General features: G+C 40.2%; 1 pseudogene; it reads left to right on the top strand.

The window, feature by feature from the left end:
- Positions 1-13,265: 13,265 nt before the first annotated feature.
- Positions 13,266-23,489, top strand: LOC111768894 (ras-related protein Rab-40C pseudogene; annotated as a pseudogene).
- Positions 23,490-72,089: the final 48,600 nt, after the last annotated feature.

Raw genomic sequence — 72,089 nt, forward strand, 5'->3', positions numbered from 1 at the left:
GGTAATATATGAATGTAGTAAAAATGTTTGGAAATATAATAAAATAGGAAGACAATATTATCACCCAAATTCCCCATCCCAAAGACAACCAGTTTGAATTTGAGATTATCTTCTGCCCTTAGATAGATAGACACTCTCTTCTAAGCTAAGATTTTTAAAAATTAGAAGATAAAAAAGACTGACAAAAAATACCAAAGTCACTCACAATTCCGCGACTCAAGTAAGGTAAGCACCATAGACTTGATGCCATAGAAGAATTGCTTGTTTCCTTGGCTGTCCAGATCTTGGGAATAGAAGAATGTGTCTGGGAACAGAAGAACAGAATGTGGAACATCTTCCCATCTGGCTCCATGTGCAATATAAATAGTTACAATTTTTCTTCGATTTTGGCATTAGATTATTTTCCAATTTTAGTTTCTTTTTTCTGAGTTTTGATCTTTTGCTGTTTCTATATTTTTTGTTTGCATATATTTACAATCATATTTTAATGAGAGCTGGAGATTGCTAGCTACTTGCCTTTTTAAATCAGAAATCTATTAATTGCAGGATGACGCATCTCAATGAATTAGATAGCGAGTAATATCTAGTATCAAACATCACAAGAGTTTCTGTAAAACCTGGGGTATTAAGGAAGGTAGAGATGATTTTTAGAAAGAGAAGCCAAAAGAAAAAGACTTCAAAAGGCAAGGAAAACCATGGAGGAAACTGTCTTATTGTTATTACACAGTAACAGATTCCTATGTTGGACTCCTCCAGATTCCTGTGTGGGAAAGAAGATGCATTTGGCATGCCCACATAGTCTCATTGGAATTATTCCTCTTTTCTGCTTGGTGACATTTGCTTCCCATCATTAGCAACTAAGAAAGCAGTGTGTAAGCTGCAGGATAATTGAAATAGGATCCTTGGTGTACTATTTCCCACTAAAGATCAAGGTTCAAATACTCAGGGATTCTAAAACAGAGGAAAAAGGAGTCACTTATGGGAAACATAACGTGAGCTCTATCTCAATAATATTTTATTTGGTGCAGAAATAATATCCTTACCTTCCAAGAGAGAAGCTTTGAATATCATTTACTTGACCCCTGTAGCTCTAAGTGCTATTTCCTCATGGAGAGACTTGCAGGTTTTCGCTGCCAAATATGCCACTTTTATGGAATCATAAATGGTGCTTTTCTTGGAGAAGAGGATTAATTTAATCAGAAAGGGAATTCTAACCTTCTAAATATTTTCAAGGGTCCCTGAGAAGTTTGACCTTGTCAAATCTGACATAGGTCAGAGAAATAGAAACATACTTAGGATTTCAGACAAGAAATAAAATTATGTGGAAGCAGACATCTTCACACTTGGAGGAACATGACTACCTGGCAATAGGGCATTGGATGAAACAAACTCTGTGCTACACATCGAGTCTAACCCTGGGTAAATCTCATTCTCTGCCTACTCCACATCTGCCTCCTAGCAACTGAGCAGTTGAACAGGGATAGAGAAAAAACACATAGCCCTACTAACTGGCATCATTTCATTTTTAGGACCATAAACCTGAAGGTGTCCCACTGTCAGGCTATCCTCACAATAACAGCTGACAGTTCACAGTGCCAGGCTCAGTTTTAATCCCCCAACAGTCCTAGGATGTAAGTACTATTATTATTCCAATGTTACAGACCAGGAAAACTGAGGTGCTTAGCTGTTAAGGTCATAGTCATAAGTGATACAGCCAAGATTAGATTCCAGACAGTCTGACTTCAGGATCTGCACAGAGTAAACAGTACACTACGCTGCCTCTGCCATATGCTCTCATTTTCCTAGTAAACTTGTTTTCCCATTGTTAGAGACCATTATTTACAGACACACTTTCAAAATCTACAGAAATCACTCTCTTTTCTTCATTCTTAATTGATGCCCTTAGTTTTATTTTCTTGAGAAAATAAACTATTCAGAAGACAATGCCCTTATCTCTCCATCACCAAATCTCCCAGCCTCCATGAATCAGTATCCACATACCCAAGTTTCTTTCCTGATATACTGGGTAAAACATTCTCACTCAGATAGGGCTGCTAAAACTAGTCTCTCCAAAGTGGCACTGACTGCCGCCCCCTCTGGCCTGCTCAGGAAATCGGCCTGACCATCTAATTTACTCTCTCTATTGGCTTATGGGGCAGAGACAGTGATGGTCACTGAAGATTTCATTTGCTCTCCTCCATTTCCCACCTCCTTTGCTGTTAGGCAGGTCATGTGATTACTTCTGGCCATTAAATGTGCATCAATTCAGGCTAAGATAGTGAAAATCCTGTTCACTCTTTTCTAGTCTTTTTCTTCTGCTAGAGCGATTGAGGCGTTTGCATATTGAGATCATGTAGATATAAGACAAGGGAGCCTCAGTCAGACTGCGACCCTGAGAAACGATGGGTAGCAGAGCCTCCAGCTGCCCTTCCTTGAACATGTAGCATGAGTGAGAAATAAACCTTTGTTGTAGTAAACCACTGGGATTCAGGGCCTATTTGTTACTATCCTGACTAATAAAGCATAAAAACACTGTAAAAAAAAAAAAAAAATCTCTTGGTCCTACATCCCCTTCCAGTTATTGTCAATTTATTCTACTAACTTTGGAGAAAAATCATTGAATGTATTATCTACATTCAGTCTCCACTTCTTTACCTTCCATTTTCTTAACTCTATAATCAGGCTTTTTTCCTCACTAATCACTCTTTATTGATGCCACCAACAACTTCATCTCACTAACTCCATGGGTCAGTTCAATGTCTTCATATTACTCAAACACCCAGGGAGAGCTGAAATACTCTCTTTACTTTACTCTCCATGAAAGTCATTTATTGCACAATGGCTTCTCTTCAGGGTTCATACTGGCCAGTTTCTTTTCCTCCGCCTTTTCCTGGATATTGTCTTGGCCCCCATTCTTGGTCCTTGGCCCTGTTCTCTCTCCTCTACTGGTCTTCCAATACCATTACCTCATAGTTCACTTACAGGCTGATGATGACCAATTTGTATTCCCATCCACACCTCTCCCTGACTCCAGACTGGGTAGTAATAGTAGTAGTTTAGAGGAAAATAAAATATAAGATGTTCAAATCAAAAATCTTTATTCCCACCTTACCCTGACAAAAAGTCTGCTCCTTCACTCTCTTCTTCATTGCAGCCACCAACATTCATTCACTTTCTAAAGCTTGACCAGGGCCTGTACACAGATGAAGACTGTGCACTGCACAATGCCAGATGGCTCCATTCTTTCCATTATTTCAAATCTTTCTCCCACCTCAACTTCCTCCACATCTAATCCATCAGAAAGCTCTGTCGGGTTTACTCTCAAAACACATCTAAGTCCCATTACTTCTGTTCAATTCTTCAAACATCACACTCCTCTGAGATACCATCTCCTTCACAGACTTGAGAAATTGACTCACAATTGGCCTCCTTGCGTCTATTCCTGCTGCACCAGTTTCTTCTCTACACAATCACCGGAGAGCTCTTTAAAACCAGACATCAGACTATGTAGCTTCCCCTGCAACCCTCTTCCACTGCTTTTCATCACATTTGGAACAACAGCCCACCTGCTTACCATGGGCTCCCCTGATCTACATAACTAGGCCTCTGCTGCTCTCCAGCCTTACCTCCGCTTTGCTCCTCCTCACCTTCTCTGCTTCAGCCGCACTGGCCTCCCTGAGGTTTTTACAACACTGTAAGGTAGTTTCTGCTTCAAGACCTTTACACCTGCTATATCCTCCCTATCAAACACTGTTTTGTCAGATATTCACACAGCTCGTTCCTACATGTCTTCAAATCTCTGCTCAAATATTACCTCCTCTGAAAAGCCCACCAAGACATCCATTCCAAAATAGCCTTTCCATTTCCTACACTCTCTCCTTTTTAATTTCTTGGTAACACTTACCATGATCTGAAATTATATTCTCGTATATACTTCTCCGTTTAACTACTTAGTTTCTGTCTCTCCTCCTGTAACTTGAGCACAGAGAATTTGTCTTACTCATCACTGGATTTCCAACGCTCAGAATAGAGCCAAGCATCTAGTAGCTGCTCCATGAATCGCTACTGTATTAATGAATTAATTAATAAATCAGATACATCTAATTTTGTATATGATCCCTTTGGAATTCTATCATTTTTCTTCAGATTTTAATTTCAAAAGAAAAGGAAAGATTCGTTGAAGCAGAAAAATCTCCCTGACACACAGAAGACCAGGAATGATCCCCAGCTGAACAAAGGCCAAATCTACAAAAAGTTGACAAATTGGCTGAGTTTTGGTCAATTCGTTTTTAAAGTTACCTAAATATGTAGGTTTTTGCAGTCACTGGATCAGCCATGCAGTCAATCCAATTCAGTCTCAGAAGGTGGAAATAGAAGGAATGTTTTTAAACCTATTTTTTTACTCTCCCAACATGGGTAGTCTATATTTTAGACAATTTCCAACACAGAAACCATAACTTCATGAAAATCTCTGTAGGTGTTGACCTTGTATCCATTTCTGCTGCGTGATTTCCTTTTCACATTCAAGTACTTAGAAAGCACATTTGCCCTTGTTACTAGAAAAACTAATGTTGGGCAATTGATTAGAATCTCTTCTAATCCTCATGTTTCCTGAATTCATATTAATAGAAGAGAGAGAGAAAAACAGCCTCATCTGTGATCATTCCAAATAAAGCCTCATCTTCGTCTTTCCATCTGAGCACGAAGTTTAAAAGCAAAATTCATCGCAGAGCCGAGCAAAGGGGCACATTTTAGCAAGTAAGCTTTAGGCTGACTTGATCCAAACTAAATGCTTTGTAATCTCTCTTTAAACAAAAGCTTTAGCTTCTGTAATCCTCCTCTTTATCTTTCCCTACGAAGCCTCCTGAGGTTGGAGCTGCTGCTCATGTCATTTTTATAAACAGCCTAGATCTCTGCCCACAAATTGCTTTCCCAGGGTGATGGCAGCAGTGTCAACTTAGCTCAAGTGTCATGAGTCATGTTTCTCTGCCTTTGGAGACACCTGGCCAAGCACAGCCTGAGCATCCTTTGCTTGTATTCTCACTGCACAGACGTCCTGTTACTGAGCATCAAGCCAGCCAAGGGCCTTGGCTCATTAAAGCGTGGCTGAGAGACTATTGTGTCTGTCTGCACCTTCTGTTCTTGAAATCTCAAGAAAAGCCCTCCATTTGTTGTGTGAATACACACTGTGCCACATTGTACCCCTGGCTCCACCCAAAGTCTTGTGTCTTTGAAAAGGTCCTTTGGTGCCTGTGAACTTCCACTGCCTTTCTTGAGGGGAAACAGCAAGGAGGCTTGGACTCCATGATGCCAGACATGACGGCAGGCATCACCCTAAGGAAGCACAATCTAGCCAGGATTGAAATCACTCATGCTGGCCCAGTAACTGTGGCCTTTCCAACAAGCATCTTCAATTCATGCTGATGAAACTCTGCATAAAGAGACAATGAAAACCTACACTTCAAATAAAAGCAAAAAATGAAAGTCAAAACACATCAGAGAGAGCACCTATTACAGCGGGACCTTGTGATGACATGTATGTGCACACACACACAAGCACACACACACAAGGACTCTCTGCAAGGGAGCAGCTGTTCTAACTTTTCACAAGCTCAAGCTCTAGCTATTTGTCAAAGAAAAACTATCTCTAGACAAATCCTCATAAGATAAAGACTAATTTTGACTTTATCTTTGACCTAGAACTCTGGGCTCAGACTATAGAAAGTTGCTATAGCTGGGAAGAAAGAGAACTGGATTCTCAAGAAGTGGCCTAGATTAATGGAAGGAGCATGGGCTTCAGAATTAAAGAGACCTGGCTTCAAATCCCTTGTATTCCATTTATTAACTGTGCAACTATGAGCAAGTACCTTAAACTCTGTGAGCTTCAGTTTCCTCATATGCATAAAGCTTCTTGGAAGCATTAAAGATGATGTGTGTGAAGTGGTTGGAACAGAGTAAGACCTCAAGGAATGGTAGGTAGCTTCTACTACAGGCCAACTCTTACTCTTATTGGACAAGACACACAACCTCTGTGGGCCCCAATTTCTTCCTCAAAGAATCAATTCTAGTCCTCAAAGACTCAAAACTTTTTGCTTACACTTACACAAGGAGGATTGATTTAAAGAATCAGGACTTTCTCCACAAAAGCTGATGAATCTTCTCCTTCTCCTTGGTGTTCCTGTATGGATGGTAGATGGGCAAATTTTCTGTCTCCACAATACATAGGTGTTAATAAAATGGGGAAGGGTGATAGTAAGTCTTTAGGGAAGAAAGTGAAAAATCTTCACTCTCATCTTGGCTTTGTTCTCCCCCTCATTCTCTCTCTCTCCCTCTCCCTCTTTCTCTTTCTTTCTCTCTCTCTCTTCAAATGTCAAATGGAGAAAGTAATATCTCAGCCTTACATTTAATGAGATCATTAACATGAAGACTCTTATAAAACTATACACAAACATAAGTTATTATTGTTAACTATGTAAATATTATTGCAGTGTCTCCAGTTTTCCTTAGCTAAAATTATGTTCAACTCTGCACTGTCCTATAAAATAGTAATTGAAGAAAAGTTAATGTTCCTGAAGTGCTCTACACAAAGAATACTGGTTGAAGAGATTATTCCATCTTGCATTTGGAGAGTTTCCCAAACACTCTCTTTTCCACACCCCAAATTTGATTTGTATTATACAATTTCATTTGTCATCCAGGACTGTCATTTACTTCCTACAAAGGAATTCATGCAGCTGGACTCAGTGTCATCATTTTAAAAACGTGTGCATATACAAGGACTGTCTTGACCCTTTATTTAAAAAGTAATAGAATTTATATGGGAACACACACACACACTGTTTTGAGTTGACTGCCTGGCATTTTGCAGTTGCTTTTTTCAGGTGATCAATCTATCCTAAAATTGCCTTCAAAATACAGGAACTGATCTGACTCGAACATTGGAGTTTTCATTCCCTCTCGTATTGATTATAGTGACTACAATTACAAACCAACATCCAGAAGGTAAAACTAATCTCTCTCATGCTGGTGAACAATTGGTGAATTCCACTGACCTGTTTTTCTTTAATGAAATAAACTATGTTTAATCTTTCAAAGTGTCCTCAAATTGCTTGATTCCCACTTATTTTTCAGCATTAAGGGCTCTTGAGAGTCAAAGTGATAACTCCACGCACCAAACCTTTTGTAAATGAATTACTGAAGACAGAAGCCCCAGTGACGGAACAAACGCTATGGATAAGATGGAGTGTTACCACTTACACCTGGTCCCTGCTTGACTCATCATTAGCATCATTTTGATTTGTACTTCTGGAAAGGTGTAATATTTTTCTGTTGCTGTGTAATGAATTACCACAAATTTAGGAGCTTAAAACAACACACATATTTATCATCTCACGGTTTTAGTGGGTCAAGAGTTTGGGCACCTCTTAACTGAGACCTTTGCTTAAGGTCTCACATGGCTGCAATCAACATGTCAACTGGGTTGAGCTCTCATCTGACAGCTTGACTAGGAAATCATCCACTTCCAAACTTACTCCAATTGTTGACAGAATTCTCCTCCTTGTGGTTGTAGCACTGATGGCCCTGTCTTCTTACTGGTTGGAGGCTGGAGGCTGCCCTCAGTTCCCAGAAGTTGCCTTCAGTTCCCTGCCATGTGGACTTTCTCAAATGGATTCTAACTTCATGTTAGAAGGTGAGTCTTTAGAGCAGGTCTGCTACCAAGTCAGTCTTAAATAACAGTGTAATCACAGGGGTGATATCTTTTACTTTTGCCATATTCTATTGGTTAAAATAAGTCACAGGTCCCACCCACCCTCAAGGGAAGGGAATTATACAAGAGCATGAACATGAGGAGGCAGGAGGCATGGAGGGTGGAGCCCATCTTAGAATCTGTCCAACATAATTGGTACAAAAGGCAAAATATTGAGAAGGGGCTAAAGGAGCGTTCAGGGGCAACCAACATTTTCAAGAAGGAAAGCGTCAAGGCTGAGATGGAGACGCTAACATGGCCAACCCAGGTAGACTAACATTTGGCACATTTCTAAACTCATTTTTTAAAAATATCTTCTCCATGTTTATATAGACAAGAAACAAAGAGCTATGAAGGGAATGAAAAGAGAAAAGAATTCTGCGGACAGTAGTCTAGTTTGAAAACTCACTCCGTAAAATAAATCCCTGTTTTAACTACCACCAGCTTCTTTAGAAGGTAATCTAGTGACCATCTGTTGTTATTCAGTTATGCTCTCCACAGCCTCACCATCCGCCTATAACATTATTCCTTTTAACTATAAAGAATATGCATCATAAGACAAATTTTGGTAAATTCAATTTTCTCTCTTTCTATTCCCAACAACATTAGACCAGAGTCTAACAGATCAACTCCCAAGTAAAAGGCTGAACCCTCAGCTGAGCTATGCTTTTATGCTTACGTAGCAGAGTCTTTCAACTTGGCAAGGAGAAGAATTAGGATGGCTATTAGCCTTAACTACTCTTAGGTTTTGTCAAACACTACCTGGAATGGCTTCTAACTATATAAGTGTCTCTTTCTAACTGCTTGATTTAAGTTTCTGGAAACTTCATTTTGGTAGAATTCAAGGTTGGGGAATTTCCCATCCTATAGTGAAATTATATTTTGAAATTCACTTCAAAACATTGTAAGTGAAACTACAGAAGTCCTTACAAATATTTTGTATTCTTTTAAATAATATAGATGGAACAACAAAAAGAATATCAATTATGATCTAGATATCCTAAAGTAGGAAAAAAAAAAAAAAGAAAGGCTTGAAGAAAGAAAGAAAGGTGAGGAAGAAAAGAGAGGCAGGAGGGAGGAAGAGAACATGGTGGGGAGGAAGAAAGAAAGAAATAAGAAAGAAAGAAACATACAATTAATTTTCACTTCCTATCGCTTCCTCACAGGGTTCTCCCTGGAAACCACTACTTTGGCCAGCAAAGCTCCTGAGGTAAGGGCCTGTGTGAGGGGAGCCTCATAGGCCCTCCCATTCCCAACAGTTTTACCACACTTTGTGCTACCCTCCTGGCCTCTGGAGGCCCTGAATTGTGACCCCACGTTCAATACCTCATTTAATTCTCTCAGCGCTGTCTCTCCTTTAGCAGAGACTCATGAGAAAAAAAACTTCTTGGCCAAAACCTTGTCTTTTATCTTTAATTCTGAATCCCTTGTTTCTGTTATTTCTAGATACACCAAAAGAGGGACCTTGAAACTCACCGGAACCAAAACATTCATTATTCCCAAAAAGTTATCCAAGGAAAACTTCAGGAAATAAATCAGAATGTAGAGTAAGTATATTTGTGGTGGAAGAATTCCTGTACACCCAACGCAGACCTACCTTCTACCTTCTCAACAGGAGGCACTGGCTCAGGTCAGGCCATCTCTTGACAGCCCAAACTGGGGCCATTGTCCAGTCTATTTGTTCTCACACCAGTCTCTTGCAAGGCTGCCGTTTTTACTCCTCTCCAGGTATCAGAATCTGGCCAAGCCTTCAGGGCTCATTTTCAGTCCCTCTGATTCCTCCCCTCTGCTCCAGTGGTCTCAGCCTTGGCTGTATGATAGAATCTCCTGGAAGATTGAAATGGAAAACAAACAAACAAACCCAATATCCAGATCCCAGGCATGCTTATTTAATTGGCCTAGAATGGAGTACGAGCATTGGCATTTTGAAAGAGGTCCCCAGGTGATTCGAACATGCACAACGTTTGAGGTACATTTTTATACTTAATTCCATTCAACTTGAATCATCAAAATTCATTTTGTAATTTAACTACATTTTCCATATTTCCATGTTTACATGTCTCAGCTTAGAGTGAAAAAGCCTCTAGTTCCTCCAAGTGTGGATCTTTCTTTGCTCATCCAGTCAAGAAGTCCTTTTCTCCTTTAAATACAAAACAGACTCAGGTTGTCTTGAGCTTATGTATAAAGAAGGAGAATGTCACTTTGGGGCACGGGATTGAGAACATCCCTTACTAGTTAACAGGCAGCATGTGCAAAGAATAGCAAGCCTTACTTCCCAGCAGAATAGGAGTTAACTCTGTGGTGAAATTTGAAGGGTTCTTGGCAGGACCTTTGACTTAAATATCTGTTTTACTCTTGGTGCCACATTAACTAAAGTTCTGTCATTAAAGATTGATTTGTTTGGGTTAAGCTCTCACCTCTTCAGGAGCTTTTCATCAGTCATAAGGAAAAGGCATAATATCAAAGTGTAACTCAGCAGCTCTAATTTAGATGGCATGATACACATATGGTAGCACTTGCTGAGGAGAGGAAAAAGCATAAGTAGGTGTCTGTGAGCAAAGGTTGCTTGAAAGTCCACGGAAAAAGTGGAGTATGAGGATCCAAATACTTAGAAGAGAACAGAGAAAACACATTTTTAATATGATCACCTCTAAATATCACTTTGTATAATTAGATTTCTTAAAGAAGAGCAGTCTCTTAGATAAAGATTATATTCTCTGTTCAGTGACTAGAGCGGAGTATCCTGGAGCCCTGACTCTGGATAGTTCCTGAAGTTTTGCAAGCCATATAAGTACTTGCTGATGGAACATTCTCTTATTGAATAAAAAATTTTAACCAACATTTTTACACAGATGGAAAGACAAGGCCCCTCCTCAGAATGAGACCCTGTGTAGATGGAGCACTTGTAAGACACAGCAAATATTTGATCTTAGAGCATGCTTGGGAGACAGACCACATTCCACTTCATTGAGGATGGCAAAAATTAGTCTGGAAAGTTTTCAAAGTAGTATTAGAAAGGTATATATATATATATATATATATAAAAGACAGATGTATACATGAGAGGTTAAATTTAGATGATAATGGAGGGGAAGTCCAAGAACTGATAAATTGGGCTAATAAAAGGAGCTAACAGTTACAGCATGACTATTGGGTTTTCTGCGAGGACTCTTAAAAAGAGCATCAGAGAGACAAGAACGCCTGCAGTGTTGGTAAGGGAAGTTGGCACAAGGAAGATGTTCCAAGAAAAAATTCATCAGGAAGATCCATTTCACCAGGGGCCAAAGCAAATCCCAGTGAGTGAGGATGAGGTGGGACCTGTACGACCTATTCAATTGTGTCAGGAAAGTTCCAGGAAGTCAGATATTTGAAATGTTCACATAGACAAAAAGCTGGATTTATTTGGTAAGAGAGGGAAGAGTGAGACTGGCCTTAGGAAGAGATGGCAAGAGAGGGGGAGAGAGGAAGATTAAACAACACAAGCTTTAGACTGTAAAAGAAGAGAAAGATACAGATGAACAAGAGATGCAAAAAAGAGAACAAAAAGGGGAAGATAATGTTTCCTGAGGAAAGCAGAAAGGATAGTTGGGCCTCAATGGGCACAAGGGGAGGAATGAGAAGGACCTGGTATCCTACTGCTGGTCTGGAGATGAAGAGGCCATGTGAGAGGAAGACGAGCAGTCTTTAGCAGCAGAGAATAGCCAGCAAGGAATAGGGACCTCAGTCCTACAACCTCAAGGAAATGAATTCTATCAACAACTTGAATGACCTTCGAAGTGGATCCTTCGCCTGACCCTTCAGACAAGAGCCCAGCTCGGTCTTGATTTTGGCTTTATGATACGCTGAGCACAGAACAAATTAAGCCTACCTAAACCTCTGCTACAGAACTTTGAGCTAATAAAAGAAAGTTGTTTTAAGCAGCTTAGTTAGTAGTAATTTGTTATGCAGCAGTAGAAAATCAATACAGCAGCTGTGACAGTCACTAATGTGACTTTCCTGATAATCTGATTCTTCTCTCCTCAAGGATAACATTGAAGATTCTTCTCTCCTCCAGGACAATATCCTAACTGTCTGTGGTTAGGGTAGGTCATTTGATGGTTAGTTGAAGTAGCATGTGGGATACTGGGATAGCATATTTAATTAGTTGTGCCAGATACTGTATGGCTCCCATCTTCATGCCACAGGGGTCTTGGAAGCTTATGATAAAGTGAAGACTCCATTAGCCAGGTCCCTGCTTGGTGCAATGAGCAGAGAGCCACTGCTGACCTAAGTTAGACATTTAGTGAGAACAAGAAATAAATTTTTGTTGTGATAAACTCCTGAGGTTGGGGGGCGGGGGGGCTGGGGTTGTTACTTTAGCATAACCTGGTCTATTCTTTCTACTACAGAAAGTAAAAATATCAAGAAATATGAGTGAAGAGGTGGGGGACAGATTTTAAAGAGAGAAAGTAAGTCTCTCTAAGTGGGTGACACTGAGCAGAAAACTGAATGAAGTGATGGAGTCAGCCATGTGAAGCTCAGAGGAGATAATGTTCCAGGCATAGAGAACAGAAAGTGGAAAAAGCCTAAGAAGAAGTGGGCTTGGCAAGCAGGAAAAACAGCATGGACAGTGGGTCTAGAGTATAAGAATCAAGAAGTAGGCCGGGTACAAGTCACAAAGGCTTATGCGCCATGGTGAGGGATTTGTATTTTATCCAAAATATGTTAGAACTTCATCCACATGGGACAAATTTTAAGCAGCAGACACTATCAATCAAAATAGGTAGGTTATGCTGTAGCAACAAAAAGAAAATCTCAGTGCCTTAAAGCAATGCAGATTTTTCTCACGATTGCACTGTGTCCATTGTGGGCCCGGTAGGGATTCTGCTTTCTCTGTGGTCACCATCATTATCCTCACTCTTGGACCCAGACGGATGGGTCACCACTGTCTAGAACGTGCCAATCTCTGTGGCAGTGGGAAGAGTACAATCTGGAGGGTCTTGAATCAGCAATTAAATGCTCCAAATCAATAATGCAACTCAATAACACTAAGTTGCTTACAACCTCTTGGCCAGAACAAGCCACATGATCCCAACCATTCACAAAAAGGCAAGTAAGTGCTATCCTACCAGCTATCCAAAGGGACGGGGGCAGTGTGGTCAGTGGGTAACACTAGTGACTACCACAGGAGTGACTTCATATGATTTATATTTGTAAACTATCTCAGCTGTTTTGTGGAGAATATATTATGGAGGCAAGAGAAGAAACAAAAAATCAGTTAAAAGGCTATCTCAGTTATCCACGAAAGACATGCTAGCGGTATGGGGGTAGTTGGCAGAGGCCAGGACCCGGGGCTGAGGTGCGGCGGAGGCCTCGGGAGCGGTGCGCCCCCACGGCTGCCCTGTGCCCAGGGCGGTGGGGGAGGGCAGAGCAGCTCCGCGGGAGGCTCCGGACAGAGTGCCTGCGGCCGCCCCTCCCATGCTCCAGCGCAGCCAGCGCTGTGGGCACGCGGGTGTCGCCCGTGTGCGCATGAGCGAGGATGGGGACCCGGGGCAGCCCGGTCACGAGCTACGGACTACCTGCTCAAGTTCCTGCTGGCAGGTGACAGCGACGTGGGCAAAGGCGAGATCCTGCAGGACGGCGCGGCTGAGTCCCCTTACACCTATAGCAACTGGATCGACTACGAGACGACCACCATCCTGCCGGACGGCCAGCGGGTGAGGCTGCTGCTCTGGGACGCGCCGGGCTGGACAAGGTTGTGCACCAGGTTCAGGTCCTACTTCAGGAGCGCGCAGGGGCTCCTCCTGCTGTACGACATCATCAACGGATGGTTCTTTGGACGGTATTGACCGTTGGCTCATGGAAATCCACGAGCATGCGCCCGCGGTCCCCCAGATCCTGGCTGGGAACGCGCTGCCCCTGCTCTTGAAGCCCTAACCTGACAGCGCAGGCGCGCGCTTGCGCAGAAAAGAACTGCAGGACCGTCGAGGTCGGCCTGCTGTGCAACTTCAAGGTTGCGGAGTCCCTCACTGCGTTGTGTCCTGTCCTGCATCGTGCTCTTGAGGCGCAGCATGGAAAAGATCTGGAGGCCCAACACAGTGTTCTGCCTGCAGGACCTCTGCCGCCAGGGCCATCATCTCCTGCACCCCTGTGCACCTCATCGACAAGCTCCTGCTGCCGGTCACCATCCAGAGCCACCACAAGTCCTTCTTGATGGCCAATGGCATGAACGCCGTCACGATGTACTGGTCCTCCTACTCGCTGGCCGATGGGTCCGGGGGCGATGGCAGCAAGGGCAAAGGCCTCAAAAGGTCCTTTACCGTCGACTATCCACCCCATCCCATCGCAGCCCCAGCCCCCGCCAGCCCAGAACTGCTCACGGAGCAACTGCAAGATGTAGCCAGGCAGGTGGGGCGCCGCGGCGGTGCGGACGCGCTCTGCGAGGGCTCGTGCTGGGGGAGCGCTCCTGGCTCGGAGCAGAGTAGACTCTGGCCACACAGCCCCTCCTGGGAAGCTTGGGGCCGCACCAACAGGCTTGGTGCCCTCAGCCGGGAAGAACTCCGCTGAAGGGTGGAGGGCTGCGCTGCTGCTGCTGCGGAGATCTTGGCCGAACAAGGCAGGGACCCCTGGGTGCGGCTGAGGAGCCCTCAGGAGGCGCTCTGCCTGGCCCCAGCCCGGCCTCCAGGGGACTCTCCCTGGGGACCCAGGAGGCCTGGCTCACCTTTCTTATTTATATAGAAGACATTTCGCTCCTTTTGTACATTTTTAATGGGCCAGCAGGGAAGCCTCAATGCAGCCATGGGCTGTGAGGACGAGCCTGGGACCTCTGGAGAGGGAGGGGATTTGAGGCAAAGATGGACAAGAATCCGCCATCAAAGCTTCTGTCTTTCTTTGAATTACATACGCTTCCCACAGGGCTGTGGGTGCTGTGCAGGAGCCAGTGGGGACACAGGGGGCAAATGAAACTTTGAGCAGCAATCTCGGACCCTGACTACAGGTACTAGCCTTTCTGAGCATGGTCGTTTAAAAAAAAAAAAGCGGTGTCTCATTTAAAGGTTGAGCAAACACATCTGTGGTGACGGATGGGGAAGTTTCAAAGGTGACTGATAAGTTTTGGCCCGACTACCTGGATGAATTAAACTGTTCATTGCTAGGTAGAATATTCATGGTAAGAGTTGCATTAGAGATGGTGGTGAGAATCAAGGGGCTTACTTTTTTTGAAACGTTAGTGTTTAGTGCCTGGGTTTACCAGACTGAATCCCAGGGGTAGAGTTGAAGCATCATCTCCTTAGAGATGATATGTATGTCTGAGAAATCACCATGAGGCCATCTAAGAAATGAGTTTTCTAGAGAAGATAACAGGACAAAGACTGAAGCCTGGGGCACTCCAACCTTTAGAGCTCAGGATGCAGAGGAGTCCTAAATGAGGCTGAGAAGAAACAGTGAAGGAAGGGGAAAATCAGAATAGTATGGTGGCTCCAGAGGCTAAATTAAGAAGTATTTTGTAAGGAAGGAATGAGTGATCAGCGTTAGCAAATGCTGCAAAAACATGAAGATAGTAAAGACAGTGGCCCGATGGACCTCACCAACACGCTAAACCCAACAAGGAGGATTAAGAAGAGATTAGATGGTGAAGGAATGGAGAGAATGATCACAGACAAGAACTTTTGAGTTTTGCTATAAAAAGAAGTAGAGAAATGGGATACATACAGGGGGTAAGGTGGGTAAAACTATGTTTTATTATTATCTTTTAATATTGGAGACTAACAATGCATTTGTATTACAATGGGAAATTGGTGAGGCAGGGAAGATATGGAGTAACTGCAGGAGCTCATTCCCTGAGAGGAAAAGAGGAATTAGCATACGATGAATGTAGACTCACTTTGAAAATTATAACATGCTGATTCAGAGAAGTTCTGTTAGTAGGTGTAAACTATGCCTTCTAGAAAGAAAAGAACTCAGCTCTGACTTTAAATTGTCAGTGATAAACTCTGAGAAAAAAACATAGAAGTACATTAAAAAATTCTAGGAGATGACTTCAAACAATCCTAAACTTTCTACAGCTTGGGGCGTAGCATCAACACTATATAATATAGATTGGGAGGTCCAGCTGATTTAATGACACTAAAATCACACTGAAAGAGTGTGAACTTCATTGCTGATGTCCTCGTAAGAGTCTCCTGCCTGGTTCGAATTTAAAACTCTCCCAAGATTTCCTTCAGTTACAAAACAAAGAAATACCCTCTAATCAATATGCATAATTATGCATATTACAGTGTGAAGATGATCAACTTGTCTCTTGGAAATTTATGGTAAACACATTTTTTATAGTACTCTTCTGGGGTTTTGACACAGCCCCTCTGGTTCCTGGGCTATTTCTCTCCTAAGATCTACAATTCTCTATAAAGGGGATTGTACTTTCCCCCCCGGCCATTTTACTCCCTACAGTACTGCTCTATGGCATCAACTTTCACCAGTCCTGTTGGGCCAGGGCCCCACCCTTATGAATTTATGTAACCTTATTTACCTCTTTAAGGGCCCTATTTCCAAATACAGTTACAATGGGGATTAGGGCTTCAACATATGAATTTTAGGGGCACAGAATTCCATATTAGCCGTCTTTCTAATAAATTTGATGGGAATTCTAGCTTTACTTGAAGAATGTGGCTTATTTCGTACTTTGACAACTCCCTCATTACAAAAATTCTTTTTAATCCCTCTCAGTTTCCATGACACTACCGTTTCTTGATTCTACCTATTTCGTTATTTTATTGGCCACTCCTACTCAGTTTACATCCAAATTTCTCTTCCCACACCTTCCCCTAATTCTTGTTAATCTCTAGGCCCAGTCCTGAGGCCTCTTCTTATCTCACTTAAAATTATTTCACTATGGGGTATTAATTATGCCATAGCTCCAAAATGATAGGCTTACTGCTGACACACACTTTTGTAACTCTAGTCCAGGCCCTCTCTTGAGCCTCAGAATTGTGTGTGTTCACTTACTGAACATCCTGGAATCTGTTGAACATGTCTGACTACGATAGACACATGAGCCCAAAAAGCAGTAGGCACTCAATACATATTTGTTGAGTTTATTCAGTTTACTCATTCATTCATTCAAAAATATTCATTGATCATCTACTAAATAGCAGACACTTTTGTAGGTGCTTCAAGTACATCAGTGAACAGAAAAGGCCAAGGTCCTTGTTCTCAAGGAGCTTCCTTCATAGCAGATTACAGACAATGGTCAATAAACATACCAAATAAGTTAATTATACAGTATGATGGAAGGTGTTCAGCACTAAGATTAAAGAAAAAGTAGAGCAAGATAAGAGGGATCAGGGATGGTCAAGGGGAAGTTTGAAGGATTAAATTAGATGGTCAGGAGAACCTCACTGAGAAAGAGAGGTTTGAACAAAGGTTTGAAGGAGCTGAGTGAAGAAATACAATTGTATCACAGGCATCTCAAATATAATAAGTCCAATTCTCCCTTCAGCAAGTCTCTTCCCTGGAATTCCCGGTGTGATTTCCATTCATTCTTCTACTAAGTTAACCACATAAATTTATCTGCCAAAATGGGACACACTGGCAAAGGATGGTACTACAAGCATTAACCAGACAGCCCCAGACAAACTGTGATGTATGGACGTGTGGGTGACTAGCTATCACCCCAGGCAGAAACCTGTCAGTCATCCTTTCTTTCTTCTTCTCCCTCATCCATCTCTTCCCCATCTTCTCCCAATAGATCACCAAGTCCGTTTGATATTATCTCCAGAATATCTCTTTTTCTCCATTGGTACTACTGTTGTCTTAATTCAGGATCTCAGGATCTCTGAGTAGGATAGACACATGAGCTCAAAAATGTTCCCTCTGTCTCTCCATCTGTTCCTCCTCAAATCCTTTCCCTATATCTCAAACAAATCTTCTTAAACACTCAAATCTAATCCTGATACTCTCATTTAAAATATTCTTCAGGAGAAAGAGGAGAGTGAAGGGCGTATACAGAGGCTGACACGGGGCACCCTCCTCTGTCACCCTTCACCTACTCATGATGAGGGTGGAGGCCAACCCTGCCTGTGAGCTCCTGCTGCAATCTAGCCCCGCCAAATGCCTTCTCTGAAAGGTAAGAACACGGGGGAATCAGCCAGTTTATCTTTGAAGTCCACAATTTCTGCAATTTCAAGTCTAAAACTCAGTGCCTCACAAAGATTAAATGCCCATTATTGTCCTTAAGATGTGGGAAATTAAAAATATATCAGATCTCTCTATATTTCCTATTTCAGTCCAAATGAATCCAATTAGGTTTCACTGCAAACTATAAAATACTCTAGGCCTATTTCCTCTTTAAATTGATTATAAATGTTGATGCTCTTAAGTATAAGTGCAAATTAATCTAGGGAATTCCACAAAATTTTATTTCTTAATTAAGCAATTTAAACTAAATTACTTAACTGAAATGACTACTCTGGCTCCTAAGATTGTTCAAGGTCAGACAAACGTAATCAAATGTAACATAGTGCTTTTTCACTCAGTATAAACCTTTTCGTCAAACTCGCATCACTGCTCTTGACTTGAGAGAGAAGAGAGGTGACCTCTTGAGCCAGGTAATCTCTAGAGACTGGGACCAAGATTATCAGAGGCAAGACTGGGTGGCAACAGTGAGGCCAAATGGAGGAGTTTCTGGAAAATAGAAATGTGGTTTCCATTAAACTGAGAAGAAACTGGGGGCTTAGATTGTCCAGAAATTAAACTTTCTACTGATATACACCTGGCACTGCTCCAATGAGCGCAATCCATTTGGCCAGCCAGATGGACTAGTCCTGGCAGCTTTTCAGTCTCATGCACAAAGCATTTCAGCCCAGGGAAGAGAAAAATCCCCAAACAAAAATATAAATAGAGAAGACTCCAGCATTGTGGCTAAACAACGGGGAAGACTTGTGGTCTTACCGACAAGGTTTCCGCAACACTGTCTGTGCATTTCAGACATTCCAACTGTTACCTTTTTTCCTTGATTTTTTAATAGCTTATTTATCATGGGTGAAGGATGAGATTGCTTATCTGAGGCTCTGCGCTTTTGGCAGAAAACCTTTATAATGCTCAGTTACTCTTTTCTGGAGGAAAGAAGGCAATTTCTAGCCTCTTTCTGAGAAAACATACTAAGTAATACCAACAAAGAACATTGATAAGAATCTAAACTGAAAGAGATCATTAAAAATGCAAACTTCTATATTGTCAACTATCAAAGGGGCTCAGGCTAAAAGAATGGACTCACCAAGGAGATTATTTATTTCTCATTTAGGATGACTTTACCTTTTTTCACTTTGAAACACCATGAGTCCAATTCAAGTCTCCCATTAGCTTGAATGAGAATTATCTTCTGTCAATCCAACTATGCATCTGAGTTGAAGTCCATTGATCATCTTTCAGCTGAACTGCCATGGCTACTCAATAATCATGGCCTATTTCCTATTCCTGAAGTCAAATGTTCAGAGAAGAGCATGACATCCCCTGAGCAGTCTAAGCGTGTTTCCTACTTCCTCGCCCAGAGTTTGCTGAGGGAGGAATAGAGAGAAATCCATTCTAAGCAGCCATCCCAATTTATGCCTTTCATAATTTTGGACTTCCGAAATTACTCTAAATATATATTTTAACTCACTAATGAATAGGTTATTTGCGGGGAGTTGGAGAGTGTGAAGTAAATGAGAAAATGTTATTGTCTTTTACATATTGAACTTTTTCATGAAATACATTTTTTTCTCTTTAGATGTATAGATTCAGTTAAAACTTCAAAAATGATCCTCCCTCTTTCTTTCCCTGTCTTCATTCTATCAAAGATTTGCTTAGGTCTCACTCTGTGCCAAGTACCACCCTAGGGAATTTCTGTGAATTATCAATAAAATAAAGCATTTTTGGTAAATTCCAGGTATTACACACAAACTGCCTACATTTCCATTAGTTAATCTTCAAGTTTCCTCCATCATTTGCATCCTCACAGGACGTCAAGTTGAAGGTCAAATATCACAAATATGGAATATTTTTCAATTTTAGGTTTGGTTTTTTGTGGTATTTGAGCCATATTCAGTCTAGCTTGTTTTGAAAACTAATTCCTTAACCCAATTTCAACTCTTCATTCAGAAGTATTGGGAATTTTCTTTCTTTATTTCCAAAGAAGAATAATATGATTATCTGTCCTTTGGTATCAGCTGCCTTTTTAGGATCAATCCATTCATTCATGTTTTTCTGTCACTTTTGCACCCCGACCTTTGTCACCATTGGCTTAAGTTCCTGACAAAATCCTCAGAATCATGGCCTGCTATAGTCTGTTTGAAGAGTCATTACTTTAAATATATTTTCCACCATGATATGAGCTTTTTATCTTTCGCATGTTCCTTTTTTTGTTGTTTCTGTGAAACAAATTCAGAGTACTAGGACTGGAATACTTCAGGTTCATGCCTTGGCAAATATCCCTTAGCAGATATTTTCAGAGATACTAGGAAGCTTGCTGCCATCAAGCCCTCAGCATGTTTGCAAAGTGGGCATAGTTTGACCGTATCCCATTATCTGGTACTTTCCTTTCTCAAAGACCTTGTGTTGTTATTCATCCTTTTGCTGGCCAAAGCAAGAGCCAATTTAAAAACTCAGTCTAATTTACATGTAATTCAGCGCACCCATTTTAAGTGTACAGTTCAGTGCATTTTGACAAATGGTATACACTTGTGTATCCACCACCACTATCAAGACATAGAACATTTTTATCACCCCAAAAAGTTCCCTATGTCTTTTAAGGTCAATCCTCCACCCCCTCCACCTCCTAACCCCAGGCCACCGTTGATCTACTCTCTGTCACTGTAGATTAGTTTGGCTACAAAACTACAGTTTTAGAATATCATACAAATTGAATCACGTACTACATGTTCTTTTGTGTCTGGCTTCTTTCACTCATAATGTTTTGTTTGTTTAAGATGTACTCTCTTAGCAACTTTCAAATATGTAATACAATGTTATTAACAATAGTCACCATATGTACCTTACATCCCTAGGACTTATTTATTTTATAACTGGAAGTTTCACTCATAATATTTTTAAGATTCATCCATGTTCTTGAGTGTATTGATAGTTCATTTCATTTTAGCAGAAATGAAATTCTATTTTATGGATATGCCACAACTTTTTTATGCATTCATTTGTTAGTAGGCATATGGATTATTTCCACTTTTTGGTTTTACTATTTGAGTAAAACTGCTATGAACTTAACTTGTACAAACTTTGTGTGGATATATCAGGGCTCTTTTGCAAGAAGAAATATAAAGAAATATTCGAGGGCTGTAAGTTCAGATGGCAGGGGAAGAGGCAGGTAATAAAAATGAATGAAGCAGACTAAGTATAAGATAAAAGGGAGTCGTGAGGACTGTAGCAATTTACCACATCCAGGTTTTAACTCTTACTTTATGAAATGTTAGGAAAACTGAAGTGATAATACACTGCAACATCAAAAGAAAAGTGCTAAAGGTCAACTCATTCCTTGGGTCAGGTAACAAACAGCTCTTTTCAGGTTTTTTCCTTCCCGCAGGCTAAAGTATCATTAAGAAGGCATCATTAAGAAAACAAATAGTTCTAGACAGTCTTGGGTTTGAATTCATGATCCATACCTCCTAACTAGGTGATCTTAAGCAAGTTTGTCTGTGTTTATGAACCTTTGGTTTTTGTTATCAAAATGGGGATAATAATATTACCCATCTCGTAGCATGGAGGTAAAGCATAAAAAAATAAAGTATATCTGGAATTAGCCTAAACAGTCTTTCTGTCATTTTGGCATAAGCTACAATTTGATTACATGTCTTCCACATGCCAGGCCCTATGTGAGGCACATTACTCTCATTATCTTACTAAATTCTCATCTCATTAGCTAGACAAGAAACTGAGGCTGAGATAGGTTGAAAGCCATGTGATCAAAGCAGAAAACGAAGGCCACTAGCTCTGGCTGGAATTTGCCAGGCTTCCTCGAAGCATGAGCCAACAGCATAACAATTTTCATGGACTTTAGATGTATTTCTGCATTTGCAAAAGGCTGGGGCACATTTGAAGGGAAGCTTACTTTTTTGCAACCGTTACAGCTTCTGTCACTTGTCCATCAGCTACAGGTCTGATGTGCTCATAAAAAGCTGGGGGTCAAGCTTTTCTGAGAACTCGCCTTTGGCCAACTCTAACCACATTGTCAAAAATGTGTCTCCTCCACTTGACTATAAGCTCCATCCCCAGGTCCTCTCAGAGTTTGAATATAATTTTCCTCATATCAATTTCAGGAACCAGAATCTTTAGATGAAGAACAAGTTTTCGTTTCTTCATTCCATTGTGCGTATTGCTATAAACTTTATAACATCTTTAGTAGCTGAAACAACCACTTGGGTGGTCTCAGTTGGCCTCATGACCAACTATGTATCTCTCTTGGTATAATATTGAGCCACTTATTTTCGAAATGATATCACTCTTCCTCCCTGGATCCCTGTTATTTCTTTGCTTATAATATGAGGGTGTGCCCTAGATGGTTTATAAGAGTCTTCACAGCTTTAAATTCTCCTTAATTCAAATAATACCCACTGGTTACTCTCCTAGTTCCAATAATTTTGAAGTAACCTGGCATTTTTCTGAGATCAGGTTCCTATAGAACAGTGGCTCTCAGGACCAACAACATCAGCAGCGACTGGTCCACTTAGTTTGAGAACCACCCTGTTGAAAAAGAGAACATCATCCCTCTCCCTCTACTCTAAGTCTGTCCTCAAACGTCAACGCTGGCTCCAACTCCACAGCAGCTGCCAGCTAAACCTCCCTGCCTTCTGCAGAGACTCCTGGAGTGCCTGGAGAGCTGTTGGAGGGGTTCATCAAGAGGATGTGACTGCTGCTTCATCTGTGAGCTGGACCCAGGCAATCAGAGGCTCCTCACCCCCTCCCTGGACCTTGGCATGTACATTTCACCCACTCTTCCCATAGTGGAAACCGTTTCAAGGACGCAGCCTTGAGAGAGCAATGTGTTGTTGAGACCATCAGGACAGTATACATGACTGAACCCAGTAGAGGCCTCTGTGTGAACTTTTAAAATTCTGGTGGGTGGATACAGAGATCTACTCATCTTGCAGCCAATCAAGACAAGCCTCATATGTAAAGTCCCTTGCTTATTAAACCTGCCACCTCGCAGTCTGGAGTGGTTTACCTCTTTCTTCAGTCTCTCCTTGCCCTCCATGTATAGGGGTCAGTTTCAGATTTTACCTGAGGAACTCCTGGGGTTGGGAACCACAAGAGTTCATCAGATTCCACTCCCCTGGCCCCTGTGATGCAACATAGCATCTTCATTGGCCTCCTTAATGAATAATGAGGATAATTTCACTTCCCAAGAAACACATAACAACTTTCCAAAATTGAGTGTCAGTTTATATGCAAAGCCTATTGAAAGGCTTCTGGTTGGTCAAGGGGAGAAAGGAGAGAAGGTGTTTTGCAGGGGAAGGGAGGTGTGCATGTGTCTGTGTGGTTGGGGATTGAATCGAGGATAGGAGTCAAGAAAATCTTCTGCCTGAGCATCACATTCATGGAGGAGCTTGAATTTAGAATTCTGATATAATTTCCAAATTAGTTTATGTGTAAACTCACAAAGGTACGCTTGAAAGATAGTCATTGTTTCATTTCTGTCCTATTTCTGGATCATACTTCCTGTGGTGTATTGTGAATTATTTTAAAAATAAATGCTGTACTTACCTCATAGACAACATAATTATATTGCATTGGGCTTTCATGAAAGTATTTAATTTGTTAATATATTAAGTTCTTGGGCCCTATGTTTGCAATTATTCATGATAACAGACTAATAGCCTCAATATATCAACTTGTCCTGGCCTCATTCCCTTATAACAAACTCTAGGAAGATATTCAGTGTCTAGATGAGCAGGTATGGGAGTCCAACATCAGACCCCAAATGGATACAATGCAACCTATGCTAATAAGTTCTCCTTAAAATTGAACTCCATGAAGCAGTCAAGGTACTTCCTAATTTCATGTTTTATCTAGTTTATGTCAAAAGTCAACAAACATTTATCACATGCTTAGTATGTGCCAGACACTGCATTAATACTGAGGAAACAAAGACAAAAAAGACAGCCTGTATTCTCCAAGTGCTCACAGCCTACCAAGGGAAAAGACTTGAATAATGGGTACAATTCATTGTAATAAACACTGTAAGAGAAGTATGCACAGGATACATTTTAACTGGGGAAAAGGGAAAGCGTTCTGGGGAAGACACCCAAAATGATGGCTATGAATGTGCCGCACTACTTTCTAGGACAGGAACAACTCGGGCAAAAGCTAGAGCGTCTGAAATAAGAGGGCGATGGTAAAGAGCCACGACAGCCAGCTGGGTTTTGCCACAGGCTAACCGGAGTGAAGTGGACGTGGGAGCAAAAGAGCCCCACTCCAGCTCTCACGGTTTCTAAAACCCCTAAATCTCTCACTCCCTCCAACACTCAGTCTCTATTTGTTGAGAGCTTTCTGCCTGAGAAAACCAGGGGACTGAAGACAGGGACCTGTTGGGCTTTTCCCACCAGGTCTGCCCCTGCTCCCCAGGAGCTGGCAAACTGGGCCATTCAACATCTGGGCAGCAGCACACGGCCACTAGGCTCCAAGTTCTCCTCCCTGGAAAGTATGGAAGGCAGAAGGATTTTTAAAAAGAAAAAGACTGGGGAAAAAAAAGTTCTGTGTTAATGCAAACAGATCCGTGTATCAGCAGAGAGTTATCAAGGTTAATGAGAAAAATTATCTCATCAGAACAACCCCGGGATGGAGGCATGCACGCAGGAGCTGCTGCCTCTCTAATCTGGGAGCGCTGGGCCTCGTGTGCAACGCGATCCATCAAAGTCACTTCCTCAGCCTTCCCAACTTCCCCGGGGACCACGGCCCCCCTCCTGCCACTGGGAAGGAAACCATTTGCTAGGAGGGTCAGCGCAGGTGGGCAGCGAGCACGGAGGGGACACCAGGTGCACCCAGAAGCAGACAAGAGAGCAGGGAGCTGGGCCCCAAACCTCCTTCTGCCTGTGAGGAAGCCAAGAACCCAGGATGCCTAAGCAGGTGTCAGGGGAGGTAGGGAAACATGTGCCCTCCACACACACACAAGCGTACACACCACACACTGCACACACACACACACACAACATGGACATACACCATACACACAAACACATGGACACACCCACGCACACACACCCCACATGAACACATCACACATGTCCACACAGCACACACACACACACAGGCATGCTGTGTGTCCTGTTGTCATTTGTTTTCAATCCTTCATCCTTTATGGGAAATAACTGTTCAGCCAGATGCAATTTCAAAAGCACTTGTCCTTAGTTCCTTTGGCAGGAGCCTGGAATCTCCACCTGCTGCCAATCCTGTGGGTAGAGAATTTTCTGTTTTGTTTTGTTGCATTTATTGTGGTGGTGTTGATTTAGTTTTGCTTTGTTCTGGGGAAGGCAGGAGGCAGCAGAGAAGTAGCAAGGAAACCACAACTTTTGCGAGGGATCCATCCTACCTGCCGTGCAGTTTGCCAGAGCGCCGTGCCCACCCACGGTTCCACTCACTGCCTACTGCAGGGGCCCAGTTCCCCTTACCATTGCCTTACTTCCCCACATGAATGTCAAGCCTACCACTAGCAGCAGGCGCTCCTCTTTGACCAGACCCCTTTCTCTTGGCTACACCTCCACAATTCCTTAAATTTCTACGCTTTGCTCAAGCCCCACCCGCTGTGGGAAGCTTTTAGTCTTCACTGATCTTCCCTCTCTTCAGGCATTCTGTACTAAAGTTACAGTAACTTTAGTACTCTAAATCACAGTTTAGCCCATAATTTATATTGACTGGTACTCCCACTAGATTTCAAGGATGTCAGTTTCCACTTCTCCAGCCAGCTTGTAAGCGGCTGCAGGGCGTGATCAGTGTTTTAAGCATTCTGGCATGCTCCCTCACTCAGCTCCTGGCAAAATTGGGGTAGCTGGTTTGCAATTTTCATCTTAAGGCATGGCCAGTAAATTTCATATTCATTATATTTCTTTTTTTGACAGAGGCTTTATTTGAGAAACTACGTATTTTTCTGTATGTTCTCTGTTTCCATGCATTGCTGAGAACTTTTAAAGATGGTCCAGATTTACAAATTGTTCTGCAAACACAGAACTTTCCTTGACATAGTTGTCAATATTCTACAGTAGTGAAGCCCTTGGGAATGGGGAGGCAGAGGGGAAAGCTCAGGAACTACTAGCCCTAGTACCTGGAGCTGACCCCATTTGATGACAAAGATGCCCTCCTCATGTTAGCAAAGAAGAGACACAGTTTCTAGGCAACTCATTGAGGTTAAACAATTCCCCAAAACATCCTATACAAACTGTTTGGCTAGTGTGATCAAAATATAGTGCAATTTACCCATTCATCAGATATGTATTGATTGCCTATGAGCTATATTCTGGACTCTGAGCAGGGCACTGGAGCTATAACTCTGAACACGACACTTATGAAACTTGTACTCTAGAATTGCGAATGGTGACCACTACCATGAAGGAACTGGAAAGTTGTGGTGACAAAGGAGGAGCTGGAGTGGGAAATGGGGGCAGGTGAGTTGGAGGGAGTGGGGACAGGTGTATTGAGAACTAACTTACGTAAGGTAACCAGAGAAGGTGAGGACATTTAATGACCTAAAGGGGGAGAAGAAGGCAGACTTCAGAGAGTAGGGGAAAAGGTAGTTTGTTAAGTAGAATAGTTGGTTTTGTTCAGCTCTATAGCCACTCATTATTCAGGGCAGCTGCCTAAACAATGAGAGGCCTAGGTCACAATTATCATAGCTAATTCACATTTACTGTTCACGCACAAAATGCTATCCTTACAATATCGCTCCAGATATCCTATTGCAAATGAGGAAATTGAGATCAGAGAGGTAAAGAGAGGTTGGAGATCCAACCTGGGTCTAATGGATTCCAGAGTGGGTCTCCTCCCCCGTTCTAATTGTGGGTGAGAGCCACTTAACTCCAGGGTCTGAAAAACTGTTCGGAGAGTGTGTCCTACTGATAGTATGTCTGTAAATCAAATCTTAAATAAATCACAACTGTTTACTTGTAAAAATCAAAGACATACCATAAAGTACATTTAGGAGTAGGGAAGAGTCAAACAATTAAGCAAATAATTCCAAAAGGTCAAGAATGGCTGGCTGTCTTGAAGCTTCCTGCTATATATTATATGTTAACATTCACTGGTCTCTAACTGGAGAAACAACAGACAAGTATTATTGGCTCCAATTTTTCCTTCTTTCATCCCACAGATATTTTTTGAGTACCTGTTATTTGCCAGACACCATGGGAGGAGCTCAGGATACAGATAAATACCATATTGCTGTCCTAGAATTGACATGCAATACTTTGGAGAACAAAGAGAAGAGAAAATTATAATACGGTATGGGAAGTACTATGATAGAGGTCACCAAAGGGGCATCTGAGGGGCAGAGATGGTGTTAAGAGAATGTCGACAAATGCTCCTTGAAGGAGGTGATTTCTGAGCTCAGTCGCTGGAACCTTAGTAGAAGTTAATCAGGCAAAGGCTATAATCCAAAAGAGATAGCAGGGAACATCGTGGGAACTTCCAAGTAGCTGTTGTGTCTGGCTCTAGAGTGTGGGCCATGAGGGTGAACACAGTAGGCAAGGTTGAAATCTAACCAGAGACCACACTGTGAAGAGCCTCTACACTGTGATAAAAAATTAGAATTTTACTCTGAGATCTATGGGAAGCCAATGTGTGTGAAAATTTCAGCAGAGGAATGGCATTGTTTTTAGAGTAATCTCTCTGACAGCTGTGTGGAGAGTGAATTAGAAGGAAGCGAGACCAGAGGCAGAGTAGGGAGGGATCCATGCTGTGTGCCAGGCACTGTCCTAGTCACTGGGGCTCTGACCACGAACAAGGCAAGGATGGAGCCAATAGGCTAGTGAGAGACACAAAGTTACACTGATAGATCTCTTTTTATATTCACCACCGAGAACCTCAAACGAATCCTTTGTGCTGCCCAGCAATCCTGCTTTAGATCCACTCACTCCTCCATTCCCCTAGATACTATTTCATCACTTCTCTTCCCTCAAATTGCTACTTCCTCCCAGAACCTCATACTTAGTTGTTGACCCTGCTTCCCATTTCACTGGGAAAATGGAAGCAGCAGAAGAGAACCGCCATAGACTCTTACCACCACATCTGCCCACCTTCAGTACCTGCACATCCCGACACCCCCCTGCCCAGCACCAGATAAGCTCACTGTGCTCCCGTCTAAAGCCAATCTCTCTTCTATCCTGGATCCCATTCCCTCTTGCCTGTTCAAGGCAATTCTCCCCTGCTCTCCCAAGACGTTTTTGTTCACCCATGAATCATTCCCATCAGCATATAATATGCTATTACTCTTCCCATCTTAAAATCCTCTTGACCCACTTTCCCCACCAACTGCTGCCGTGTTCCTCTGCTCCCACTGATAACAAATCTCAGAAGAGTTGTCTATACTCACTGTTCCAATCCCTCTCCTTCCAATTTTTCTCTGTAAACCTGTTCCAGTTGGGCTTTAAGCCCCACCACTCCACAGAAATTGTTTTGCTAAATCCAGTGGTCAATTCTCAGTCCTCATCTTGAGTGACCTATTAGTAATGGTACAGTTGCATAAATCCTCTTCTTAAATTTCCTTTCTTGACCTCACTTCCAGAGCACATATTTTCTTGGTTTTCTCTCTACCTCATGGGTCATTGCTTTTTGGTCTCTTTTGCTGATTCCATCTTTTCTCCCCAACTCTTTATGTTAGAGTGCCTGGGATGCTGTCCTTGATCCTATTCTCTTCCCTCTTTATACTCATACCATCTATATACTGACACCTTACTAATATATATACATAGAAATCTCAGCCCATTCCTCCACATTTTAGCTTTACATATGCATCTGACTTCTCAAGACCTCCACTAGGACATCTTATAGATGCTCAAACTTAACATGTCCAAGACTGAACTTATCCCATAAAGCCTGCTCCATTGGCAATCTTCCCCATCTCAGATGATAGCATCTCCGTTTTTCTAGTTTCTCAGGCCAAAAGTCTTGGAGACCACCTGGCTTCCCTCTGTCTTTCACACTTCACATCCAATCCATAAGCAAATCCTATAGCTCTACTTTCACACCCCACATCCAATCCACAAGCAAATCCTATGTCTGTCACAGTATGGCTAGAATCCTATTACTTCTGGCTACCTTCACTGCTACCACTTGATCAGAGCCATCATTTCCTATTTCAAAAGCCTCCTAACAGGTCTTTCTGTTTTTACTCTTACTCTCTAAAAAATCTATGTTCACCACTAGAACAATTTCCTGACACTTATCACTCATTGCTCAAAACCCTGAGTAACAGCCAAGGTACCTACAGTACCTAAAAGATACTACATAACTTGTCCTCCCACTCACCACTCTGACCTCACCAACTTTCTCTCCTTCACTCACTGCTTCAGCCATTCTGACTTCCTATCTGATTGGGTCCTATGATATCGTGATTTATAATGAATATATATTTGATCTTTGGCCCTGCTTCTGGAACAGAGCCCCAAACACCATTGGAATTTCCTAAGTGATGAGAGCTATAAAGATGTCTTTTATTATGTGAATGAAGTGACTTTTGGAATGTACCTAAGGATAGGGACTGGTTGCCAGGAGAGCCAATCATGTGACTAGAGGGTTGGTCCCACCCCCCCTGACCTCTGGGGAAGGCAGAGGGGCTGGAGGTTGAATTCAGTTACCAATAGCCAAAGATTTAATCAATCATGGCTGTGTAATGAAGCCTCCATAAAAACCTAAAAAGGATTGGGTTTGGAGAGCTTCCTGGGTGCTGAACATGTGGAAATTTGGGGAGAGCCGTACACACAGAGAGAGCATAGAAGCTCCACACCCTTTCCCCATACCTTGCCCTATGTACCTCTTCCATCTAGCTGATCCTGAGTTATGTCTTTTTATAATAAATTAATGATCTAGTAAGTAAAATGGTTCTCTGAGTTCTGTGAGCTGCTCTAGCAAATTAATCAAACCCAAGGTTGGGGTCATTGGAACCTCCAATCTATAGCCAGTCAGAAGCATAGGTGACAGCCAGAACTTGTGATCGGCATCTCAACGGGGGTGTGCAGACTTGTAGGACTGAGTCCTTAACTTGTGAGATCTGATATTATCTCCAGGTAGTGTCAGAATAGAGTTGAATTGTAGGACATCCCTCTGGTGTCCGAGAACGGCTTGTTGGTAAGGGAAATCTTCCACCCACACACACACATGGGAATTGGTGACCAGAACCTTTAGTCCTCAAATTCTCCAGATGTACCTTCTCTTAAGGTTTTTTGTATTGTATGTTTCCTCTTCTGAGAAAGTTTTTCCTCTACATAGCCCCATATACTCCTCTAGATACACTCTCACCTCATTTCTGTTTTTGCCCATATTAAACTTTTTTCATAAGGCCTACTTTAAGCACCCTATGTTAAATAGAAACCCCTTACCCGACTAGCATTCTTGATCTCCTCTACCCTGTTTTATTCTGTAGCACTTACCACCTTTTACTTTACCATATAATAATGTACTGATTTACTATATTTTACATTTGTATTGCTCTCTGCCCACCAGAAGGTAGGCTCCTCAAGAACATATCTTTGTACATTTTGTTCCATTATGCATCACATTTACCTAGAAAAGAGTCTGTCAAATAATAGGCATTTAATGAACATTTGATGAGTGAATGAATAGCAATGTGTTAAGAAGGAACTGAAGGATGCGCCTAAAATGAGACAATGTGTATGGAGAAAAGAGATACAGGAGATGAAGAAGGTAAAACTAAAGAATCTCTTTGATTGAATTCAGAGATAGAAGAAAGGAGTAGAGGATGATTCCCAGATTTTAGGCTCGAGTATCTCTGTCGAGGATGATTCCATTGAATGAGATAAGAAGTGGGAATTCAATTTGGTACCTGGTTGTGGGACACTAATGTAGAAAGGTCTATTTCTCAAGATTTTTTTGTTGAGACATAATACACAGACTACAAAACTGACTCTGTTAAAGTATACAATCAGTAGTTTTTAGTATATTTACAAAGTTATGTAACCATTACCACTACCTAATTCCAGAACATTTTCATTGTCTCACAAAGAATCTCCACACCCCTTAACAGTCACTCCCCACTCTTGCCTACAGTGAGGCCCTGGAAAACAACCAATGCACTTTCTGTCTCCATGAGTTTGGCGGCAGTGGTCATTTAATATAAATAGAATCATATATTACGTAGCCTTTGTGACTGGCTTCTTTCACTTAGCATAATGTTTTCAAGGTTCATCCATATTGCAGTATATATCAGTACTTCATTACTTTTTATGGCTGAACAATATCCCATTATCTGGATATGCCACAGTTTGTTTATCCGTTCATTCATCAGTTGATGCATGTTTGTTGACTATTATGAAAACTGCTGCTATGAACATTTGTGTACAGATTTTTATGTGAACATAAGTTTTCAATTCTGGGAGTGGCATTGTTGGGTCATATGATGACTCTGTTTAAATTTTTGAGAATGTCAGTTGGTTCTAAGTAGAGTGACCGTAGTATGCCTTTGTTTGCCAAGCAGAATCCCAGTCTATGCATATATCACAGTGAAGTTAGTGTTAGTGCTCCCTTTCACTCTCAAAAGAGCCCAGATCAGGATGTCAAATCATATGACCCCTTATTTGTAAGGGTCTGGACCTGAAGATGGAAGTCAGGATTATAGATAGTAATTGGAAGGCATAGACAAATTGCTACATGGAAGTAGATAGTCACCCAGAGAATTTGTAAAATGTGAACAGATGGGGGTTAAAGGCAGAAACCTGTGACATGTGGACATTTGAAGAGTTAAAGGAGGAATATGAGCCTACAAAATTGTTGAGATGGATCTTCTGGAGAGGTATGAGGAAAGCCATGGAGAAGCATTACATAAAACTCAAGGAGAAACAAGTGTCACCAAAGAGAAAGCAAGCAGCAGTATCCATGGCTGCAAAGCGATTATAAAAGATAAAAATTGGAACCTGTTCCATGCAATAACATTAATGACCCTAGAAAGAGCAATTTTGTGAAATGGTAGGGAAAGTCCCAGAGAACAGTAAGTAGAGTGAGCACGAAGACTGAAAAGGGAGGCGGTGGAGATATTCAGTGTGGGTTTCTCTTCTAAGAAGGGTGGCTGTGAAGAGGAGAGATGTGGTTGGTTAATATTGAGGGAAGGTATATGTTTGGGTTTTTATTGTTGTTTAGGGGTTTTTTTTAGGTAAAAGAGATGTAAATATGTTCAGGAGGTGGTTGAAGACAATAGAGAGAAAAAAAGAGATGACTGGGGAAGTGCATCTGCTCAGGTCTACCTAGGCAGGCAGGTAATAGGCACCAGGGCCCAGGTGGGGAATGTAGCTTGGATGAGACCCGGAACTTCTTCTACACCAAGGTTTGGGGTGTGGCAAGGATGAGAAGCTGTGGGGATAATTTAGTGGGTTTTAAGACTAGAGTGGGTAGAGGGAAATTTTTGAAAATTGAGGAAACTCTTAGCAAGGCGTCTGTGTTCTATGACAAAGGCAGAGATGCATTGAAAGGTGTTTACTGAGCATGAGGCAGAACACTGAGCAGGGGTCTTGAGGGAAATAGTGAAGGCATGGGGAAGACATGATGCTGATGAGGAAAGTTCCAGCTTATTTATAGCATCAGGAGCCCAACAGAGGTTGAATTAGTGGTACCTCGGGCACCTTCCAATAGCAGGCCAGGAGAGATGCAGAGAAAGTAGCAAAGTTGGTCCAGCCCTGGATTTCTGCAAAGTGGGCAATTCAGAGGTTAAGGGGAAAAGGAGGTAGAAAGAGCTGGAATGGTTAAAGGTGGACCATTGTATGTCAGTTGAATAGGAAAGAATGGATCCTAAACTTTCCAAAAATTTGCCCACCAGTCCAATAAACAATAAACATTAGCATGTAAAGAGAAGTTAAGAGAAAGCAAAAAAGCAAAACACAAGGAAGCCACAACAGAGAGCCTGACTTCTTTCTTCTGTAGGTTATTCAACTTCACAGATCTCAAAATAAATAAATAAAAAGCATTTTCAGATGTTTTCTTAACGCTGAACTATGGATAGTTACAAAATGTCATAAATATCCATTTATGTTGAAATCTGCTCACAGGGAAGAGATGAGTTTAGTTGCAGTAAAATTAAATTGACTGAGCATTGAAATCTAATGGAATTTTTTTGTTCATTTATGTTGCATTGCTAAGCTTTCGGATTTGTGTGTACCCTTTCACAATAAATATTTCATTTTTCTTACATTTATAATCAGTCCAGTTTCACTTATCATTAACCCCACAAGGCTAATAAGATTGGGCAGTATTTTCTATTTGCCTTTCATTGTTAAACTTTTAATAGTTAACTTTGGTAACCTGTATAGAGAGTGGACAATTTTGATTTTGATTTAGATGGTGTGTCAATTTTCTGCAACTGTTCCTGAGGCCCTTATATCATTAAACATAAGGTAGTATGATAAAGGAAAAACTAGGATTCTAAAAATGAGTTTCATACAAGTTATACCTGAACTTCCCTAAAATGTCAGTTAAAGTAAAAGTGCTGCTGGCAAAAGTTAGTACAGCCCCACTCCCTAGCCAATGAGTGGAATAACAAAAGGAACTATCAGACAGTCATAAGATAAATCTGCTTCGTATCGTGGTCTTGTTGTTCTAGTTGATGCCATGCTCTTCCCTAATTCTCTGTCCATACGCATCCTACTTCTCCTGAGCAATCGGTCAGTTTCAGTTCTGCTTCCTCTGAATGCCTTCCAGTAGGACAACACTGATTCCATATTGTTTTTGATCTGTTCTATGCAGTTGCCTACACAGCCCTGAAAGATCTGACTCCCGCATTCTGCTCCAGTCTCATCTCACACTACTCTCCCTCTTGCTCACCATACTCCAAGCTCAGTGGATGTGATGATTAATCTCATGTGTCAACTTGACTGGGCCACAGGATGCCCAGACATTTGGTCAAACATTATTCTGGGTGTGTCCGTGAGGTCTGTGAGTGTGTTTCCGGGTAAGATTAATATTTGACTCTCCTGGGTCTCCAGTTTGCTGACTGCACATCTTGGGATTTCTCAGCCACAATAATTACATGAGCCAATTCTTTATGGTACATATACATCTATATAAAATACAGATATATAGGTACACAAATAGATATGTGCATGTATATCCATCTTATTGGTTCTGTTTTGCTGGAGAACCCTGACTAATACACTGGGTATCTCATTAAGCTCTTTCCTGCCTCAGGACCCTCCTACACACTGTTCCCTTTGCGAGGAACTCTCTTTCCCCTGATCTTCCCATGACTGCCTCCTTCTCGTCATTCAGATCTCTGCTCAAGTGCTACCTTCTCCTGTAAGTCTTCCCTGATTACTCTCATAAAACTCCTGTTCCCATCATTCCACAAACCCCTATCCTCCACCAAGACACTCTGTTTATTTTCTTCTTAACATTTAGTGAGGTCTAGCACAACATTATTTGTGTATTTGTTCTTGGTTTACCTCCTCCTTTCCTTAGTGTTACATTTCGAGAAAAGCAAAACCTCTCGTCCTTGTTCACCAGCGTATCCGTGTGCCCAGAGAAATGCTGGGCACATATTAGCTACTCAAAAAATATGTTACCTTTTATAGAGGCCAGCCCCGTGGCAGAGCAGTTGAGTTTGCACACTCGCTTCAGTGGCCCAGGGTTCACTGGTTCGGGTCCTGGGTGCAGACCTAGCACCGCTCATCAAGCCCTGCTGAGGCGGCATCCCACATAGAGGAAGTAGAATGACCTACAACTAGTGTACACAACTATGTACTGGGGGGCTTTGGGGAGAAGAAGAAGAAAAAGAAAAGATTGGCAACAGATGTTAGCTCAGGGCCAATCTTTAAAAATAAATATTTATACTGCCTTTTATTTAATGGTGTAAGGAACTCAGGAACAGTTTCAGAAAAATGACACATCCTGTAATTATTTTAAGTAGCTCTTTGTACATATCATCAAACTTATGGGGAAAACGTATAGAGGCTACAATGATAAAATGAATCTATTTTTTCATCAACCCAAGAAGGCAAGTAATGCTTGCCCTTCCTACCAAATAAGGATCAAATGGGTGACGTATTTAGAAGTGTCCAAAATATACAAACTGTGGTTCACTATGGTGGGAAAACTATTATTACACCTTGTTAAACACTTTGTGTTGGGTTTTACTTCCATTTGACACTTTATGAGCACTTTTGCACACTATTAAATAGTCTTTGCAAACATTACTTAGGGACCATAATGCTTTGTGTGGATGTACAGTAATTTAAAATCTTCCCTCAATTGCTGGTCTTTTGGAGTTAGTTTATTTACATTAATTATTTTATTTTATTTGCTTTATTCTGAGATATAACATAACAAATTAAGCGTATATATGATTTTTGTTTCAGGATGGGTCTCCAGATGTAGAAATAATGCATCTAAACATAAGAATTTTTGTGGTACTCTGAACATAGTGGCACACTGTTTTCCATTATGGGTTGTATTAATTTTCTCACTTTCCATCTTTGAAGTTTTGAATGGAAAACTGTTTGATCATTAGCACTTGTAGGGGGGGGGAACAGTTTTCGACTGTTTAATGCACATTTCTTGGATTATTGGTGAAGCTGAGTGGTTTTTAAAATATATTTATTGGATGTTTATATTTCTTTTTCTAAGAATTGCTTGCTGTGTCATTTTGACCATTTTTCTATGTGGTTTAAGGATTTTTTTCATTTAATCAATTTGTGTAAGCATATTATAGATTAATGGCTCCTATCGTTTGTCACGAAAGTTTCAAATATTTTCCCAATGTGTCCTTTGTCTTTAAATTTACATATGACACAGAACTTTTTATTTTTAGGTGGTCGAACTTATTGATAGTTATCTGGCTCTCATATCTTTCATTACTTTTATGCTCGGAAAGTTCTTTATTTTTAGATCAGAATATTATTGATATTCTTTTTTATTTCCCGGCTCTGATAGGATTTCATTATTTACTTTAACTCTTAATCCACCTGGAATTTTTTGATGCATAAAGTGAGGATTTTCCTTGTTCCCATTCCCATGTCTAACCAAGCACTATGTGCTCATCCATGCTCTCAGTGCCCATTTACTGAATAGACCAATATCTGTCGGTGGGGTGTCCATTTTGTTCTGTGCTGATTTATTGGTTGAATCTTGCCCCAACACCATTCTGCTTAAAATTATTAAGAGATTACTACATGGTTTGTGATTATGCAAATTCAGTTCCTTATTATTACTCTTCTTTTTAAAAACAGCATTGGCTTGTTTACTCACTCAGATGAAATTTAGACTCTTCAAGTTATAGCAACTCAGACTTAATCTATAATTTTTGTTGAAATTACATTGAACCTGCAAACTAATTAGGTAGAATTTTGTACTTTTACAATTTCAGTCTTGTGTTACAGAGTCAAGAACCTATGTTTCCCCATTTATTTCAAGATTTGGTTTAGGCTATACGAGAAAGATTTCTAGTTTTCTTTACAAGTCTTTTAAAGGTCTCATTAAGATTATAACTAAATCTTGGATGTTTAATTTCAGTTCTTGTTCAGGTACCCTTGATGTTATTATACTATTTCCGAGGAAGTAAATATTGCTCGTGTGTGTTCAAAGTTTATCTCATATATTGGGAGAAGAATTGAGGGGGGGCAAACTATCCAGGAAGTGAGCAGAGGAAAATATGTAAGAGAGAGGACAGAGGAATCAGGTGAGGAGCCATTTCCACACAAAGACAGAGTTTATAAACCCTCATATGGTTTAATTTAGTTCCCATGATGCCTGAGTTTTTACTTTTAGGCAGCCATTCCTTTGATTTAAGGATTTTTCACTTTTAGACAGTCATTCCTTTGATATAGGAAAGAGTTCATTATAGAAATTTAAGCTATTATTCTCATCCAGTAGCAGATCATAAATATTTTTGTAGGTAAAGGAGCAAAGGTAAGAGTTGATAACGACTGAGCAATCCCAGAGCAGAAATAATGCAGGTCTCTTAGAGGAGGAGGCTCGACCCAGTCCCAATGAGTATTAGCCCTGTACTGATCATAGTTCAGTGGTAGTATGGGTCCAAAACAAACTTGTTAGCGAAAGAGTTGTCAGAAATAGAAGTTAGGGCCCCCATCAAACTCAGAAACATAGTAATTAGTCTCTGGGTGAAAGTGTCGAACAGAATCAATAACCATTAAAACATGGAAGACTTTAATCAAGATAATAATTTCAGAAGAAACCAAAAGAGAGAAAGGAGGTGATAAGGTAGCATAAAAGTTAAGTTTCCAGTCAGAGAAAAAGCAAGTACTATGCTGGAAATAACAGAGTAGTTCCAGAAAGAAGAATGGTAATTGGGTCTTTGAAATCTTAGATAAGCACAGGTAGTCCCTAGCTGCCCAAGTCACCTTCTCGTCTTCACCATCCTGAACATGCTGAAAGCAGAGCAAGATGGCTAACATGGCTGTGGTCCTGGACAGTCAGTGAACATCATGCAGACACTGGAAATTAAGTCATAAGCACCAAGAGAGGAGAGAGTGGCCAAAAATGGAGTTGGGGAGAGTGTGCCAATCACACTTCATGTAGCTTACAAGTTTGCCAATGTTCGGCGAATGGAATGCGAGATTAGTGATTCTGAAAATCTGCTTTGCCACATATGATGTTCTATTAATAACACTTCACATTCAAATTGTATGTTATAATCTACAAAGTGCTTCCAAAACCACAAAACCATGATCTAAATCTTCCTCAGAATTGTGAGGGCTCGTCTAGAAAGTTATATTAGCTCCATTTTATAACTAATGAAAACAAGGCTCTGAGAGGTGCAGTAACATCATAGTAACACAGCTAGTGAGATGCAGGCATCCTGAATCCAGTCCTTCTGACAGTCCATCTAATTCCCTCTCCACAACCTGTCTCCTTTTCTGCTGCTCTTTCAGCCCAGCTGCTGGTTCTCAAACTTGAAATCATCTGTGAAGCATTTAGGAATACTGATATCTGGTTCCTACCCCTAGAGATTTGGGTTTAATTGGTGTGATGTGCAGCCTGGACATTGGGATTTACGAAAGCTCTCAGGTGATTCTAATGGAGCAAAGTTTGAGAACCACTGCCAAAGCCACCAGACCCACTAATTAACACTCTAAGACTGGCAAACACTTTACTCAAAAAAGTAGCTAGGAATTTAGTGATCCCAGTATCATTCAAAATAAGTCCTTTGGAATCAACTGGTGAGGTAGGTAGTGTTGTTGGGAGTTGGTGGGTAGGTGGTCTGATTTCGATAACTCGCTTAAACAATTGCAGAGTTAATAAGAGTTGACTGGAGTTCATAAATATCTCTTTTCCCCTCTTCATACTCCTCACTGAAGTATTTTCTCTTGACTTCTGTTACCAAAGAGTACATGTGGGAGTTGGGGAGGGTGGTGGGTGATGATTACCTGCAGGCAGATCCACATATCGAAGAAAACTGCCTCAACCATGACCAAGGCAAGCTAAGGTGGGTAAAAGCAGATTCATAAAAACTGGGTGTTCATATTAAGAGTCAGTCGGGGTAGAAGAGCTGAGACAGCAAGGGGAGATGAATCAGGAGAGACAAGGCTGGGCTAGAGATAGTAGGGCATGGTCTTGCATGGGAAAGGACATTTGTGTAAAACTGCATGTGTTCTCAAAGCCAGTCAGGTTGGGTGAACCAGTGGAGCATGGACAATAAGGACAGAACCAAAGAAATGTGTACAAAGCAATGGTGAGATGTCTTTAGACAAAGTCAGCGCTGGCATTTTTGGGTGCTCACGCATGGAGCGAGCGGTGCCCGTTGGCGTCTCCACAGGTGAGGAGCCTCCTGCTCTCCATCTCGACCTCAGTTCTTTTCCCTTTTCAAGTGACTTAGCTCCAAGGAAGTTAGATATTTGAATGTTTTCTTTCAGAAAAGCTCTCCTCATATCCTAGATTGGAGCTCAGGATATGTTTTTCCCACCATAGAAAAAAAAACAGTAATAACAGCATTAGTGAAAGAAGAGTTGAAGTAGCCCTATTGGAGTAATATTCCGGAACAAAGGAATTGGGAACCAACAACCAACTGCCATATTTAACACAATCTCTATGGAGAAAACATTACAAGTTTCAAACCAACTTCCACAAAACTTTTGGTCCCATTGCAGCGAGCTTCTTGAGAGCCAAGTCTGGGTCTTTTTCATTATTGTACCACTGGGGCTTAGCACAGAGCATACTTAGGTTGAATTGTCCAAACATGGACCCACTTACAAGCTGCAAACTGTTTTTACTTAACACAGGATTAAGTAATGCCTCAAATATTTTTATGCACCCTTTCTTCCTCTCTCGTAATTTGATGTGAGTTAAATTGAAGACTGGATATTTTGTTTATCAGATATAAATCCTGTACTGGAAAGCAAGTCTAAAGACTTCTTGCCTTCCTGGAATTCTAATTTGGAAGAGGTTTCCATCCATCTCCAGTCCAGGCCCCCACAGACAATAATCTCAGAATCTCTCTTCTATTTAGCAGATCAGCCCTTGTACCAGTTTTGTCTAGGACAGATTGCCCTTCGCCTGATTTCTTCTCTCTCCTTTTTCCTCACCCTGCTTTATCAAGCTGCAACCCTTTTTATCTGCTCACAAAAGTGGACTCCTAAGTGCTGGTTTGTGATCAAGAAGCAACAAAGCTGTCATCTCCCTAAATATATTTTTATATTTTGCTTGGGGTTGTCACTATAAATAAGAGAAAGTATTGCTGATGGGGTTTTTCATGTGTGTACTCTCTCTTTTTCTCTCCCTCTTCATTCGCTTCATCATCCCCAGGCCCCCAGAGCCATGTCACCACCCCAAAACAAATGGAAGAAAGCAGCCAATTACATTAAAATGCAATATAAATAGAGGGAACAAGCAATTTTTAACTTGGGTTTCCTGAAAAACTCTTCACATTCTGATGGCTAGTCAAGGGAAGGGAACAAATAACGAAGTTATTTGGCTGTCATTTCATTTGAACTATTATAGGGATCTCAGTGGCTCAGGGGAAGAGCCACCGAGTCCTCTCTCTCTCATGAATAGTTTAGTTTTTGTCTACTTCACTAGTTTGGGAGAATACAGATGCTGATGGAAGGCATCTCAGGCAGAGTCTTAAGAAAATTATTCTAGGCATAGGCCCAGTGACAAGGATTGTGGGAATAATGAACATGAAGACTTGAATCCCTCATGTCTTCTAGAAATGGAAGAACAGGAAAAGATAGAAGTGTGCCTTCCAGGAATTGCCATACACATGCCAATCTCTTACAGTAGGCAATGTCACCAAGCATCAAGGTTATCCAGGCACCTGAGAATGTGGAAGGAAGAGATAGTCACACATTCAGCAGGCTACTCGGAAGCATGTGGAACAGGGGTGATAAGTATGTCAAACACATGTGGCAATCTCCCTTGTCATGACCATGACAGATATTGTAAATGAATTACAACCTTCTCTCCTGTACAACCCAAATTTAGTCTAAAAATCTATTTCAATGTGGAATGTCAGATACATTATCCATCAAGTGGTGTCAGCATACCAGAAGAAATCTATTTGCTATCCATGATCTGAAGTGTTCCCAAATACCTGCCTGTTAATTCAGATCAGAGGGAGTGTGATCTAGGCTTGAGCTAAGCAAGCAGTACCTGCCTTCTGAACCTGTGCTTTCTGCTCCTACTCCAGGTACAGCCACACTGCTTACCAGGATTGCCCTATCATGGGCTCTTCCATTTCTCCCACTATCACATCCATTTCACTTTGCTTTCTGCTCCATTCTATTACCTCCTGCCTCCATAATAACCACACAATATTCAGGGACTGTTTTGTTGAGGAGATGAATGGAATGGAGTCGGAGATGATATGAGGGAGATGGTACTGGTTTCCTCTTTATCTCTATCTCCACCCAGATGTACAGTGTGTCTTTAGACGTTCAATTCTGGTAATTGAGATGTGCAACAAAGTCTTCAGATGCCTCAGTCGGTACTTTACTCAGCTGCTATGATGCCCCTTTCTCATTTTTAGGTTATCTGGGAATTAACAAGACTAATGATGACCATTGTAATGACATCTATAAATAATTTTTTCACAAATAAACTGCTAATGCACGACAGAGATGACAGCTGAGCTTCACCAATTTCAGATGAAACCCCCACACCTGCATTCATATCAATTGTAGCCATACTGCTGACTTGTGCCTATTTTTTTATGAAGCTTCCTTCAATTCAAACAACCTCACTAAAGTTTGAAAACAGTCTCTGAAAACTAATTTCTGAAGGTTATCAAATCATATTTATCTACTATAATGGAAATACATTTCAGTGTTTGTAATTAAAAATAACTTGAATCAAAATAAAAATTTTCTCTAAGTCATACTCATCTTTATACTGAGTGTGGTGTTTACTGAAGTGTTAAAATTTATTATCCATAAACACGCGTAGACACTTTGAATGACAAAGGGACCCAGCAGCTCACTTGAGTCCTTGAGGGATATTTCCTGAGATTCTCAATCTTCAGAGGCTTCTTTCCCCCAAATATGATTCTTAAAGAAAATTGAGACTAAGAGAAATAAAGGAAAATAGTTCAACCTTCAGATCAAGCAATTGTCTCAGAGTGAGTGGGGATGGCAGCTATTTTCAGGTGTTAGGAATTCTGAAGTTCTTGCCTACCTCAAATCTGCCTCTTAAGTTTCCGATGTTAAATGTACACCACTGAGTTAAGATGATTCTCCTTTCTGGGAGAAGTCACTCATTAAACAGTTATTGTTTTATTAGCTTTTAATGTATAGCAGGGTTGGAGAGAATCAGTCATATTTTGGGACAGTCTTAATAAGAGACAAGTATTGAGCCTCTTCTCTAGCTGGAGGGGCTTTATAGACACTTTAGGGACATCTTGAAGTCATGCGAACCATATTTTTCTTTGACCACTTTTATGTCATCAGAACATTTTCACAAACTAGATTTCTAATGTAGCTATGTCCTTTGTGGAAGCTCAGCTCCTTACCTCATCACCCCTCCAACATCCTCCACCATCTGCCAAGTGCAAGGCTAGATAGACCTTACACCTGGTCTCCACCAATGTCCAGTGTTCCTTGGAGGCTTCCTTTGTACCATCTTGTTTTTTCCCCATGACCTTCAATAGGTATCAAATGTCTTCCTATTTTGCAGCTCATAGTCCCTCGTGGGATACTCACTACGTTCCTGTTTCCTGGAAAAAGGACATCTTCTCAGCTTTCTCAGAGCAGTGGTGACTGATACAACTCAGTGACAATGACATTAAGCCTGTCTGATTTTTAGTAGCCTGAAGGAAAGCATGAACAGTATTGGCTCTGGCTTGAGCTACATAGAGCAGGACAAGAGTTTCTTGGTGGACTCAATTGATTCACAAACATAAATGAAAAACACTTTGATAGTTTCAGAAACACTGATGGGGTGGGAGAAGTGCAGGACCTAGAATAGGGTATGCCGAGGTAGTGAAGTATGCAGATGGGGCTTAATGTTTGTTTGACCTCACTGGTCCTAGGCTTCTGATACCTAAGAATATATGGCTTACCACAACTATGTGATTTCCATGAGTGTGGAATCAACTGTTATTCTTGGAAAATATGATCCTCCTTATGAGTTCTTGAAATCACCTTAAAGTCTATAATTGTCCACAAGAAAATAATTTTGACTTGAGGCCTTCCAGGTTTATTTTAAAAAACCAGTCAATTCAATAAATAGTCCCAAAGATCCCTGTGAGTATAAATCTCATTAACGTCTGTCTTAATAAAAGATAGCTAGATTCCCGTACCTGCTTCTGCATTCAATCTATTGTATGTTATTTTGCAGAAACATATGAAGAAAATCCAGCCTCAGACAGATATGTAGTTGGAAAACTAAAGAGAATTCTAATTGCCTTTTCAGATAATTATAAATGTTCTTTTTTGATAGTACACCAAAACTCAACAAGAAGTAGATTCTTAAGGATTAGTTGTATGTGGAAGTTGAAACTATATCAATGGACTTTTCTTATTCTGTTACACTACAGTCCATTAGTCTGTCTTGCTCTTTGAATGGGTGATTCTGTAGCATCATGCATTGGTGACTTGGAATATATTGGTTCACTAAGTTATGCAGATCTTACAAATGTTGACACATTTCATTATACAATATCAAAAAATCACATTTATTGATAACACCACCAATCTCATTAGAAAAGTCTTTAAATATTGGAAAGCTGGCAAGCTCATACTAATAGAGGCAAGTCTTCCAAAATTCAAATTTTCACTTGAATTTATCACTTCAATTTATCACTGGCAACAAATACTGTCAGTCATTTTCCTCAGTGACACAGACTTAACCATTTTCATGATGTCTTTCACATACCCAAATCTGAATATCCATAGTTTGTCTCTTTTCTACTTTCAAGTAAAAATGGCATTCATGAAATAAATGAGCAGTCAGCTGGCAACTCAAACAGTTGCACAAGTGCTTTTCTCCATACTTCGCATCTCGTCACCCAGAATATTTGTGATGGTGAATTTTGTGTGTCAACTTGGATGGTGTTTTGGGATGACTCCACTCTCCCTTATGTCTCCTAGAAAATAAAAGGAACAAAGAGATTTCCATAAATAACCAAACGTATGAAGATAAAATCATCCCACATGGCAACCTCCCCAACAACCCTTAGAGCTAGCCGAGGGGTGCCAGTGCTTTTCCAGGTCCAGCCAAAAGAATAATTAAAATCATGTAACCATTTAAATATCGGAGTAAACACTGCTCACTCTTCTGTTTATTTGCATAACTCATTAGTTTGCTATATTAAAAGTTTTCCTTCGCCACTATTATGTTAACTTAACTTACAAATGATTTTAATAAAATCCTGAATTTGTATCACATGTTGCTTCTGGAATAGAATAAAGAACAAGCTGATCTTGGGGTATAAAAAAAAGTGCTATGGGAGTCTAATAGTGCCACAGCAGGTGAGGAATCAGTACTGGTTCTTACTCAGCTCAATTTGCTTCAACCCAGTGGGACCCTTTTAAAGAAGAGCAAGTATGTCTGTAATTCCAAACCTCATTTCATGCATAATTGATAGTTCATAACAAACTTTATCAGATCCCAAAATATCAAAAAAAATCTTTTTGATGAGGTTGAGGTCCTTTATGGTTGTTGTGGATTCACAACAGGAAGAGGAGCCCTTTAAAAAGAAGAATATGGTATTTTCATTTGCATAAAGACAATAAAAGTCTTTCACCGGCAATTTCCCCATATATAAAAAGTGAGAACATAGCACCTCAGTGATGCAGACATCTGTTACTTAAACAGATGCCACCTTCTAAACTCACTCAAGCAACCCTCCGCTCCACCAGAGACCTCTAAACCAAAATTCAGTATGTGGATAGAGCTTAAAAGGGGACTTGGAATAATGATTGATTTTTACTTCCCAGCTTTACTATGGATTTGCTTGAATTTTGTATGTTTTTAATTTAGCAAAATCTCCATCATCTCTTTCAGTAATTCCTGGCTTCTAGCTTAATCTCTACAATCTGCCAAATCCAACGCTTCCTTCTAAGATTCACTGCTCATTAGCATTAGCCCTTTAGAGGACCAGATAAACCATGGATTTTGTTTGTTTGTTTCCTCTTGCAAACGCATTTTAATGACTTCACAGGGCAGGACCCTAGCACTATCTAAAAGAGAAATGAAACTTGGTCTCTTTTTTCCAAGTAGCACAAAGAGTCCCGGACTGATGTTTTCCAGTTAAGCAATACTTCCCCAGACTGAGACTGATAAGCGCCTTCAGAAGTTAGGCTTACACTTCTAAATCAGCAGTTCATGAAAGGCATTACGAAAAACTATTATACTGCTATAATGGATGACAGCACAGTTGTATATGTTACACCTTGAAGTAAGCAGTAGGATTTTCAATCACTTGATAACCTTGAAACTGCTAAGGTATCAAATTGCTATCATGAATATTGTGCAGGAGCAGAAATAACTCAGGAAGCTGCCTTTGTGAATAATAATCAGAAAACTGCAACATTTTTACCTAGAAAATGGATTTGAGGCACTGGTGTATTGACAAGCTCTCCAACAGGAAACTAAAGTAGACATTACAAGTACATTTGCATTGGATTATGCCTCAATCCATCATAAATTCCAACAGCATCGGGTTTGTCAGATCTAATCAGTTAAAAAAATTGTTAGCAAAGAATGACGTTGTTTGTTAAAATTTCAAGGATAAAGGGTAAGGAGAGCCCATGTGTTATTTTATAGCTGAAAACAATAAACAAAAATATTTGTTTAATATTTAAACTTTTCAATGTACTCTCAAATCTAATTCATTTCAGCAAAGTATAGACAAGGGGTTTAGAAAGTAGGGCTTTGCTTAATAGGCATTTAAATCAACTGCTTCATGAAGACATGGTAAAAACATAGACAGTAAATGTTTATTACACATCTCTTTTCCCTGAAATGCATCTGTTTCATTTTTACCAAATCCCAGCTTTGTTCATGAACAGAGCACCCAGTGTTGGTTGGTGGCATTTCCCGATGACAGAGTCTACTGAGAACCCTCGACAGCCATGTGAAAACTCAATGTCTGGAGTGATTCATCATTGTGTCAGACTGGCCAGCACTTTGTCACAGTGACTGACAATGGGAGAAACTTGGAAATAATACCAAGATTCTCTGTTCACTGATAGTGTCTGCGCTGTGATTAGAGAAGAAAGCTTTGAGACTGTGAGGAGAATCTTAATTTTCCTCCAAAATTAATTTTGATGTTTTAATCCTTTGGAGGTCAATCTCCACCTAACATTTCCCATTGTGTCTTACTCAAAAGCGTCCGTTTTCATTTCAAATTGTTCCTGAGGCCTGATTATTGAAATCACCACACACCCAACAGCTTATTGGGTAGGGTGAACAATTTTTCAGTACTGTAAGGCCAACTACACCTGCTTTACATGGAGCCACTGTATCCACCTGAAAAAGAGAAGTGCCATCCAGCAAAAGATTGTCTGGCTACTACTGATGGTGCTACCAAGGAACTTAAATTTACTCTTGCTTAACCTTTTCTTAGGGTCTGAAATCCCTTTATATTATTCAATTTGGCAAAATCCTAGAAGGGTAATGATGTTAATTACTGACTTCAGGTAAACTATTGCCAGAAAAGTAATTCAGAGCATGGGCACTATTTTAAAGGTCCTGAGAAGTAAATGCAAATGACTTGATGCAAATCCATCCTCTCTGTAGGAGGTAAATGAAATAGCATCTTCCACTGAGAGTAGATCAATAATGTCAACTTCTTGTTACAAAGAAAAAAGAGCTAAAATGTACCTATCCAAAAATGTGATTACAAGGGGAATAAATTATCAAAAGGGTAATAATCAAAACTAGCATTTATTGATTTATTATGTGCAAGAAATTGTATCAATAGTATCTCATTCACACTTAGGAAGCTCTATGAGAGATGAATTACCATCACCATTTTACAAATTAGAAAATGGAGACTTAGAGAAGAATAACTACCTTCTGCAAGATTATACAATTGGTAAATGGGGTGAAGTCTAAGTTTGTCAAATATTTTAAGTTCCAAGGATGTTAATCATCCCAGCAAGTAAACGGAAGGATTTGAGGTAGGGTCCATGGAAGATACAACCAAGGAGCAAAAAAAGAAATGCAGTCAAATATCTGTAAAAGGGATGGTTTCAAAATGCAAGTCTAGTCCTATCACTTCCCTTCTCCTCTTTTTCATCTCCCACAAAACTTCATTGCTCTTAGGTTAAAGCCAAAACTCCTTATCATGAGCAACAAAGCAATGTGTGAGCTGGTACATACCTGCCTCCCAAGCCTCATCTTCCCCACCTCATCCTTCACTCCAGTACAGCCGCACTAGCTTGTTGGTTGTCCTTTATGTCGGGCTTGCTCCCTCCGGACTTAGGCTGTTTCTGGTTACTGAGATTCTCTTCCTTGCCCTCTTTACCTGGTTAAACTCTCTTTATTCTCCATGGCTCAGCTAAGTGACAGCATAAGGAAGTTGGATCCCTCTTATATAAGCCACACACCTCTCCTCTATTGCCTTTGTCAGAATTGTAACCTGCATTTGTTAGAATGATTATTTTATTTATATCTGAATAACTCACTTGGCTAGTGGCCCCAGGGCTTAGCTCTCCCTGCCGTCTAAACAGGGGCTCATCAACTTTTTGAGAGTGAATGCATGGGTAAATGGATAGTTTCTATCTGTATTTCTTCGTATAGCTTGTATTTGGAGTTTCCTTTGATTTTTATCACAACTCAAGGACAAAATGAGTGAGGGATCACTTTCTCATTTTACTGAAGAAGAAATTGATGCTCTGAGAAGTTTAGCACTTATATAAATTTACATTGGTAGTGGCAGGCCTGCTAAAACCTGAGCCTTCTGAATCTCAGTCCACTGTCAACTACACCAAAGCCTTACTGTGGCACCAGGGAAAATGCAAATTTCTGCTGTCTATCCATAACAAAACATAGAAGATGGAAGAAAATGAGGTCCTCGGTGACCGTGAAGAAAGCGTGAATTAGGGAATGAATCCTGCAGATAGCAATACTGCTTTGCCCAGCGTTGCTGCCCCAGCCAGCTCAGGGTGTTGTGTGAGCTCACAAGGTCTCATAAACGCCCTGGAACATGAATCCACAACTCGGATTAGGAGTGATGTCTGTTAAGTCACGGAGCTGACTGTGTACTCTGAGTGAATGGGGGCAAGGTGGCCAAGGTTCAAACACGTAGGAGAACACACCTGCCGCCAAGCCTCTGTGGACAGGGAGGCAGTACGTTCCACAGAATATTGTGGAAATGGCTTCCAGCTTTGGAGCTCTCCACATGGGGAGTTCGGCATGGGAGCCTTTGGGCCCAAGCAGATCGAAGGCCCATGGAGAAGTTTATTCTTTCCCAAAGACACACAGGCCAGCCCTAATCAGCTGAAAAAAACCCCAGAAACAAAAAAAACCATGCCATTAACTTGCCGACTCAGGCTCAACCAATTTTTGGGCCAGTTTAGACCAGAGTAAACAGTGTGTCTGTAGCTACAGATACAAAATTAGGACAAGTCTGGGATGAGCTGTGCCATCAGACCTGCTGACTGCTATTCCCGGGGCAAGCGTGTCACAGAGCCTAAAACACCTCTCACTTCAGCCACATAGCTCAGCCTGAATAACTGCACTTCAGCCTAGTTTTCCTGACTAGTATGACTTCTCTTAAGGAAAGAATGCTCCTAATAACTGTAATCCACTTGCCTGGTTCCCTGCCCAGGCCTTCTTATGTCTTTTGCCCCAGGAGTTGGACCCTTTTCCAACCCTCCCAGCTATTGCTTAGGATCGACCTCAATAGAATAGACCCCTCCACCACACAGAACCATGAACAAATTACCTGTCTGATTTTGAATCACCATTGCTTTGATCCTCTTAATACCTTGATTTAAGAGGGAGCCTGGTCAGTTCTGGCTCCTGAGCTCCTTTGGATAGTGTCTAGTTGTCTTATGAGCATGCTCTCAGAGGCTTGGTCTAACCCCTAGCCTGGTCTTTCACAAAGAGCCACCTGGGAAAACTTAGCATATCTTTCAGTGGAACACTCATGAGTTTTAATGAAATCCATCTCAGATTTCTACATTTCAGATCTTCCCTGGTGAATATACGAATTGCCCAATGCTACCGTTCAAACCAGCACAAGGACTCTGTCCTCACATGGCAGGGGAAATATCCTTGGGCAAGTCTCAGACTTCAAGAGAAGTAACATCCCAGGAGAAGTGTCCAGTGTACTTATTGCATTTGGACCCAGACCAGTCACTCTGTTTAAATCTGTGCTCACCCATTAACCCTGAATTTCTAGCTTCTCTTCCCAAACTTTATTGACCTCCTTGTGGTTTTCCTACGCTTGTTTGGACATCTGGCTCTCATATGAAATCTTCTCAGATCCCTGGACATCTTGTCACTGGTTGCCTCTTGCCTGCCTGAGCCAATTTCTTAACTCCAAATGTCTACCACAGCCTTTCTAAATGTTACTGGAAATTAAACAAATGAGTAGCACTGGTCAGGAAATTATTGCCATGTAAACTAATGTGGCAGGAATAATTACACAGGGGATTCCAGTTTGCAGTCAGTGTTAGGAGCTACTGTTGCACATCTTTAGAATTCAGCAGAAACTAGATTGGAGAGAAAAGGGCAGCTGTGAGGGAGAGTGGGTTCATAAGACAGAGGGGATATGTGGGTGGGAAAGTGATAGCTTAAGAGGTGAGGTGTCAGTGGAGAGGCGGGGAGGAGATTGCGTAAAAGAGAGAAGAGAAAGCTCTGGAAGCTGTGCCCCAGGGCTGACATAGGAAACATGCTCAGGAGACACACAGGAGTGTATCCAACCTAGATCGTTGGATTTGAACCATTGGTACAAGCAGCACTTACTGGATACGGTGAACTCACACTTAGTCAATCCATCCAACCAGAACACCAGCCAGTCCTTGCTCTATCCGTAGAGACCACACAACCCACCTGCCTACCTCCTCCTGGTATCTCTGAGTATCAAGAATTACTGCGTAGTTCTAACAACCAACTAGATGACAGTCAGATCATGTGTCAATTCTGATTTTCTGGGCAATCCTGTGAGGTATTTTTACCTCCGTTTTATTGATAAGGATAATGAGACTCAGAATGGAGGAGTGACTTGCCCAAGGCAAGACTGGAGCTTGGATCTTCTCACTACAAATTCACAGCTCCCTTCACTTCACCACTCTGTCTAAAAAGATTGAGAATTCTCTCAGAATGCAGAGGTCAGTTTAGGCTGTATTGCCCTGCTTTGTAGGCTCTGGATGGGTTTGCTGTCATTAAGTGGGTGGGAAGGCTGTTTGTTTCCTCATCAGTTGGATCAGAGAGTTCTTAAAGAGGATGGTACCACTTCTTTGGATGCATTTGGAAATTTATAGGGAGAGGGTTTTGGTTGTCACTATGATGAGGTGTCCCTACTGGCATTTAGTGGGTAGGGTCAAGGATGCTGGAAACATTTCAATGCACCTTATATTCCCACATAATAAAGAATTCTAGCATCACAAATGACATTGAGTGCCTAGTGGACATCATGTAGATGAAAAACCTGTGTATAATTTCCTGAATCATGAAACAAACTCCATTTTACATATAAGCATAAAGTAATTTACATGGTTTTAATAGTTACTGAATTTTTCATGAATGTGACTTCCAAAGAAATCCAGGAAGAAAAATTGTATATATGGTTTTGTTAGAACTTTAGGAAGCATTGCTTGTCATTTTTAGAAAATCTATAATGCATGTGATTTTATGTTGACTTTCCTTGCTGACATAGTCTTGCCCCAGAGTAGGGGTGAGGAGGAAGACTTTCACTGTATAGCTCCCAGAAATTGACTCTTACTTTCCTTTAACTTGATAATTTTGGATGCTCAACAAACTGAGGCTATAATTGTAACATATTGAACTTTATTCTGAGAAAAGCAACTGATTTAATAACATCATGCCTCACTAACAAAGAGCCTGGATTTTGACTGAAATGATGGGTGAACCAGTTCTCTTCACAGAGTCATTCAGAAACTTAGGTGACAGGTTTGAATTTGAAATGGAAATGCCTTAATTGGAAAATATTCCACAAAGTCAATTTGTTCTTCAATTCTTTCTAGGTGAAAAGATGAGAAGTTGAGTCTAGATAAGACATTCTGTCACAGATTCATTTCAGCCTCATGTCATGGCTTGTGTATTCTTTAGAAGGAATTTAACATTCCTGTAGATGGTAACATTTATTGAAACTTTCATTTCACCTACTGCACTTTCTTCCTGTGCTTTCCAATTCCAGTCTTTGTTTTGGAATGAAACTATTAAGCTGCAACATGAAGTTAAACACACTCTACAGGGAAAGGTGTGTGAGTCAGCAGTTTGTAGCTGCCAAGAAAGAATTGAGAGGGCTTTCAAATTCATGTTATTGATGTGAATTATTTTGAAGACCGTATGGTTGGCTGTTTCAGTGAACTTTGGCAGGGATCAGCAGTTTACTCATCATGAAAATAAACTAACAAACTACATTACATTCTCCAAACAGGCAGCAAAACTGATCGTTTTGTAATTGAAAGTTAAAGAGAGAAAGCTATAGGTGATCATTTCAAGTGACTCATAGAGAGATCCCCTGAACTGAGCTAATTTTCTCAAATGGTCAGATCTCAAGTTCCCAGGGAATGACAAATCTGTCCCAAATCATGTCTGGGCTGCAATTTCTTAGAGCTTTCGTTCTTTAGTGACAACTGCCTTGGAATTGTTTCTAAATACTATGTTCACAGTAATTGTGGAAAGGCCCAAAGCACCGTTCTGGAAAATCTGATCCAGGTCAACGGCATCAAGGTCTTCTGGGAGATTAAACAAAACAAAAACGCAATTCCCAGATACAAGTCCCAGCACTCCTATTTGGTAGCATTGAGGTGAAGTCTGGGAATCTGTACATGAAAAGTACTCCCTGGAAGTTTCTAATGTGCCAACAGGTATGTTACCTACTGCTTTTGACCACTTGCATATTAAAGAGCAGAATAAATAAGAACAATGTAGAATTTCTGTGGGTTCACTTGAATAATTTATAGTAAATTCTACTTCTCCTCAGCAATTTTACATATTTGATCTGGATAGAAAGTGTTTAATATTGAGAATGTTAAAAATAAAAGAAGCTCACATACCATGGACAATGACAGAAAGAATGTTAATAGCCCATCCCTTCTTCTGGGCCAGGGTGGAATAATGACGTCTGAGTTGCTGGGAACACTTTGTCCAGGCATAGATGTAGCTGGTGGCATGGTGGCTACTCCTGGACTGTGGCTCAGCTCTTTGGGGGCACAATATTTCAGTCAAAGGAAAGCTGGTAAGGGAGGATTTGGTTGCATAGCATCTAAGGAAGTGGATCTAACACCTATCCTCAGACAGTTTCCAGACTCAGATGGCAGATAGAGTCCAGATTCCTCCCGCTTATCAGACCAGGAAGAACCATTCTTTTCAGTGGTTCTTTCTTCTTTCTTACAAAGCAAGGCTTAAAATCTAATGAGTTTTGGCAAAAATATTATATTACACCAAGGGAGGCAATATTAATAACTTAGCACTTCTTCTGACTGTGTCCTGATGCCTAGTACAAAATTATCGGTTGATAATACGTATTGGGCCAATGCATGGTCTCACAACTCTAGCCTTGGCCTCTGCTTTTCCAAAGTGAGAAATACTTTCTTCAGTAGTAAATTCTAAAACCCAGGGTTAAACCTACTTTACCCATTTTATCCCAATGCCCAAGTTTTGATGATTACAAACAATCAGGATGCCTCCTCTATAGTCAGAGAATCATAAAATATTATACTGAGAAGTGATCTTAGATATAATCTGGTCCACCTCCAACTTTGAATCATTCCAGACCCCTGTCTTTCTATAACGCATTCCAAATCCATAAAACAATCCATCGGCAAAGCCGTTAGTCTGTATTTTAAATATACCCATAACCTCTTCTCAGCACCTCTGCTGAAGAGACCCTGGTCAAGGCCGCGGTCAGGTCTCACTTGGATTGCCAAAATGCCTTCCTAACTGGTGTGCCCACTTCAATCCTTGCCCACTATAGACTTTCCCATCACAGCAGAGAGGTACGTTTAAAACTGAAATCACATCATGTCATGCCTCTGGGCAAAAACCCAGTCCTAACAATGACTTGCAAGATTCCACAATATTTGTTTCCAGGTTATGTCTCCAATCTCATCTCCTATGATTTCCTCCTTTTTCATTCTGCTGAAGACACACTGGCCTCCTAGCTACCCATTGAACATTTCCTGTGTGTTCCCCCTCGAGTCTAATGTATTGTTTCTTATGCCTCTGATTTTCTTTGCACATATATCCCCATGGCCAATTTCTTCAACTCCTTCAGGTCTTTGCTCAGAGGCCACTTTTGCAGTAAGGCCTACCCTGATCACCTAAGTTAAAATTCCAACTCAGCCGCCTCCCTGCTCTGTATTCTGGAACTCCATATCCACATCTCCCACTGCTTGTTGAAGGTTTTCTGATGGTTAGCTCTCTGGCATATAACACTTAACATCACAATTGGAATGCCTTGTCATTCCCTAAACTTGCTACTTTACTTAATGGCATCCCTTCTATAAGGAAATCTCAAAGCTAAAATTTATTAGGCAAGCTGCATGTCAGAAGCTTTATATGCCTTATATCATTCGATCCTTTCTCTAGTCCTGTGAGCGTAATATACGTATTCTAATTTAAAGCAAGTACATCGGGGTACTCAGTGAATGGCAGAGCTGGAATTCAAAAATCAGGTCCCATTGATAGCATATGCAATGTCTTTCCTTTATAGCAGGGGTCAGCAGATATGGACCATAGGCCAAATCCGGACCACCACTTGTTTTTGCACAAAAGTTTTGTGGTAACCCAGCTGTGCCCATTTATTTATCTATTGTCTATGGCTGCTTTCATGCTATAACAGCTGACTTGAGTGGTTACCAACAGAGACTATATGACCTGCAAAGCCTAAAATATTTACTGTCTGGCCCTTTACAGAAGAAGTTTACCAACTCCTGATCTGTACTGTGCTGCCTTCTATACAAAGCAGAAGCGAAGTAGTCTAGAACTTCCTTTATATATAAACATATAAGGAAAATTATATACAGAAGACTCTATTAAGAAGAAAAAAACTTGTTTTAAGAATAATATTCAGTTTTTTAAAGTTGTAAATCTCCAAATCCAGCTTTTCTTTAGCTTTTAAGGTCGGTTTACTAAACTTATTCTTTCTGCAGATACGGCAGTTATTAATAATCATTGTTGAGGATGCCTTTGATTATTTTTTGGTCCTAACTATAGATATAGTCGAACTCCTTCACACATTTTAAACTACATTTGAGTTTAATATTTTCCATTTCTAAGTACTTAAGCTCTCTGACTGACATATACTTATATAATTTTATATTAGATTAGATTAGATTCCCTAAAATGTGCCAATATTGTTTAGAGATTGAGGGAGATTTAAACTTAAAATTCTAAGTCTACATATATTATTAAATATTTATTTTATATTGAAATTATGTTTCACTTGTTATTCAGGAGGCCAAATTCTCTTAAGCATTGCAAGTATATAAAATTTCAAATGTTGCTCTGATTATTTAGCTTAAAAAAAGCAACTGTAAGCTTGATTCTTTGAATATCTCTTACTTAATTCTAAATGTTTTGGGGCTCAAAAAGAGAACATTTGTATCATGGTGATCTGTTTTGGGGAGTAACTTCTTGACCAATGGAGATTGCAAATGATCAGGGATTTGGGTCATAAAGTTAACATGATGTATGTTAATTACATACATCATATGTGTAGAACATATAATTAACGTATTCTTATTGTAGACCTTGTTGAGACATCTTGAGCATTATTTGTAGTTTCTAATGGCAAATTCAGTACTTAAAGAAAGTTAAGTTTCTAGTATATGTCCTTGTCTACCTAATGTTTGCAACTCTACCTAACAAGTTCACCTGAGTGGATTTTTGCAGTTCATTGCATTCTTTGGCCCTGAAATGTGTCTTTCGATTTAATGACAAAGACTTTTTCCCCCAGTTTTATTAGTTGTAGGTGTACAACATAATGATTTGATATATGTATATATTGCAAAAGTATCACAATAAGGCTAGTTAACATCCATCAGTTTGCATAGTTACAAATTTTTTTTTCTTGTGATGAGAATTTAAGATCTACCTTCTTAGCAACTTTCAAACATACAATCCCCAGAACTTATTTATTTTGTAACTGGAAGTTTGTACCTTTTCACCACCTTCACACATTTCCCCCACTCCCCCCAAACCGTGCCTCTGGCAACCACCAATCTGTTCTGTGTCTATGAGTTCAATATTTTCAGATTTCACACGTAAGTGAGATCGTACAGTTTTTGTCTTTTTCTGTCTTATTTCATTTAACATAACGCCAAAGACTTTTCAACAAATAAATTTGGCATTTTTTTATATATAGTCTATTTCTTTGTACCACACAATTCTTATGGCTGTTAAAACGCTGATAGATTTCTAGATCTCTTTGATAGCTTTGCATGACGATTAGCTAAATCTCTAGAGTCTGGCACCCTGCTGGGTGGCTCTGGGCCAGTAGATCCTGAGGGATAGAGGAGAGACAAGGGTAAGAGATGCTGCTGAATTGGTATGCACATCTTGTTTGTGTTCCAAGAGAATCAGGCCTTTCACACTGTGCATCACTGCAATTTCCCAGAGGGCTCCCTATTCTTCTAGACCCATGGTGCCCAATATGGTGCTCTAGCCACGTGGAACTACTGAACTCTGACTGAGGAACTGAACTTAAATGTATTTAATTTTAGTTAATTGAAATTTTAAGACTGAAAATTTACTGTTATTGGAAAAATTTTAAGAATATTTGAAACTAGTTAGGGATGTGAATCTACTTTTTCAGCAGTAAATTTTATGAAATCTAAATAAAGATCAAAATTTAGATGTAAAAAATGAAAATTTAACATTGGAATGAGATGTAAGTGTAAAACCCACAGTAGATTTTATGACAGTAGGAAAAAACAACAAAATATTTCATTAATAATTTTTAAGTTGATTGCATGTTAAAATCATAATATTTTGGATATATGGGATTACAGAAAATATGGTATTGAAATAAAGTTCACCTTATTTTCACTCTTTTAGTGTGGCTTCTAGAAAATTTAAAATTACATCTGTGGCTTGCATTGTGTATCTATTTGACCATGACTTTGCAGGTTTACCTGCATCCATCCAGCATACTTTTAGCTCCAATTTCTCCCCACATTTCTGAACATTTACTGCTCTTCAAAGGGGAGAGGGATTCATTTTTTTTCACTGAAGTCCTAGAATTCCCACTTTTTATTTACCAGGTATTTCCCATTTTACAATTTTCTTCCTCAAATAAACTTCTATATTCATTCTTTATGGCATCTTCTTCAAATATGAGATTTCTATTTACAATTTAGTGGTATTACAGGTTTATCAAACCCTTTTCTGAAAACAGATTGTGAAGGGAAAATAGCGTGAGAGGATCCGGACACCTGTACTGGGGAGTCTTTATGAGAGTGACAGGTACCATCTAACCTCAGCATCGTCAGAACATCTCGGAGCCTCAGACTTATCTTCTACACCTAGAAATAGTGATACCTGCTTCACAGAGTAGATGTGAGAATGAAAGCTATATAAACTATGAAAGCACCCGGCACAGTGCATGTTTGGGGTTGTTTTGGTTTATTTGCTTTTTTTCTTAATTGGTCGATTTTTATGCAAGCAAAACAATCATCCAGAAAAATGCATAAATCATAAAGCCATAGTTGATGAGCTAGCACAAAGGGAATGCACCTATTTTCCCACCACCCAGGTGAAGAAATGGATCACCAGCACCTCAGAAGCTCTCTTCATGCTCCCTTCGATGATTCCCCACCAGATTAACTTGGTCTGTTTTAAACGTTGTATCTATACAATCATGTAGTATGCATTCTTTTGTGTTTTTATTTTTCATTCCACATTATATTTCTGAGATTTATCAGTGATATTACATGTAAGACTAGTTTGTTTTTGTTGTTGTTGTCATATAGTATTCCATATTACGACCAAACCATGATTAATCTGTTCTTTTCTTGATTGACAGAGGAGTTTTTTCACCATGCAGATAGTATGAAATATGTTGTTATAAACATTTTGTACATGGTTTATGGTACTCATAGGTATTTATTTTGGGGAGGGGGGGTGTCTCTAACCTGGAGTATTAATAGCTGAGTCACAAGGTGTATGTATGTTTAACTTTAGTTAGTACTGCCAATTCCTTTTTAAAGGTGGTTGTATGAAACTTATCATCACATTAGCCGTTTATGGAAACTACAGTTGCTCCATATCTTTGCTAACACTTGATATGTCGTTGTGATTTTAATTTGCCTGTCTCTAATCACTAAAGAGATTGAGCTCAATTTAATTCTCATTCTGCTTTGGCAGAATTGACCTCATGTGACAGATTAATCTTGGCCTAGAATTACTCTTCATGGTAGGCAACTGACTAGTTGATGCTCTTAAAAGTTTTTCTTAAAGCGTACAGATTCTTATTCTAAAAATTAGCAAGTGTGTCATGTGGACATTTTCCTCATATAATAGCACAGTTAAAAATCAATGCCTTTTCTAAATACAATTTTTAAAATATTTCTTTCATCTCTCTACCCTGATAAGTATTTAGCAAAGGAGTAGAGTAAGTTTATTGATGTAAATGTATATCTCATGATTATCAACAACTAAAATGAATTCCAACTTTAATATTTAGATACCTCTTATATCAAAAGTTACCTAGAATGGCATGTGCAATGATAATATCTCCTTATTTTTCCATCCCCACAACCATTCAGTCTCATCATAGAAGAGGGGCAGAAACAAATTTACTACATGAAGGTGACAAATATGTACAAAGTGGAGTCTGTGAGAAGAGATGGATTTAGATTTTTGGCTTCATGTTCAGGTTTGATACTTTCCAATCCTAGCTTGTACTGATTTTGATCTCTTTTTTATATTCTGATTTAGGCAGATAAAATACATGTCTATAAAGAATTTTTGAGATATTTGCTGTTACTTCAGATTATGATAACATTATTTGAAGACCCAGGCAACATGTTTGATTTTTTCAAGCTTTGTGTGTCTAGGAGAGAATCTTTGTTTTCATCACTTCACTGGCATGCCAAGAAATCTCCAGTGAACAAACTGGAAATTGAGAACCAGAAACAGTGCCAAAAGCATTGCTATAGCAGGGACATTTAATTTTGTCTATTTATTGCTTTTTCTGACAGAGAAAGCCCAATATCTATTCTTCCAATGATCTTAGCAGTATTTGGGATGGTTTGGATTATTGCTCAGCAAATACTAATTCCCCTGCCATTCCTACTGTGGGAGGAATAAACTTCCTTGCCTTGTTGATATTGGACTTGGAAAGTTGGTAGATGTGACACAAGCGGAGGCCTTAAATATGCTTGTATAGTTTGGTTTGGCTTTGGGACTCCTGTCGTTCATCATGAGAAGAAAATAGCCAGATGGCCACTGGTCCAAGAATGTGAAAATTATGTGTAGCACATCACAACCCAACCTGAATCCTAGAGCTCGGAGCCAACCTAGTCAAGCTGAGCTGCAGCTGACTTGCAAACTCATGAAAGAGAAATAAGATCTTGATGTCTTAAGTCACTTTGTTTTGGTGTGGTTTGTTATGCAGCATTATTGTGGCAAAAGCTGATCGAGAGAGTTTGAGTTTATTGTTTAAAAACATCGACATCAAAGTCCTCAAATATAAAACTTCATTTAGTTAATTAGTCAAAAAACCATATAAATTTATTAAACATTTATAATGTGCCAGTCACTATGCTACATACTGGAGGAAGATGGTGAAGAAAATAGACGTGAGGAAACTTGACAAAGTAATTACAATACAGTGTGATCTGTTTCTGATATGGATAAACACCTGTTACGGGCATGATCTAGAAGAGGGACCCGGACTAGTCTTGACAACTCAAGGAAATTTTGTCAGAGAGAAAGTATGAGTAGGAGTTATTCACATTATTGTATAAAGAGGCAATAACATGCTCAACAACTCAGAAATTAAAAGATACGGTCATTTAGTGAACTATAAGGAATGTTCTCTGGCAGGGACTAGATGCAGTACAACGAAGAATATGTCTGTAGAGGTGAATAGATTGAGGGACTACTTAGGTAAAAAGTGTGTCTAGGGCTCTGGCAGCCATCCTTCGCACTAAATGTACGGAGACATCAAGCTTAGATGGTGTCACTGGATTCTAAGATTCAGTTGTGCATGAAACCAAGGGTGGGATTCCAAGTGACTCTTACATTTATGAGAAAGAAAGAGGCAATGGGTTCATTAATTTAACAGATATTTGTTGAGCATTGTGAATGTCATGGTAAATGAAAAGAATACAATTACTTCCCTCAGAGAAGTTACTATCTGGTTAGAAATATAGAGAAGTAAAGAGGCAATTCGAATACATAATGTGAAGTGTTATAATATGGAAGTATATGGAACAAAGTGGGGAGAGGGCCAGAAGGATTCACAGAGAAAGTAACACCTAAGCTGAGAACCTAAAGGAGGAATAAGAATTACTCAAATGATTACTTACTTACTCAAGAGTAAAAAAATACTATTCCAGGTAAGATTCTGGAGGACAAGAGAAAAGATGATGAGTCCGTGTAGGAGGTGATTTATTTTAAGAGACAAACTGGGAGAGGTAACTAGGATCACATCACAAGTCATGTTACAGAGTTTGAGAACAAGGAGAAACCATTGAGTGATTTTAAGGAGATGGAGAAACACCTACGGAATAGAACTGGCAGAACCGGTTGACTGGCTGCACATCTGGGCTCAAGGAGAGGGAAACAGGGAGGACACTCAGCAAACTGACTTGGGCAAATCTGAAGCGTGATGCCACTGGGAGCAAAAGCTGTTGCACAGGTTTAGAGGGTTGATGAGGACTTCAAGGTGACGTGAAAAAAACTGAAGGAGGTAAACAAACAGCTGTTGGGGCAAAGTAAGAGAATTTGGGTAACTCTTATTTGCCAATTGAGGAGAAGACATAATTCTAAGAAAGAGGAGTTTTCATCCATGCCAAGTGGTAATGAATATGAGGAAATGGAGTAAGAGAACACATTCAGATTTTGGAGGTTTGTGAGTGACTATTGAGAAAGTGGTTTCAGTAAATTTGTGAGTGTATAGACAAGAGTATAAGAGGCTTAGCAGTGAGTGAGGTAAAAGAAATAGAAGAGAAAGTGGAAGAAATAGTGCAATGGCAGCTTACAGAAGTAGCTGTGTTGAGAGAAAGGAGTGTTAGAAGGAACCCAAGCCAGTTTGTATGCTGAGCTGAGAGGAAAGAGCAAGGGGAAAGGAAGAGATTTACGATATAAGGTATGTGGGGGGCGGGGGCACTTCTAAAGCATGTTCCAAGGGAAATGGAAGGCTTTCATTCAATCTCAAGGCTGGAGAACTTATGTCTGATAAGGACACTTCATCCTCAGGACAGATGCATAGGGAGGGGCAAGCTGATGAAAATAAGAAATTTTGAGGTGATGGAAAGGAAAACTTAAGGAGCTGTTGTTCACTGACTTTTACTCCAAAATGTGGAAGAGGAGGTCATTGGCTAGCTGAGTGTGAGAAAAGTAGGAAAAATTGTAATCATCTTTCTGAGGAAACTGCTAAGGAGAGGGTTCTTAGCTGCAAACCATGGACTTCGCTCTACTTAGTTTTGGTAGAAATGGAATTTACTAAGGGGCATTATGTAGCTTACAGGATTATCAGGAAGTCCAGCAAGCCACAGCCGGGGACAATGCTCAATGCATGACAATCACTAGTGAAAATGCCACTACTGTCAACATATGACACCTACATGTCAGTTCATTGAAATACCACAGCTTTTACCCGTCACACTCAAGACTGGACATTAGATGCCTCTGAGGAGCCAAATGCTTGAAACCACTGGGAACCACCAAGTGTCAAATGATGGATTCAGTGAGTGTCTATGTCCTCATATTGCTCCCTTCTGTAGGAGAGACTGCTGCTCATAACCCAATATATATTCTCTCCTTCTTCTATAGTAATAGAACATTTATTGGTCACATGGCCAGCTGCTCAGATTAAATACTACATTTCCCAGCCTCTCTTGAAGCTGACTGTGGCCATGTGAGTAAGTTTGGGCCAATGGGACATTGTGAGAGGTATTGCGTGGCAGCTTCCGATGCAGTGAAGGTGAGTCTCTCCCTACAGTTGGTGAAGTAATCAGCTGAAAGGAGCCTGTGTCCCTGTGGACGTGTTAGAACAGAGCCATCATACCAGTCCAGGCTCGTAGATTTGGACTCTTCCATTAGAGAAAAGTAAACTTCTATCTTGTTTTCCAAATTCAAAAAATATTTTCATGGGCATGTCTCGTGTGTGGCCCAGATCCCTTGCCTGGACCCAGACAGCCCAGGGAGAATGAGCAAAAGAGTTCAGGTTCCACCTCTGGCAGCCAGGACTCATAATGGAGTGAATGTGCCTCAAATAGGGGAGATGTGCAAAAAGATGTTAGGCAATCACTAATAAAGCAGATGTTTATAATAGTGGCAAGCAAGGGAGAGAGGGAGAGAGGGAGAAAGGAAAGAAGGAAGGAAGGAAATAATAATAATGAGTGGCAAAGGGGCCCAAAAGAGCACGAATTAACCAAGATCTGATATCATGGCTTTTTTAAAAAGACCCTTGACACCCTGGAGTTGGGAACAGAAACTAGTCTTAGCCTAGTGAAAGTGTTGTGGAATTGCCAGGCCGTGGAATTTAAATTTAATTTTTTTTTTAAAGATTTTATGTTTTCCTTTTTCTCCCAAAGCCCCCCTGGTACATTGTTGTGGGTCCTTCTAGTTGTGACATGTGGGATGCCGCCTCAGCATGGCTTGATGAGTGGTGCCATGTCCACATCCAGGATTCGAACTGAGCAAGAGTGAAAGACAGAAAATCTTTCCCTTTCCTATACTTCAGCCCAGGCGCAGGAGGAGAATGGGTGTAGGCAGAAGAGTTGAGGATGGAGTGAGGGTAGAAGCAGGCAAATGTTTGAAGACAGATGCCTACCATACCTACAGTACGTTTTTATAGTAAAAACTTAGGCAAAAACTTTACCTCCCTTACATCAACCCTTGTCTCTTTGAGCTCATTTCCTCATCAGTAAAATGGAAAGAGTGATAGTACCAGCAAAGAGTGTAGTACCACAGATGGGGTGTGCTCACCTCCTCGCACAGTGCCTGGTGCCTTGTAAGTCCTCATGGTCAACACTTTGTACTAAAGCTCAAGTCCTCCACTTGCTCTTCCACTCTCATCTCTGTACCCTACGCCACAGATTTTAGACAAATAAAAATATCTAGTCCTATCTGTGGCCGAAAACCACCCAGCATATTTCAAGCCATTCTCAGGAACAGAGTATTGGACCTAGAAAAAAAGTCATGACTCACAATTAGAGGATAGAATCCTCAGGAAAAACCAACATTAGCGTCTAAACAAGAAAATGAGCTTATTGACATTGAGAAATGTTACTATGTTTTCAATTTCATTAAAGTCTCCAATAGACAAACACATTTATTTCTGAGCTATGTGTCTGATGGCAAGAATAGGCAAAAACATCAGTCCACAAGCTCTGGGACTCTAGACTATGACAGCGCTGATGAAATATATGTTTCCTGAAGAGATATGTGATCCTCACTATCTGTGACCATTGGAATATTAAGGAAATTACTTATAAAACAGATAAAAATTCATTATGGGAGCATAGCCTAGAAACTGCAAAGGAGGATGAGAAGGAGTAATTTCCAATCTTTCTTGAAAATAAAAAAAGAAATTTTTTTCCCTTGTTATTATCCTGGTGAAATTAAATTTCATTGTGTGGTTCTCATCTTCATAATTACCAGGTTGCTTTGAGAATTAGATATAAAAAGCCACCTCATATAATGGTAGCAGCTAATTTTTCTAAATATTATATTTTTTAAATGATAAAAATGGAATAACATTTCAAATGATCATTTTAATCACTATGCTTGTTCTGTGTCAGCCCACCCACCTTTTTCAGCACACTCATTTTCAGACATTGAGGCAGAATACCTACGGAGACAAGCACCCAGACCCTAAAACCATCTGTATCAGCACAGGAATAGGATCTCCATGAATATGCACTAGGTTTCTGGAAGATGCCTAGAGGCTGGGAGACTGGAAATCTATGAGTCTTGAGAGGTATGGTAGGCTAAATAATTTTCCCCAAAGACATCCACACGCTACTCATCTGGAACCTGTGAATATGTTACCTTATATGGCAAAAGGCACTTTTCGGATGTAATTAAGGTTGTGAACCTGGAGATAGGTAGAGTATCCTGGATTATCCAGGTGGGTCCAATCTAATCACATGAGTACTTGAAAGCAGAGGACCTTGGGGGCCAGCCCCGGTGGTGTAGTGGTTAAGTTTGGTGCACTCTGCTTTGTCAGCCTGGGGTTCTGTTCCTGGGTGCAGACCTATACCACTCATGGCCATACTGTGGTGGTGACCTACATACAAAATACAGGAAGACTGGCAACAGATGCTAGCTCCAGGCAAATCTTCCTTGGCAAACAAGAAAAAGGCAAAGGACCTTTTCTGGCTATAGTTCATCAGAGAGAGATATGATGCTGGAAGAGATGCAGGGAGATGGCAAACTGAGAAAGACTCAACCAACTGTGCTGGCTTTGCAGATGGGAAGGGTGATGAGCACAGGAATGCAAGCAGCCTCTCGATGCTGTGAAAGTGAGGAAATGGATTTTCTCCTAGAGCCTCCAGGATGAATGTGGTCCTGCTTACACTTACACTTTGATTTTAGCTGAATGAGACCTTGTAAGGCTCTGACCCACAGAACTGTAAGATAATAAATTTGTGTATTATTTTAAGCCACTAAGTTTGTGGTAATTTGTTGTAGCAGCAGAGAAAACAAATACAGGAAGGTTGTAGGAATCTATTAAGTAATTTGACATTTCCCCCTAATTCTTACTTCATTTGTCTGATCTATAATTTTGCTTTTCCTGTCTCTCTGCTGTGTATGCCAGTGTGTACACTGGGCCTGGAGCTCTGCTCTTGTCCCCAGCTCTTTAGACTGAGGTTCTGACAATGTGCCAACTTTTATTTGGGAACTAGACTCTACTTCAGTGGAAGCAGTAGCCAGCTGGTGTACAGCTCCAACCCAAACGAATCACGTGAGGCAACCAGTCCTGAGGATTCCTGCTGCTCCCCTTCATTTTCACCATAGAAGACCCATTTAAACCAGCATGACCAGGACCCAGTCCTACTCCTCAATGCTTCCTGCTTTTCTCCCTCCCTCCCTCCCTCCTTCTTCCCTTCCTTTCTAATGATGATGCCCTTTACTTAAACATCTTAACAGCTTCTACTTATAAAATACTTTTTTTAAAAGTAGAAGTGCCAAAGAGGGTGATTTAATTTCCATTATATTTTACTAAATCATTGAAATGTACATTTACAATGGGTGAATTTTATCATATGTAAACTATACTTCAATGAAGCTGTTTTAAAAATGAAGAAAGTTCTGTTATAAAACTTTTATTCATCTTTATCATTGTCATCACCATTGTCCTCTTTGTCATCATCTTCATCATAATTACATGCACACAGAGAAAAAAATAAAATAGTAAGAAAAACATAAAATAAAATCCATATTTACCTGTCTTATCACAAATCACATTCCCAAGATACTAGTGCTTTCATCAACTTCTACTTTTTATCTATATAATTTTAAAAATTTGGAATAAATTCGTATTTATAGAAAACTTGCAAAGGTAGTACAGAGAATTCTCATATTCCCTTCACTGAGCTTCCTCTAATGTTTACAGCTTACAGAATCCTAGTACGTTTGTTTAAAAAAATTCTGCTTTTAATTCTCCTGGTTATTTCTTCTATATATCTAAATAATATTCTTATACATTTATCACATTTAGGTGGTATCTATTGTCTGTCACTCTGAAGAAAAAGAATTAGCTTGCATGTACTGTACTCCGTTACCCTCCCCCTCATCTCACTTTTCTTAGTTTTGTTATATTTTCAGGATTTTATTGGTAAATTTTTTACTTTAAATAACACACCTCAGAAACTATATTGTTTTCAGTCATCGTTATCCTCTGTCTCTTGTAGGGGAGGAAAATAATTTTCCCTCTACCCTTCTTGATTCTTGTCTAAGAACCCCCTGTAATAAAAAACAGATTAACAGGAGAAAAATATTTTTAATTACATACATACGTGCAGGAGCCACACAAAGATGTGAGAGTGACTGTTTTTGAAGAGGCTACACTGAATGAGGAGGTTACCTAGAGCTCCGTGAGCTCAGTGGGATTCTCTCTACAGTGCATAGGCAGGGAAAAGGGCACATCACAATTCCATGCTTGTACTAACTTTCTATTGCTACATAACAAATCACTACAGATTTCCCAGCTTGAAGCAACACAAATTTATTATCTCAGAGTTTCTATGGATCAGGAGTCAGCCCCAGCATGGCTGGGTTCTCTGCTCTAAGTCTCATAGGCTGAAATCAAGCAATCGGCTATATTGACGTCTTGTCTTGAGACTCTGAGGAAGAATCTACTTTCGAACTCCTTCAGGTTGTTGGCTGAATTCTGTTCCTTGCAGTTGTAGGACTGAGGTCCCTGTTTCCTTGCACAATGACAACTGGGGGCCTCTTTCAGCTACTAAAGGCTACCTGCATTCCTTGATATGTGTATCCTTCCAGCAACAGAGACCCTCCCTTACATCAAATCTTCCTCATATGTTGAATCTCTCTGACTTCTCTTGGCTCTGATTTTTAGACCAAGATTGAAATGCCAAGTGATTAGGTCAAGCCCACCTGAATAATCTCTTTTTATTAACTCAAAGTCAACTGTTTAGTGACCATAATTATATTTGCAAAGTCTGTTTTGCCGTATATTATAACCTGAGCATGGGCACAACACTAGGAGGCAGAAGTCATGAGGGCAATTTTAGAGTTCTGCCTATGACACTACTTTAGAAGGGACTAGAATATGAGAACCTTGTCCTGGTACACTAATATTCCCATTAGAAGCCCTAATTGTTCTTAAGCAGATCTTTTGATCTCTTTGAAAAACAGTCCTGATCTGTCCCTGCCTCCCTGGGTTAAATTCAGGGCTCGCGTTGACCTGCATGCATGGAGATAAGTCAGCACACCCTGCATAGCTCTTCAGAAGACAAATGTCTACCTGTACACTTCCAAATGCTATGTTTTCTACTTGGGTTTGGAGCCCCTCCAGGGCTTTTCCAGAACGTGAGTTCCCTCTTCCACTGAAGGCTTTCTCAGGTCTTCCTTATTTAACTATGTTTGTCCTTTCTCCCTTCCAGAAATCTATTAGTAACCCAATTTCCGATCTAAACTCAAGTAGGAAGTATACACATTTTTCTTAAGGATAGACTTCTGAATATGTAACTGCTTAAACAAAGAGGAGGAGGAAGTTTCTCAGGGAGAAACCCTCTACTTGTAGCCTGTAATCTAAGTCGACTGAGAGTCACACAATTTGTCCCTTTGCAGAGTTGACAAAAAACAACTGCTTCTGTTCTCCAAACTTAAGCAATTACAGTGGGCTATGATAAAGTTGTAGCCTTGGTTTCCAGAAAAATAAGAGGACTAAGAGCAGGCTTCCAGGATAGTCTTTCTAGTCAAGCCTAGTGGTTTAAATTCTCTTAAGTAGTTGTCAGTAATCTAAGTTTACAGAATTACTAGAGCACGTGGACCAAAAGGTAAAAGATGAGAATCTATAGCTGACACATTTCAATTTAAACTTCAAAATAACTTTCAGTGTATGTTTTTAAATTAAATAATATATTAGTATAAAAATAGATATAATATGTATATAAATTTAATGAGTATATTGAATTTTACTTTTTCTAACTACTTTTGCCTATAATCCAAAGAACTGGAGAGCATTTGCCTATAGATTGTTGAAGTATTATTTGAGAGCATTTTCTATCTAATAATACTAATACTAATCACACAAATTGTAGTTACATCAAATAATTACATAAATTGAGCACCTAATATGTGCATTACTCTGTTCTTGAGCATTAATATGATTATAACTATTCCTTACAACGATCCAGTAAGTAGGTGTATGCTTTTTTGTATTATGTATAGAGAAAATGAGGCCTGCAGAGTTTAAGTTATTTGCCCAAGGTTGAGTGTCTTAATCAAATAAATTGCTCCCAGTGGAAGGAGTCAGGGCTCTTTCCACCCTGTGGTCGGGAGTAGGCTGGAAGCGACAGGTATAGGTAACCATGTATGATGCTTCCTCCTGATGAAGCCCCTGAGTGTCTCCTGTAAGCCAGTTCAATCATTTCAGACCACCCTTGAATCCTGGCTGCTGTGGGAAATGGAAGCTAAAAATCACAAACCGGAAGCTAATGGCCTAGGAGCAAGCTCTAAACTTCTGGCGTCTAAGCTGCCACCCATTTTTCTTCTCTTGACTCATATTTCAGTTTCAAAAATCTCATCTTAAATGGTGAGCAGATCAGCTCTGCGTACCCGTCTTTCATTACAAAGGAATGACTATGGTAATTCAATCTAAGCAATAAACAGGAATGAGAGAGAGAAACAAGTATGAAATAATCTTGTAGATTTTGCAAGGACATTTATGCTCTAACCTCAATTTTCATTAAAACATCTACTAAGCTTTTAGATCTTGTTTTAGATAACACCTGCTCTGAGAAGACTTCCTGACTTCTCAAGCTAAAGTTGCATCACTCTTTCTTTCGTGTTCCCATGCCTGCCAACTCTTTGTTTGCCGCGGCTCATACAATGCTGAGTTATAATCGTCAGTTTACTTGTTGTCATCTTTACTGATCTGGTAGATTGTTCAGCACAGGGACAAGTTACTGTTCACTGCTACATCCTCAGTGTTTCCATAGTTCCCAGCATATAGTATAAACACAGTAAATTCACATAATACGATAAATTAATACATATGAATGGATGAAGAAATAGCAAGTTGTTAAATTGACCAACAGGTTAAAACAAGGCAGATTAAACTCGGTACAGGGAATCAGCAAAGTAGGGCCATCAAAACTGTGAGAAAAGTTCTGCTTCAGCAAACCCTTCCAGACTTTTACAGCCGGAAAAATCTAGAAAGAAACCACTCAGTTTCAGTACACATGTAAGTTGTGGATTTGTTTGGCCTTGATGTTTGCTGGTCATTTATAGAAAGTCCAAATAAAAAAAGCTTTGTGAGTGAAAAGGAGCAGAATACGCCACCCCAAAATACGCCACTTTGGAATATTGATTATTTTGAATTAAAGATACTTGAGAAACAGTCAGTGCAAGGACGTTCTGACCCTCCTTTGCCCCCATGGAAACAGGAGATAAACCTCCTGTGTGAAAGGTACCCTCCCTGTACCAGGAGGGCAGAAGGCATCCTCATCACCAGAAATGGCCCATTTAGGGCTGAGAAGGCTGTACAAACAAAGCTTGTTACTTCCCCATTAATTTACTACCCCAAGCCCAAGCCACTTAGTATTGCCAATTCTTCACAGGTTTATTGTTTCTTTGACTAAAAGGTATAAATGCTTCCTGCTTTGGTCCTTTCTTTGAGTCTCATATTTTTCTGGGGCTCCCTTACATATGAAATTAAATTCTCCTGTTGATCTGTCTCATGTCAATTTAATTATTAGACCAGCCAAAGCATCTAGAAGAGAAAGGAAAATTTTCCACCTCTCCACTGAAAAGATGGAGCTGAACGAGAACTGAGGCCTTCCGGCTTCTCATAAACCGTCCTGTAAATTTGGTTCACACAATATCCCATATCTTACGTGTGTTTAATTCAAACATGAAGATCCCAAGACAGGCTGGGAGAAAACAATCAGCTCTTGATACCTTTTTTCCTTGAAATCATAAATCATCCATGGTCCAATGATCACTCTAGACACAAGATGTACCTTGTCCCCCCTTCTCTCCATCCCCCAAGGTTAAAGGCATCACTCCCAGTCAGAAAATTTCCACTAAAACTTTTCAAATCTTTTCCAACTCCAGAATGGCCAAGTACAGCTCAGGTACTTGAGGAAAAGCTGAAGAGGTAATGTCTCAAATTGCTAATTAGTCTCACATGGCACTTGACAAAGAGGCAGCAGAAGTAGACGACTGGTAGCGAGTAGATAATGAAATATTTCTGAAACCCTCCTATTCCATTCATCTAATAATTTAACACACTATGATAGGATCATATCAAGAGTGATTTTACAAACCTGCCTTCTATTTGTTTGTGTTAGAATTTTGTACCTCCCAGTTCATTTTAATGATTCTTAATTTTTTTAAGTTTAAGAAGCTGGGCAAACAGTTTTAAACGGTGAACAATGTCAGGTCCCATTGTACTTAAATTGACCATCATTAGCATGATTCCTAATACGGTTTAAACTGCCAGCCATTAACAATCATTTGTGTTTAGACTGCTTTTCTAAGGAGACAGTCATTTCTGTGTGACTTAAAGCCCTGGAGATCCTCTGGCGACTAATACAGCAGTCATAATAACATAAATCTACATGGTGATCCCTAATATATATTGTATATAGTGATGAAATTTCTTTAACCCTTGGTGAAAACGTAAGCTTTCACAAAATACAAAGTTTCTAGTCCTCTCTAGAAATGCGTGCATAAACTAACCAAATCAATGGGCTAAAAGCAAAAAGTACTTAACCATTAAATTAGAACAGGTTAGCAAAGCAAAAATAGAACTGTGTTTAACACTGAATAGGAACAACAAAAATGAGGGTTTCCAACTTCTTTGGAGACAGAAATGATAAGGGCAGGAAATGACCATGCATCTCTGTTAGTGAGAGGATGGAATTGAGTGGAAAAGTAAGAAACAAATGAGTTCTCACTTGAGTGATATTTTGTGCAGTGATCTAAGAATGTGATAGGCTTATCACCAATTGAGCGAAGGTAATGAGAGGCTGTGTTAAAGACTAGATTGGAACTAGTATGGGAATACAGCAGAGTATCTCTACAAAATAGAGGACTAGAAAGGAAATCAGAAGACTTGGGTTTTGGTATTGCCAATGACATTTCCTTGCTTAGAGTTCTTGTGTCCTTGTGAAGGTTATTCAAGGAATGTTCAAAATAGTCAAGGTTATTTTATACCTTTCGGTACAAAACCAGTTTCCAAATTCAGTTGTCCAAGTAAAGTGTATTACTTGTCTGAGTTCTGGAGAGCAGCATGATTTTTAGTAAAAGGGGTGATCAGAAATCACCACCGCCAACAATAGTGATAACTGACATTTACCAAGAACATTCTATGTGCCAGAAACTTTACTGGGTGTTACATGTTTATGCATTCATTTAATCTGTACAACATCCCAATGATGTAGGCTCCACAGGGCAGGACCACCTTATACAGAATTAGGTCCTAAGATTAGCCCTTAACTATTTAGTAAATATTATTAATATAAATAGAAAACCCCTACAGATCAATGTGCGATGGATGGATGGATAATTCTAGAGTCCCTGCTTTCCTAAAAATTTCACTTCTTCCTGTCTTAGCACTAAGCTTCAGTGACTTTAATACTCATGATTTAAACTAATTACATAGTGAAATCCCTGGAGAAGAATTAAAATACTTACTGTAACCCCCGGGGAAGGATGAATTATGGAAGGAGCATACTCAAATGAATCACAGGTTGCAACCCCTCCTGCATCTTACATTGGAGCAAGTTCAGGCTAGAGAAGATGAGCACATTTTCCAAGGTCAAGAAGGTAGTAAGTGGTGGAGTTGGGATTTAAGCCAGAGCCCACTGGTATCACCAATGTGTGATTCACAAGACCAGTGGAGGTAGGGCTATGCACACATTTCAAAAAGTACAATTTCCTTTGTTAGCAAAGAGTCTAGAAACAGAATATTTATAAGACAGATAATTATATATGTTTAAGTTAAAATATAAACAGAGAAAAATGTACACAACAGAGAGGGAACATTGGCAAATTCATCAGTATTGCAACAGGATAATTTTGTGGACTTATATAAAGCATGCTTTGATGAGTAAGTGAAAATAGCAACTGATTCCATAGTACCAGAGTGTTTGCTTTTGTTTTTGTTTTCTCCCCAAAGCTCCAGTACACAGTTGCATATCCTAGTCGTAAGTGATTCTAGATCTTCTATGTGCGATGCCACCACAGCATGGCTTGATGAGCAGTGCACAGGTCCGTGCCCAGGATCCAAAATGGTGAACCCCAGGCTGCTGAAGCAGAGTGCAAGAACTTAACTACTCAGCCATTGGGCCAGCCTCTACCAGAGTTTTAAAATGCTAAAATTTTAAGACGTGAAAAAGATCATAATTCAATGACAGATCTCAATAAAGCCTGAAGAATCTGTACAGAACACACTGAAGTGTGACTCCCCAATTATCTTTTCTACTAGACAGTCACACACATTCCCTGCCTAAGCAAAGCATTTTTCTGCTTCAAATGGAAATGGGTTTTCACTTTACTGGAAAATCTAGAGTGAAACCAGCAGCCTAAGTCAGCAAATCTTTGGGTAACTTGACCAGTAGGATCACACAAATCTCCCCAATGCTGGCATAAGCTTTTTCTCATTTTTTAAAAATAATGTAATTCATTTTTGCTTTACCTTTTTTTCTGATTAATTACTAATAATCATGGCTGGGGACATTCGTGCTTTGAAGTGTTTTATATTTAGTAAACGATGCTAGAATGTGAATCTAAATTCATTGCTTCCTTTCTGTTTTTTAAAGATTGGCCCTGAGCTAACATCTGTTACCGATCTTATTTTTTCTCCTTCTTCTTCTCCCCAAAGCCCCCAGTGAATAGTTGTATATTCTAGTTGTAGGTGCTTCTAGTTCTGCTATGTGGGATGCTGCCTCAGCATGGCCTGATGAGTGGTGCCAGGTCTGCACCCAGGATCTGAACCAGCGAAACCCTGGCCCGGCAAAGCAGAGTGTGAGAACTTAACCATTTGCCGACCTGGCCAGCCAGGCCCCCATTGCTTCCCTTCTATTTTGAAGAGCAAAAGTCTCTGTTTCTCTCAAAGACCATCCCATCTGCTTGTTACATGGACATCATCCCTTTGGTGCTTACCAAGGATTTTGCTCCTAAAATTACTCTCTCTGTGTAACTTATATAATTATATTAAATAATATTATATTAAATAAATAAATATTATATAATTCTCTTCAACATACAAGCAGGTTTTATCAACGAACTTCAAAAAAATCCTTCCCTGAGACCAAATATCCCTATTAGTCCTGCTCCATTTCTAAGCCCCCAATTTGCAGCATAAATGGGAAAAATCGTGGTCAATATTAATTGTCTTCGTTTCCTCATTTCTTATTTATTCTTTTTTATAATTTACTTCGAAGCAATTTTAGACTAATAAAAAAAATTGCAAAAACAGTACAAAGAACTCCCAAATCAGCTTCACCTTGCTTCCCAAATTCTTTATATTCTAGCACATTTGTTCCTTCTCTCTCTTCCTATGAATACACATAACATGTATTCCATTATTTTTCTAGACAACTTATGGGCAACTTGCAGATATGGCATCCCTTCCTCCTTAAATACCCTAGTGTGTATTTTCCAGAACCAGGACACTGCCCAAAATAATTGTACACAATCATCCAAAACA

This window comes from Equus caballus, chromosome 18 (assembly GCF_041296265.1).
Source record: "Equus caballus isolate H_3958 breed thoroughbred chromosome 18, TB-T2T, whole genome shotgun sequence".
NCBI lineage: Eukaryota > Metazoa > Chordata > Mammalia > Perissodactyla > Equidae > Equus > Equus caballus.